The 71,584-nt window shown below is 50.0% G+C and overlaps 2 long non-coding RNA genes across 2 annotated transcripts; both read right to left on the bottom strand.

Moving 5' to 3' along the window:
- Positions 1-29,910: 29,910 nt before the first annotated feature.
- Positions 29,911-60,167, bottom strand: LOC142601298 (uncharacterized). The gene is made up of 3 exons (XR_012834900.1): positions 60,002-60,167; positions 40,985-41,173; positions 29,911-30,068 (listed from the first exon to the last, which is right to left on the bottom strand). It is a non-coding gene; the product is annotated as an uncharacterized LOC142601298 (long non-coding RNA).
- Positions 43,370-46,039, bottom strand: LOC142601299 (uncharacterized). Its single transcript, XR_012834901.1, has 3 exons — positions 45,923-46,039; positions 45,764-45,834; positions 43,370-43,698 (listed from the first exon to the last, which is right to left on the bottom strand). It is a non-coding gene; the product is annotated as an uncharacterized LOC142601299 (long non-coding RNA).
- Positions 60,168-71,584: the final 11,417 nt, after the last annotated feature.

Here is a 71,584-nt window from a genome sequence, read left to right as displayed (position 1 = left end):
TATTAATTGTGTCTGATTGAATTTCAGCTGCCTTTGTAAAAGGTCGTTGATATAAGTTTAGACAATAGGCCAAGAAGAGGCTGAATCCCCGTGGGGAACACGCACGGCATTCTCCTGTGTCGCTGATTTAATAAGGAAGAGTTCAATACACCCCTGTTTAGAAAGGCCCAAATATTTTGAAGGTTTCTGCTTGAATGGAAATTGGAATTCACCTTGGCTGCGCTCTCACCCTCTGCGTGCTCACCTCCCTACACTGCCCCAGCCAAGGACTTGTACTGCGGGGCACATCTGCAAGAATAGCTGCTAGCTTTTTGTTGGAAGTCCTGTTTCCAGTAGGTACCTCTTTCCAAGTATGAGGCTTATCTTCCAAGGCCAGCAACAAGAGGTGATACATAAGGCTTAACATCCAAGACTATAAATGAGGTGATCAACATGTCCCAAGAAAATGAAGGTAACTCTTATTTTGATGCATTGGGGATTTCCAATCCAGTCAGTTCATCAGAAGGCAAGACATAAATGTATCATTGAGATGATAAATACACCATCATAAACTCATGGACTGCTTAAAAACATGAACAGGTCTGAAATGCCCCAGATTGGAAGTGTTACTCACTTGGTAGCAGGCATGACTCTTCAAGTCTACATGGTAACCAGAAACACAGCCAAGATCTCACCAAGTTGGCCCTAGCTGCCAACTCTGAGGCCCCTTCGCTTAGTCAAGTCCCCTGTGCAATACCCACTTCCTGCCTTATCCCTTGCCAAAGTCCCACTCATCTGCAGCTCACCCCCTGACAGCAGATGGAAAACATCCACAGCAAAAAGCAATGGGAAAAACCAGCTCCGGTTGGCTCCTTACCCCTCAGCACGCTCCGAAATCGGTGAGCTGTGCTGGCTCCCTATCCCAGAGAGCACTGCCATCTCTCCCTTTCTATTTTAACTGCCTCACATAAGGAGTGGAAAATTCTGCAAGAGAATTAAGCTGCCGGGAAAGCTGGTAGGCACTGAGCTGTGAATAACCTCCCACTTGCCTGAGTCGCAAGAAACACATTACTGAGGGAAGCAGGGCAGACCAGTGCCATGATGGGACACAGGCAAGGATGCCTTGCAACAATCTCTCTGTGCCTCAGATGCCATAAAAAACAAAACCCTGTGCATTATACTCATTATATACCTTTATAAGAGCCCCAAGCAGCAACACGTGCCAGAGTCTGCGCTACATTACACCTCTGCAGCAGCTCCAGACACAAGGTACAACCAGGCACCACTCACTCCCTAGTAGAGCATCTCATGGAGCGGCACGCCAAAATTTCATAAGCGCTGTGTGTCCTCAGCACATGAACATGAACAAATGCTGCATGCCTAACGTACCCAAGTAGGGACGCTGTGCACAATCATCACAGCTTCCTATCTCCAGCATGATAACAGACAGATGGTTTCTATTACACAAACTGCACCAGGTAGGGCCAAGCAACCCGCAGCGCGGCATCACCGGCATTCTAGAACAGGTCTGCTCCTCTGCTGCCAAAACACACTGCCTGCAGCACGTCCCAGTGAGGTGGCACGCAGACAGGGAGCTACAACCACAGGGAAAACATCTCCCTGTGGCAACACAGGGTGTCTTTCAGGGCTGGCTACGAGCATGTTTCAGGGGGATGTCATGAAGCCCTGCTGCAGAAGGCCAGCAGCTGGGTGGCTGTGGAGAAGATCTCAGGCAAGATCCAGCACCACCCAGGGTGCCTGTTGCTTATATCAAACAGCTAATAAAGCTGGTTATCATCCAAGCAATTCCTGCATTAGGTGTCAGGGGCCATGTGGAGGACTCCCCAAAACAATATACATGCCAACTTTGCTGCCCAAGGAGAGGAATGCAAAGTAGGAACTCAGCATTTGGGTTTTGTTGGTCCTTTAACAGACATCTAGCAACAAACGTGGAGCAAAGCTATATTCAAAAGGCACTTAAGCACATGTGGATTAAAGTTAAGCATTTGTTTGCATGCTGTCCTAGATCACATCCATTGCAATCTCAGGGCCTGTGTCTAGGGAGACTTTGTTGCTGGAAGGCATCTTCTGATACAAAATGCCACCTACTGAGAACAGGCTTTCAGTGGGGTCTCCGTACCTAATGGGAGGACATACCAAACCTACATGAAGAGACAGGGAATTACCCCTGTAGACGTAGAGGCTCCAAGGATTTTTGTTCATGCTCACCAGCAAAAACACAAGCTCGTACAGCTACACTGTGCTCCCAGATTTTTGTGGAAGAGCCTAGAAGACACATAAAGGAGGAGGAGACAGACTCACACATCTGCCCAGTGAGGACACATCCTTCCATTCCTTAGGGTGAGAATATACCACGGTGTATTTATTTGCAGCCAAGGGCATGAGAAGCAGGTAGACTTCAATGAAAACTCATCCAAGGAAATCATTAACATACATTACAAGGACTGGGGTCATCAAATGAAAGCAGCAAGCAAAACAAGCAGTAGGAGGAGTCTGTTTACAAACAGGTAGTTACACTGTGGAAGTCCTTGCTGCAGGATGCTGTGGGTACTAGAAGTTCACAGGATTTCCAAAAACAGCACGACAAATGTATGGAAAAAGAAAAAAAAAAAAAAAAAAAAACCACTCAATAGAGATACTAGGTCTGCCTCAGAAGGTCCCGAAAGTACAAACTGTGGGAGGCTGGGGAACATTAGGGAGATGTATTGCTATACATTTGCCTTCAAATTATGCTTTTTGTTGTACATGTGCTATCAGCCATCTTTGGAGACAGGCTGCTGGGCTCCATGAACCTTTGGTCTGACACAGCACAGCTGTTCCTCCCCTATGCACACACACTTTTTGCTTGGTGGGGGCAGAAAGGAGCAGCAGACTCCCAGCGATCAGTGCTAGAGGGAACACCCAAGCCTTGGATCAGGCTCCGTCCCATAGCTGATTGTGCGTGATCAGGGATAGATATTTTGCTCAAAATGAGATTGCGCAGAGGCTTGAATCTGGGCATCTCTCAAGCCATTTCCCTAGGCACAAATACTAGTGTGCGCCCCGCATATTCCAGCTCTGAAAAATGTAAGTTTCAGTCTGAAAATCACATTTCACACACAAAAAATGGAAATTTGACACAACACTCTTTCTGCCAGAATAGCTGAAATACTGTGGCTTTGTCCCAATGCAGACTGAGAGCTAATTAGGAAACTTTGAAAGTTGTTCCCAAACAGAACTGCTTTCCTCTGGTTATCTACCATGGCAGCCTCACTCCAGAAATATACAAATATGTCAAAAAAAAAAGACAAAGACGTGTATCAGCAATTCATAAATGTATCTATATCTGGAAAAGAATGGCATGGTCTATTTTACACAAAAGTTGGAGCACGGCTATGGTTCGAAGTTGAAGCTCTGAAGAGTGCTCGAGCTCTCTTTTTCCAATGCGATGATCGGAAATGCCAAAGGCCAAGGGGGCAGGCAGTGCTGGGGGGGCGCTGGTGGAGCGTCTGGGCTGCCCTCCCCATGTCGGCAGCAGCAGGAGACATCACTGATTAAAAAGCACACCAGAAAGACAGTAAAGCACCATTCTAACACAGTAATGGCAATCCTAGGCATCCAAAAGCACAAATCAGGCTCAAAAAACTTCATGAGCTTTGTTTAAAAATAAGAAATTATGATCCAACAGGGTAAGCCGAAGCTTTCATGTCTGCCACTGAGTCTTTACGCCTTCAGAGTTCACAGTCCTAAGCATTTCTTGGTGATTCTTTGGGCTGGAAATATTTTTAAAGAAAAACAAGAAATGTGTGAAAAACAAACTACGTTGGGTTTTTTTTTTTAGATGTAGTTTTTGCCATGGCCATTTCGAAATCCTTGCTGTGATGTGCAGAGCAGCTCCTGCCTAAGTAAGAATTTGGCCTAAATATTTACCCTGAAAGAGACTTTCAAAAATAGCAAGGTCAAAGAAGAATAGGGCCAAGGATCCATACCCATGACTATCAACACTAATTTTTTTTTAAATAATAGAAGAGAAGAAGAGAAACTTGCTACTTGTATCTTAAAAAAAAATAAATATCAGCAGTAGCATGAAACAGTGGGGCAAAATTTTCTGGATTATTGGTGAATAAATCCACTCAAGTCAAGTGGCTTATGTGCAGGATAGCCTGCAGAGTGTTAGGAAAAATAAGGAACGAAGATGTTAGCTGGTTTTGCAACACAGAAAAAGAAAAGAAAAAAATACTTAAAAGTAGCTGCTGCTCTGTGTGGACAGTTCCTGATGATATTCGAGGTCATTACTGAATGATTAAGGTACCAACTCATTAGGGGTTATTTACATTGTTTACGAGCATGTGACTAATTACACAATGAAGATACCAAAACATATCACCTAATAACAGCATGTGGTTGTGGCATAGATGAATTGGGTGCATGGGAAGTTCCTGCCTAAGTGCTGCCAGCAAGCCCCAGCCCGCCCTGATCAGGGGGCACTCGGAGAGCTCCTTCCCATCTCCCATGAGCAGCAAGTCCAGAAGAGGCAAAAAAAATTTCCAGGGACACTCGCTTTAGAGGGGCCACAGTCCAGAGGGACAGCAAGGAAGGCTGCACGCGTATCCTCGCAGGGTAACACGGGTGGGAGGCCCCGTACAGAGCCTCAATACCAGTGCCACCAACATAGAGGGCGTAATCGGGAGGAGTGGTATTTGGGAGTGGTTCTCACTCTGTCCAGAGGCAAATTCCAACCCAAGAGAATTTGCTCCTGGTGAAAGGTGTTTGACAGGCAGCCTTGAAGACCAAAGGCTTCAATGTCTTAAGAAATGGCAACATTGGTGCAAATGGAGCAATCCCCTTTGTCCAGAGTAGAGCCTCCACCCTGGGCTTGCAGGGGGACTTTGAGGAAGAAACCTATCTCCGAACACCCAGTGAGTGTCCTCTGCAGCAGCGGATTTTCCTCATGTAGAAATTTGTCCTCCTGGACCAAGACTCTAGCAATGTTGAATTTGACATGATGCATCACTACAGGGGCTTTGCATGTCCAAGGATGCTGTAAATACCTCCTAGAAATAACCTATTGCTAGTGAGGCTTCTCATGGGGAAACTGGCTTCCCCTTACACAGCTTTTATATTCAGGCTACCCAGCTTTACTTAGCAGGTAAAATCAAGTTACATTAAGAAATTAACTTCTTATAATATCATGTCTCCCATTTCAGGCAGGCTTCTCCTAATCACTTCACCATTTAAAAACAAAAAGGTTGACATCGACCTGACTTAACTGAAACTGATGTCTCAGGGTAAAGGGTGGTCTCAAGGACGGTAAGGAGAAACGGTGCTGCTGAAGGCCTAGCTCCACATTGATACCAAGTTATGGCACAGAAGCTCTGCAAATGTTGTAAGATATTCCCCTTGTAGAAAAACCCCATACAGGAGGAACATCCACCAACAGCTCACAGCGGTGTGAGCTCTTCCAGCCCAGCCAGGCTGAGCCTCCTGTGCATGGGAGGACGCCCAGGGCACCCAGCCCTGGGGTCCAGCCAGGGGTCCCACGTGCATTGGGCTTGCAGATGTGCTGTAACAGGGACACTGAAGCACGGCCGGGTAAGGGGAGTGCGAGACTGGATGTTTACCCACCAACGGCCAAGAAAGCCAGGGACCCCAGGGAGCTATTTGTTAACCTCAATGGCAGCAACATCTTGGATGAGGTTCCTCCAAAAGAAAGTGCTTTATGGTTGACAAAATCAGCTGTACTTATGGTGCCACTTACGAATATACGCCGTCTCCTAGATGCTGACCCATCTGATGCTATCGCGGCATCTGTGTGTATCAGAAAGCTGCCTGGCGTCCCCTGCAGTGCTCTGCAGATTGGCAGCACCTGGCTGCGGCACCCTCGCTCCCTGTGCCTCCAGCACTGGGGTCCAAAGCTGTGACCCCTGACAGACCAATATGCCCCACAGCAGAGGGTGGCAAAGACAATGTCAAACCACAGCCATGGCTCTCTGAAGGTCCCTGCAAGCAGCACAGTCTGCTGCCAGATTAATGCCTGTTCTCAGTGGTGCTTTCTCCATTCCTCCTCCTCACCCAAATGTTTTTGCTGCTGTTTGAAGGCACTGCGATGTGGAGGGCAGTAGTAGATTGCGCCTAGAATGGAAACTGGAAGTATGACAGCACTTCTGAATTTTGGGTATGGCATACCCAGAAGGGCCCAGGACGTTCAGGATGGAAGTCACGCACAGAGCCTCCTCAGCATGACACAGGTGGAGGCAAAAAAAAAGTCCTTGCCTTGTCTGGGAATGTTTTGTTCCATGCCAGTGCCCAGAAAGTGAATGAACGCCTCCCTCATGGGGCAGACGGGCAAGAAGGATGTGGATGAAGTCCAACACCAGTCTCTGCAGGCAAGTCAGTGGCAGTACCACTGTGAACTACGGCTCCTTGTGCCTGCAAGCTCCTCATGCTGCTCTTATTCCAACCACCCCAACAGTAACCATGAGCTCCAACTTCCCATCTGCTGCCGGCTCCATCCCAAGCTCATGCCTCCAAGGCTGCCAGGGATTTGTACCCTGAAGCCCAGGGAGCAACCATAGCCTCTGCTCTTTGGACTAGCTCTTTTAGCATAAACGCAGACTTAAGCTCCAGCAGGAACTATGCTGTCTCTGAAGGAACCATGGGGAAATCCCAGGCCAACTCTGAACCTGCAAGAGAGAGGCAAAGGACCCAGATCTCTGAGTTACCCTCTCTTCTTCTCTCCCCTCTTGCCCTAAACAGGATGGTCAAGATAGAACATGCTGATTTATTAAAGGAGCTCTTGTGCTGAAAAGAGGCCCTGGGTGCAGGACTGCTGAGCTCAGCTGAAATTGGGCATCTCCCACAAACAGCGGGACAGGGTAATTTGTGTCAGCTGAGTGACCCTGCTGCAAGGCATCCAGCTGTTCCCCTTCCCGCCTGGGACTCAGACAGTGCAAGCCTGCCTGTTTCCCTCCCCCAAACCGACCGTCACATTTGTCACAGACTACATTGGCCTAAATAGTTAGGTGTCACGTAGCCAGCAGCGCGTACGGGAAGATCTTACATAACTCAGATAAATGGGACAAGGTCAATGCCAAGCCCGAGCTCCTCTTGCAGAAGACCCTGCGCCGATCCCTAGCCCTCCTGCAGCACGGGGTGGGGCTGCCAGCGATGGGGCTGCCCAGGAGCCCCGGCTGCTCTGTCCGCAGGCAGATCAAAGGGCACTGCTGATACATACAGGCAGAAATTCCTGGTAGGATTTGCAGGGCTGGAATTTGCCAGCGTCAGTCAGTAACCAGCGGTGCCAGATCAGGTGAGACAGTTTAGTGAAACCGCAGGTGTGGCCCTTTGTCTGTGCCCAGCGCCTGGCGTGGTGGAAAAGTTTTACCTGAGTTACCTGACATCCCCTGCACCTGCTGATTCAGGCTCCTCTCTCTATTTTTAAACAAGGTGTTCAGTGTCACCCAGTCAGGAAAATTACTCTGCGCCTCCAGAAATAGATGCTAAACCTTATGTCTGCTTTGCCCCATCCCAGGGGAGACCCTTATAGGTGATACCATTTAGCAGCAATAGGCACTGCTCCTTCATGCAAGGGGATTTCTGCAGTATCTGCTCTGAGACTGTGCAAAACCTGTGTTTGTGGGAAGCGCTGTGGAATAAAGAGAAAGGGGGCTGAGTTGTAGGAGAGCACAGCATGGGGAGATGAGGGAGCAGGGCTGCATGTTTTGCATTTTCATGGAAAAAAGAAGGGAGGATAAAAAACACAGGCTGGGGAAAGGGGCCGGAGAGGGTGGATGCTGCGGGCAGGACTAGCAGGGGTCAACAGTCAGCCAGTGCTGGGCCACTGTTTGGGAGCACTGGCCTCGGGAGCAGGGACAGATACTGGCTGGGGAGGACAGATCTGCAGGGGCGCCTGCCCTGTGCATTGGGAAGAGAAGAGCGTGGGCAAGGGGCAAAGGCACCCAAATTAAGATGGGTTTTGCAATAGCGTGGGTTTCCCTCAAAGCCCCTGCTTTCGCTGAGGGAAGAAATTTTTCAAGGCTTGTCTAAAAAAGAAAGGCAGTTGCTAGTCTTGGTGGTTTGAGAGGAAGGCTTAGAGTTGTGTCCCGAGAGGAATTTTAAGGGTAAGCAGTTGAAAGTGGGGGAGGAGAGGAAGGGTTGTTAAATAGGATGCTTTTCTTTACTGTTATTTTTTCTTACTCTATCAATTTGTTGCACACTTCAGGCTGGCAGTGTGGGATTTTAGGTGCCAGTACGCAGGGTGGCTGCTCTCCAGTTACCCCTGCCTTGCTGGAAAGTGCACGGGGCTGCAGCACCGCTCCGGCTCCCCGGCCCGTGCTGCTCAGGGAGGGTCCTGGGCAAGACCAGTGCCGCCATCTCGCTTCCCTCTCCTACATTGCCATGTCCCTCTCACTCAGGGAGCACTGGCTCCTTTATGCAGAACCCATTTCATACCCCCATGCATTGGCCTGTCGTGCCCCACAGAGAGCCCAGAAAGCACCAAAGAAGGTTACAGTGCGGCGCTGGCTTCATGACCCAGTGTCGCCAGCCCCGACCTGTCCGGTGTCACAGGGCCAGGTACAGGTGTCCATCACCTGGAGGAAGCAGCCAGCCAGCAGTGTTTGTATCATGTGCTGGAGAAGGAAAACCAAAGAGTCAGCCGGAGGCCAAAAACAACAGCCAGGAGAGGAGGAATTCATTAAGAGGAAAGGCAAGGGAAGCAAAGCATGTTTGTGTAAGGGCAGAGACAGCGGCAAGCCATCCTGCAACCCACAGCCACAGAGGGTCAGGGCTGGAGCCATACCCACCTGGCCACCCTTGCACTGGCCATCTCCTCAGCCAGACTGTCCTGGCAAGAGGCATTCGGGGACCCTCCTGCCCCCTCCCAGCAGGGCCAGGGGCTCCAGCAGAGGGTCTTTGCCAAGCTGGATGCTTTCACACACACCCCAGCAGCATCATATATGTTGCTGCCTTCGGAGCACTTGGACAACAGTGGCCCCTGGGGTGGGCGGGTGGTTTTTCGGAGCCCGCAGGGGGGCACACCCTTGCTCCTCGTGGCTCCCCGGCTTAGCATCCCCTCTGGCACGCAGGCCAGCAAGTTCCCAGCAAAAGAGTTGGAACCGACTTCAAAAGGATTTACAGTGAGCAACCTTTCTGTCTCTTGATCCTCTCAGCTGTACACTGGATTAGGGGCTGGCTGAAGCCCGGAGCCACCAGTCTGGGGCTCGCTCCCCTTGCTCTCTGGGGATGCACCAGAGACCTGCTTATCCCCAAGTCCCAATTCTCTGTTTCCCATGCTGGCCCGGCAGTCTGCAAGAGAGAAGTTCTGTCTGGTGTTAGTAGTGTTTCCTGGACACCGACTAGCGGGGGCACAGGGGCCCTCCCAAGGACACAGGATGCATTTGCCCACTACAACACCATCTGGCAAAGGTGATGTGTCTCCTGAGGTCCCAGGGAGGAGGGAATGGTGCTGGAGTAACACCACAAGGACTTGGAGGAAGGATAATTTCCCACTGAGGAGGGGAGAGTAGGTGAGGGGAGAAGAAATGCTGGAGGGGCTGCAAATCTTAACAAAAAGACTAAGCTTTCAAAATGGAAAAGGAAAATGAAAGCTAGGGGGTGGGGTTGTTTTTTATTTTTCCAACAGACAAAAGAGCTGGTCCACATTTTTGAATCATGAAAACAGGGAAAGTTTTTGAAAGGGAGAAAAATTATTCTGGCTCGGTTCAGGGTAGCAGAACAGTGGTTTGAGCTCAGCATTACTAACTTCCATTTACTCTGCAGGACAGGTCAGTGTGATGTAAAGTTTGTCTTTGAAAAGGATGTCCAGACTTTTTCCAGTAGGTGGGGATGGGAACAGAAGTGGAGTCACTTCATTAAGGAGATGAGGATGGGGAACTGCTCAAGCAAAGATCATACTGCAAAAGTGGAGATGTTTAGTGATCACCAGAAAAAAAACATAGCCAGCATGGTGGACAGGGTTACTGCAGGGCAGGACACGAGGGCTCTCCTCCAAAGTGGAGGAGAAGGGCTGAGCAGTGGCATTGGAGCAGCAGAGCAAGGGTCGGGACACGAGGGTCTGGAAGCAGCATTGCTGCACTCGAAGCCCACTTTTGCTGCCAACTCCCTGCATGGCTTTGTGTCAATCTCCTCTGTGCCTCAGCTTACTGCTGTAAAACATGGGGAAAAAAGTGGAGCGACTTCCAAGGGGTGGTTGGAAGTGTCAGCCACTACTGTCACGTCTTTTGAGAGCCACTGAGAAAGGGAGAGGACTCCAACCTGCCAGTACAAGTGATGGATCTATCAGGGTCTACTGGGATGAGCTCATTCGCTGAGCCTTCGGCCTCCACCGCACTCTCCCCACAGCTGGGCCAGCCAGTGCTGGGAGGATCACTGCACCGGGACGTGCAATCACTGGACAGAGCCACCACTGCTGCCAGCGCCGCTTCAGATTGTTTGTTTTCCTTAATCCCCAGAGACAGCATCTCTGACATGGCAGCAGCGTGATTAAGATGATCCAGCGTTGCTGTCACAAGCATGTAATTACGGGTTTCCTGTGTCACTCCTGCTGGGAGGTCAGTGACTTGCCCTCCCTCACTCCAGCAGCAGGAGAGGACAGCCACCAGCTCCCATCTGCTTCTTAACCCCCTGCCTAGCTCTGGCCTCCAGCCCCAGCCTCCAGCCTCCACAGCCCTGGCGAGGGGTGGGCAGGCTGCGGCGCACAGCCAGGCTGGGGAGGGACAACAGGCTGAGAGAGGTCAGGGAGACCCAGAGCAAAGAGAAGTGGGACAGGGAAGACTGGAGAGATGGGGTCTTGAAAGGCAAACCGTAGAGGATCCCCTTTTGCTGGCACTTGGTGCCCTTAGGTTTGCCCACGAGGCTCTGCAGTGAAGTGGCCCATGTGGAGGCAGCTCACTGGCTGCCAAGAGGAGGCCTGGATTTCAAGAGAGGGTATCTGGTGGGTTTTGAGAGGCTGTCCTTCAGACCCCACAGGGGAGCTGCCTGTTCAAGGGTGACCCTGGTCCCAGGGAGAGAGGAAGCGCTCTCCTCATGAGCACAGGGGCCTGCCGGGGGCCAGTATGAAGGCTATACTGCCCATGGATACAGAAAAGTGGAAACTGTAGCCTGTTCCCCCTCCCACGACCCCTTTAAGGCATAACACAATACATCTGGGGCCATCCTGAGGGACCTGGGCAAGCTTTCCCATCCCTTACATCCACATATCTCTGCCTACAAGTACAAGAACGGGAGCTTTGCCACAGTCTGCCCCAGGTTCTCCCAAAAGGCACTGCAAAATCATCTGGGAGGACCCCAAGGAATCATCTCGCTCCTCAATATCCATCTTTCCCTTGCAACTAGCAGGCTGGTCAGGGATGCAGAGAGGAGCTGCTCTCACCAGATCGGTTTCTGAAGCTGTTGCACACGGGATTAGCTGCAAATCGCAGCAGAGAAGGACCTGCTGCTGCCCTGTCAGAATGAGACGAGGTTTTGTGCTGCATTTGCTCCTGGAGAAGGCAGGGTTTCCTCAAGCTCTGTTTGTTTAGTGACCCCTACGTAAGGGAATCCATCACATAGTCTCCTTTATTAATGCTGGCAATCATCTGAAACCAGCTGTTGCCCAGCTGTCAGAGCTGGTATTGCACGGGAATCCCTGCACAGAGAGCCACATCTCCTCATTCTTACAGACCTAGGCTCCAAAAGAGACTCAAGGAAGAGCCTGGGAGGATATGGCAGCAGCCTGCTTAGTGGGGTTACTGGTGCAAGCAGATGCAGTGGACCTTAGCTCCCACTCACACAGCAAACTACAGCTCAGCTGTACCCCAGGCTGGCCATGTCCCCGCAGAGCCCAGTGCAGGAGCAAAGCACTTCTGTCTCTGAGGAGCTGCCACATGATCGCTGGTCCTCAGCCCCAGCAAAGCTCAGCTCTCTCCAAAGCACCACATGCCATTGTGTTTAGATGGGGGCCAAAGCCCAGATTCAGATGTTCAGGCCAAAACAGATTGGCACCTCATACATAAAGCAAGCTGTGAAACTGAGTCTCAGTTCTTTCCTTACTGATCCCAACTATTTGCATCTAGCAAGGTGTACCTTCCAGAAGGTCATCCAGTCTTAATCCAAAAACATCAAGAAGCAGAGAAGCCACCATCACCCACAACAGAGTGCTCCAGTGAAGAGTTGCCTTCACCACTGAAAAACTTCTGCCTTCATCCTAGTTTAGATCTGGCTGGCATGAGCTAAGAAACAGGCAAACCATACATAAGTTGTGTTTACACCTAATACAGTTACCAAGAGCTACAGTCTTGAAGCAACTGCTATACAAACCTGCATGGGAGCAGACAGCAGCAAGGACTTTTGCAGGTTTCCTCTAGTCTACCTTGCATTAAAAAATAAATGAGCCCCATCCATAAAGTGCACTGTAAGCAAGGGCATGATCTAGAACCTCACAGACAGAGAGGAAGGGTTTCCTAATTCATGCCAGCAGCCGTCGCAGCCACACGCCATTGCTCAAACAATCAAGGTTTTCTCTGAAACAGAAAACAAAGGCGCACGGAGGTCCTTCAAGTGAAGGCTCCCAGGAGCAGCCTCACATCACAAAAGGCTCCAGCCAATGCACAGGCTTAGGGGTCACTGTGTGGTTTAGCTATAAAGAGCCTTCTCCAAGGGGTAGTGCAAAGCTAGCAGTGGGAGTGCAGAGACAAGCTGGAGGAGGCACGAGGCAGCTGTGTGGATCCTGCCAACCACCCTTGCCACTTCCTCCACAGGGAGCGGGGGGGGGAATGCTGCAGCATGCTGGCCTGTGGTGAGGCTTACTGCCGAAATCCTCAGTGCGTGCCTCGTAGCCGGTCTGCGCACTGATACAGCCCTCTGCACAGACAAGGCCTCCAGATAATGAGTAGCCGTCTTGCTCCTGACCACTTGCACAGCCAGTCCCTGAAACTCCCCTGGTTTCTTTCTTGCACCCCCAATTCACATGACACAACATCTCTGTGTTTCTGAATGTGCTCAGGGTGATTCATAGGCACACGCACAATAGCCTGTTTTAGCGTGAGGCCGGGGAGGAGCTCTACCTGCCAGGACAGAGATACTGCTGCTTCCTGAAACATTTCCCAGGAGGAAAACCCTTCACCTTGCCAAGGGCAGTGTCATGCTGGCAGTGCCGCTGCAGGGTTAGCAGTGACTGACACGCGCGAGGTCCCCTCCCAGGATGCAGGAGATGATAATAATTTCCTTTGACGTCCCACAGCCCCAGGGGTGGGAACGTGTCCTATAGCAGATGAGATCTGGGGTGCAAAGCCCAGAAGTGTTGCTTCTGGAGAGGAATGGGATGCTGGTCTATATTGAAACCAGTGGAGGGGGACACCAAATTTGCACACAATGCAGGTAACTTTGAAAGCAAAGCAGAAGACATCCTTTAAACACCAAGCAGGGAAGAGGCAGGCAGCTGTTCATCACCTACAGGACTACTGGACTGGGTAGGACCACCAAGGCCATCCATCCCAGTCCCTACAACTACAGGCTGATTCAGAGGGGTCACAAGGACATTCAGCCCTACCCCCTCCATTGCCCACATCATGAAATATGTCATTGTTCTCCTCTGCAGTTCACAGGAACATTTCCTGGTGCCCTGGGAAAGCAGACCATGCCACACACTACAGAAGGTTAGAAAATTGTTCCTGTCAATCTGATTTGGATGGAAATACTGTCCTGACCACAAATCTGTCATTTCCTTAAGGCTAGAACATGTGCATTAGACATGTCAGGTAGGCCTTGGAGGAGCTTCTGTGTGCCACTAGAATCACCACAACACCCCATCACATCTTGTCTCTAGCCATAGCCAGTGTCTGGTGCATCAGGGCAAAAAAAGAAACCTTTTGAATTTATTTTCCTCATTCTTTCTAAGCGAATCAAAAGGGAGAAAAGATTGCTGATGGGTTTATTTGGGCAAACTGAGATAGGGATTCGTTTAGCAGAATTGTGTGTATTAACTGGGATAAGTGTGCTCCACCAAACTGAAATGAGATCACTTTTCATGTCCTTTTTGGCAATACCACCAACTGGAACATCCAAAACTCAATATTGTGAGCTTTATTCCTCCAGTCCAGAACCCCATTAGCCTGTCATCCAATCCCCTCCATAAATTCAGCAATCCTGCCAATGAATTATTCAGCTGTCCTAGGTCTTATGCATCAGCTGCTACCCCCATGTAAGATCAAGATCATGAGGAATGGGAAGAGGGACAAAAAGTAAGACCATTTGCTTTCTCCGTAGCTAGACAACACCCTATGGCACATCCCAGAAAGAGGGCCAGAGCTCCCCAAAGTGCTCATGCTCTTCTAGCTAAGGTGCAGAATGGCCATGGGGAAGGGCAAGAGATTCATACACTTGATATGAATCTTGTATTAAGACTGTCTGTTGAACTTGTATCATTTAAAGCTCATGGTCACTGAGACTTCTAGAGAACACCATTTTTCACTCCTTTTTTTCTGTTTATCTGACCCACAACTGTAACTGGTGCAGGAAGTACTGACAGGACATGACTCAGAAATACATACCAGCATATCCCTCTATATTTGTGCAGTTAAATTCCCAAGAATTTGCTGCTGTGGATGGCTGCATTGCACTGAATATAACAAGTACTTGCACAAAATGCCCTCTGAGATCATGTAAATAACCCTTCCTTGGACACCCATGATGGGAAACAGCCATACTTACTCAGGCATTGGCCTGTGATGGAGGACCCAACACCACAAGTCCTACCACTTTCTGCTAACAAAAGAAAGGCACATTTTTGTGATGTTCCTTCTCCACAAAGGAGTGGACAGCCCAAAGAAAACACCATCCTCCCAGTAAAAAACAATCTTTTCCAGAGGAAGCAGAGTATACCATAGAGGACTGGTGTTAGTCACCTCTCTTAACAAGCTGATGGAGGGTGGTATGTTTTGGAGTGTGGGGTGAGAACATTATCATACACTAACTGACCCTGCACCAGGGAGTCAAGCCCAGCCTCGCCTGTGATGGCTCTACTGATCTTTATCTGCTAGAAATGTGATGAATCTATTCAGAGCTGGATCTGGTGGGGAGCCTGCAAAAGGTGAAAGGAGAGGCAGATGAATGATTGGTTGGCCCTGCCAGAGAAGGGCCATCCCACAGCTCAGACAAAAGGGGACTGAGCCTGTGAACTCTGCAGGAGAGCAGGGGAGAACTGTAAGTCAGCCAAGGAAAGGCAAAGCTTCTTTATGCTCCTTTGGGACACTTCTTGGACTTCATTACCAGCACGCCATGGCCAACTGCTGAGAGAGACAGATCTCAAATGACAACAAAAGATAGAGGTTCTGGGAGTTCTGAAACAAAGATCCCCACAAAGAACTAAAGCAGGACAAATATTACCATAAAGATGTAGCAGTGGCACTGAAGAAGCTGACCCTGCCACCAAGCTGTGTAGAGCAGCACCATCAAGTCATTAGACCATTTCTACATACGAGTATCATCCTTTCTTGAGGTCTGATTGCCAAGGTCAGACCCCCAGAGAAAAGCAGAACTTCTGAAAACCAATACACAAGTGTGGTCGAGCGAGCATGAAGCAAACATTTGACTGCAACACATAACACCTCCATCAGGAATTCCAGAGAACTCCAATGTCTTTCACCACAAGAACCAGTTAAACTTTACACTCTTGTAACAAAGTCATTCCCATTTTACTGACCAGGAAACTGAAGCACCAGGAGATTCCAGCCAAGGTTTCTTAATGTAGATGCCTCAAATCAGATGTCTAAAAAGCTTCCAGGCATGTTAGAAAGGGTCTCCATCTTCCCTAGATGCTTCATGTCCCCACTATTGCTAACTGAATAATTGCCAGCTGACCTACGTCAGCCTTCATGATCACAAAGCTATCCATAAAGGTGATAGATTTATTATTATTATTATTACTGATAAGAGGGCCCAATTCAATCACTCCATTCTTCTAATTAATTCCAAGGCTCCCAATGCCATTTCCACCTGATAAGACAGAGGAGAAGGCTGTCATTAAGATTTCCCTGCTTAAGATTTCCCCAAGTTTTCATAGTTACCTCTTGCACAGATTTTTTTTTTCCCAATCTGAAGGCAGCAGAGTCATGCATGACTATGTGGGGCCATTCGATCCTATCGCTTTCATACAAACACCCCCCCAGAAATCAGGTGTTAGCAAGTCCAAGCAAGAAAAATCTGTGTCCCAAGACTGTGGATGACTGTAGTAGAGATCTGTATTAACATGTCCTTCCCAGGCCAAAATAGAATTCACAGTTTTTTACTGTAAGCTAACTTTATCCAAACTTCTGGTTTGGATCACTGAATCGGATGTTTGAACAAATCTTCGCACTGCTCCTCTTATGCCAGGACAGCAAGGAGCTTATGTGACAGGGTTTATACTCTTTTGTTAGATGAAAGCACGCCACTTTTTGGACATCAAAAAAGAGACCCTTCATCACTTACAATGCAAGTAGGAATTCCTGTCCATGAAAACACTAATCTTAACACTTTCCCAGTCTGTGTTAAATTAGTAGCATTCATACGCAGCACTTCAGGCCATTTACAAGGGGCATTTCCTGCAATCAAAAACATATGTCCTGTAAATGGCCCAGTTCTGTCTTAAGTTTGCTTTCCTAGAGCAGCTGGCCATTCCTGAGAATACAAAGAAGAATATTTAAGCAAGCGTAGTGTTCGCTGATACCCAGAGCTGGCTGGGAAATAGAAATCCCTTCCAGCAAGAAAGAAAACAATAGTAACTGAGTTTCTTTTTAAGGAAAATACTAGCCTGAAAAATCAAAAATGCTGTTTTCATTAGAGTTCCACAAAAATCATGCTTCACAAGAACTGAAGTGAAAACTTCTGGCTTCCTGACTGCCCATCTGGTAGGGACTTATTTGATTTCTGGTGCAGGTGAGCTGTCAAAAACTTAGCAGGGCAACTTTCCATCTCCCAGCCTTCTTGCACCTCTGACTGCTCGGCTATGCCTCTGATTTCTGGACCTGAGGGGAAGGCTGGGTGGCTGAGAGCTGCACAGAAAGACAACTTCGGCTAGCTCGCTTACAACGCTCTTGGCAATTTTATTTTCTCCTCGCAGAAAAAGAGCCAAGGATACTTCAGTTTGATTTTCCCAATGGAAATCTGCAATTTTCTTACAGAAACTGCTGAGTTAGTGAAAAGGGCATTTTCCATTGGAGAATTATTCTGATGGAAAATTTCCCAACTAGCTTTATTAATACCCTTGACATTGTTTTGTCATTCCTCCTATTTGTGTATCAGTGTCTGGCCACTGAACCAAATTTCCAGCCAGGACTTTCATAGTTATTATTCCCAGAGGGCCATCATGTAATTCGTGGAGTACACTAAACCTGAGATTTATTATAGTAACTGCTCTGGTGCCACACGTTAGGCAACCTGGACATGTATTTCAGTGCTCTCTTTCCAGCCAAGAAGGCTTGCAGAGGCTGTGTGCTAAGCCCATCTCCTCATCCTTTCATCAGATGCCTCAGCCAGGCCTGACTCGCTCTCAGTTTCACATTTCATCAGGGTACCTGGGCCTTGTACCAGTCACTATGTAATCCTACCGCGGTACCAGGGCAGGGAGTACCCTGGAAAACCTGCCCTTTCCCTAACCAGGCTGTTACTGCTAACACTGAAGCCAGCATTTGACATTTGCAACCAGAGTAAATTGCTTCCTCTTGAGATAAGCTGCAGTTCAACCGCGGACCTGCCAAGATGGCGCGTGGATCTTTTCTCTGAGTGTAAGCACAGTGCTGTAGACCGATGCCAGCAAGCCCCAAGCGCAGGTCTTTTCAGTATCTTACCCTGATGGCTGCCTTTCAGCATCAGTGTTTCAGGCCCATGGGGAAGGGCTGCAAACTAATTTTACCAGCAGAGTTTCACTTTCTGATAATCCAAAGTTCTTTGCTTCATCTGGAGCCTTGGTATATCATGTGGATCAACATTACTTCTGTCCTTTGTGCACTGGTCTATTTAGGGAGTGTAACAGTGTCGATGTATTGGGCAAGACCCCTTGGTAATAACTGCCTATCCCCAGAAAGGAAGATAATTGTGACATATCTTGTAGTTGAGGTGCCTTGAGAATAGCCTCAACCATTACTGGTGATTTATGAAAATCATTTGCAAGTCTCGCAGCACACGGCCAAGTCTCTGGAAAATTCACTTTTCCCTCATTTGCTCTCCAGCCATTCTTGACAGCCTCACCAGTACCTCTGCAGACATCCCTTGTTGTCACCTCCATTAACCCATATGTTGTCTGCATAGCTCTGAATGTTAAAAGTGCTTTGCAATAGCCAGTCCGTGGCCCTCCACCAGAACATGGGTGTGGAAGCTATCCTAGTGCTGGCCTGTTATACTGGAGTAAAACCTTGTGTGTATTATTCACAGGCTACTTTTTGCCATTAGCCAGCATGCCCATCTGGCTGATAGGTTTTGCTCAGTCAAACCTAGGCAAAGGATTTGTTTATGGCGAGTGGGGAACCACCACAGAATGAAAACCTGCCTCTTTCCTCCTCGCTGGCACCACATCCTCCCTCGGTAAGCCCTGAGAGCATCCCAAGTCCTGCCCATGTTGTCATTTTGCCCCTATGCAGCCTGTCCCGCAGATGGGTCCTCAGGAGCACAGAGGAATTGAAAACATGTTCCTCCTTCAAGCAAAGCTTTCTCTTATGTTTTCATTTCTCATATTCTCCTGAAAGACTTTACACCCCAAAGGTGTGACTGTCCCCGAAAGGGGGAAAATAAAACTTTTGTTTCAGTCCATTTGATGCTGTTGCAACTCCCTGTCTTTTGGACTAGCTGTATCCTTTGACACAGCAGTTCCTAGAGCACGTTTTAAGGGCAAATCAGCCTCAGTTAATAACCGTTTTTGTATTGCTTCATTTTACATACCACACACTAACCACTCCCTTGACGCAGCATTTAAACTCTCTCCAAACTGGCGATACACTAGTAATTTCCTTGAACACTCCCCTACCCCCAACACATATTTAGAAATTGTTTCATTTTCCCTTTTTTTTAATTGCATTTTTCAGGAGCTCAAATGCATTGCTATCACAAGTGCCTTTATGGAGAGAGGATTTGGGAAAACTTCCACCATCTCGGCAAGCATTTCACCCACTGGTTTAACAGAAGCCACTAGTCTGTGGTTTCCTCTTTAGCTTTTTAGCAGTCATTGTATTCCTGGATTATAATCCCACTCTGGTCACCATTTCTTGTTTTTCTTTCCTTCTGAGACATAACACAAAGAGCTACACGGTCACGGATGAGTGCTTACTGAGTATACACAGCAGCTTCTCCCACTACAACTTGGCCATGAGTGTGGAGCAAATGTTATTTTCTCCTTCGGCACTTCAGCCTGTCTTCTTAACCATTTATTTGCTCCCTGGAGGCTGTTTATCTTAGGGATGTAAAGAGCTGGTTTGATCACAGATCCTCCCAGAATATCTGTGAACTGATCTCAGGCACCAGGTGATCTCTGTGTCAGGTGCTCTTCTCATGCCAGTGAATCCTTGCTGGGTGGAGTTCAGACACCCAGGTTGTTGTATGTACGTGGTCGGTGGTGTCGAGGCCTCACCGCAGCACACAAATAGCTCACACCGCTGCCGGCACACGTCTCTGCTCACAGCTCTGGGCCTTCAACCTCCTTTCTTCTCTCTTCTCCATAAGGGATGATGTGATGTCTTGGCTTTCCGGTTCAGGGTCCTGTGCGGCGCAGGCTGGCTCGCACCTCCACTGCCCTGCTCCAGGAGCTTCTGCCCTAGCCCTGACCCACCGCAGCTCAGGGTCAGCCCCCACCTTTTTCCAGCACAGCATCAGTGTGATGACTGCCCGGTGAAACTGGATACTGTCTCCCAGTTTCAGCCACTGCATTTATTTCCTTGCTCTTCCCTCACTACCACTCCTCTAAGCATCCCTAGTGTCAAAAACACTGGAGCCCCGCTGCAGCCCCTCCTTGCTGCCACCATCTTCTGGTGCATCTCACATCAGGCTGCACCATCTCCCCGGACCACCACCATGCTCACTGGCCCAGCCACTGCCTCTGGCAGGGCACCAGCCACAGAGCCCACAAGCTTCACCTGAGGCAGTTTGGCTGCAGTGGCGCAGTGTGACCCCTGCCCAGAGCCTGCAAGGATGGGTACCTCTCTCCCCTCATTCCCACTTTGCTGACAGGGAAACTGGAGCGAGAAGACCGGCACCACGCAGCAGTTGGTGGGACTCAGCCTTCCTGTGGGCCACTACAAATGCAGCAGCCAGCTGCCAGGGTGGGTATGAGCGAGTGCCCTATAATCCCTGTGCCATGGGGGATCTCTTCTGGCACCACCAGAGAGCGGCAGAGGTGCCTCATGATGCTTGCTTACTCTGCGGGCACTGTCTCTGCTCATGGTTAAGCAAGAAAATGTCTTACGTGCATCACTTCTGGAGGGCACGATAGGGAGCAGAGAACGGGGGTCCCTGTATCTTAGGGGAGAGAGAGAGATGGAGGGATAGCCCATCCATATACAGGTACAATCCAGGCACCCGAGTGGGGAAAGGCATTTTTCACATCTTCTTTCTGGCACTGCAGTGTATTCTGGCAAAGCTGTGGAAATTCACCTGCGGTGTTACATCATTGGGGCCTGGCACAGAAAGCTGAAAAGGAAGAGGCTTCACCAGGCACCCAAGCGCTGGCTGCAGGCGCAACAGCGTGGTTGGAAAGGTACTGAGATGGCAGTGAGTCACAGGTACGGAGTCACATCAGAAAAGGGATACTAGCTTGTCCCCTCCCAGTGAGGTTTCAGAAGGAGTCGCTGCCTGGCTCCGGCTAGTGGCATTTTCCATGCAAACTTGGCAGCGCTAGTGGAGCCCAGGATTAGCTTCCCCTGAGGGGGGAAGGGAAAGCCAGGTGATACTTGGGGTCATGCCAGCCTGATCCTCACACAAAAAGAAGACCTGGTTCTTTCCAGGCTCTGCTTCTTTCTCTTGCCTGCATGGAAACCACGTCCCCCAGTGGGAACAGGCCAGGAGGGCAGAAGGATAGACAGAAAAGCCCAAGGAAGTTACTGCTGTTGGCAGATATGCTGCCTAGGCTGGCCCGATGCTACGGCAGTGAGGGCCTTGCAGGATCCCCCCGGTGCAGAGAGAAAAGCAGGCACTGTGACCGGTTATTTTCTGGGACTCGTCCTTCCTCCCTGACATGCTCCCGCTCCCCTGCCTTGCTTGGGCACTGTGCATATGCCAAACCTCACAACAGCTGCAAACTCTCACTGCTTGTAATGAAAACAACAGGCTAGCAACCCCCCCTCTGTTTTCTTTTAGCTTAAATATGATAAATGTCAAAGAAAAGATGAGGAATTACTTTGGCCTGAAGTTCAGGATGGACAACAGTGAAAGTCCATGGGCAGTTTTAAGGCACTTATCCTACATTTTACGGTCTTGCAGGGCATCAGTGTCCTGCCCCAGGAAAGGAGTTTCCAAAGGCACCAGGCTAAGCATCAGCTCTGCAGGGTCCAAGGCAGCCTGTCTAACACAACGTGGAGCTCAAAGTCCTGATTTCACATGAAAAGAGGAAGCTATTCAGGAGCATGTAGGGGACAGGGGCTGCAAATGAGGACTGAGCATCGGGGGGCTGCAGGACAGGGGTAGAGCTAGGGCTCAGGGCTGGACCAGCCGGGGCTGAGGGGCAGGAGTGCGGAAAGAGGTTTTGGGCTGGATGAGCTGCAGGTAGGAATGAAGGGCACAAGTTGAGCTGCACAGAGGATGTTTCTTGCCTCTGCCCCTGGTCTATTCACCTTTAACGAGCCACAGTTGTTTGTTTGTTTGCAGCAATTTCAAACCCAAGAGTAAAGCGGGAGTTGCCCAGAGCGGTGCTACTGTCCACACACCGGCTGACCTCATGTATGTATGCACAGGGGAGGTATATGCACTATACAGTAATGACCCAGGACCTGCAGCTTTAAACTCCAGCTATAGGTGTTGCGTCAGGTTATGTAAAGTTCAGTTGCATCACACGCTGTTGCACAATGCAACCTGTGCCTGATGGCAGCTTGCCAAACCCCACTTCATTCATCGATCAGGTCTCGTTGGCCGCAGAAAGCTGGTCAGGAGAGAGGTGTCTGCTCCTCGGGGTACCCCAGTGTGGGAACGGCCTCTCCCAGCTCGCCACACCCTCCCGAAAAGTGCAGGGGGAGCTGCCACCCAGGTCTCTGTTGTATTTGGCACAACAGCAGCACGAGAGCCCAGTGAGTGAACAAGGCGCGAGGCACCCAAGTGGCCTCCTCTTGACCGAGCTGAGACCATGTCTCCTCGGAGAGACCCTCTGCCAGCATCACTCTGTGGGAAGCTCTGCCAGGCAAAATGAGCCATTTCAGAGCCCAGCACCCACCTCACCAATGGTGTCCCTGTGCGGCACCTCTTGCAGGTGGTCCTGGCCAGCCCAACACAGCACTGAACCCAGCTGATGTAGCCCCCACACTGCATGTGTCCTCCCAGGATCTGCAGAAAGCATCTGCAGATCGGCCAGGGATAGGGTGCCGCACCAGCATTGCCCTGCTCGAGCAATTCAAGCCATGGGGTAATGGAAAAGATGGCGAGTGGCCCTCCAAGGGCCAAAGGTGATGGGAATGGTCTGTCCAAAGCAGTTAGAAATCAGAGACCACCAGGAGCACACCTGAAGCCCAAAGAGGGGTTTGTGTCCATCTCCAGAGAGCCCCTGGCCCCCACCTCTGCCAGGCTTCTGTGCAACACCCCTCCCTGGACGTGCTAGGCCACCCGTGGTGGCAGGCTCCGTGCGTTCAGTGGATTCACCACTATTGTGTGAAATGCTGCCTTCTTGCCAAACGGCTCCCGTCCTCTGCTAAAAGCGCAATCCCGCGATGACCCACTCCAGGGCGCGGCATTGCAAGCAGTGGCCCATCCACCAGGCTGAACTGGGTGAAAGCCCTACGGCATGGGAGGGTCTCCTCTGGGAGGGGTGTGGGGGGGACCTACCTGTGCAGCGAGGTGCTCTGTCCCCCTCCAGTGGCAGAGACCTTCAGGAACCAGCTATCACACCTCACTCGCCCAGCTCACCCCGCCAGAGCCATCTCATGCTTTCCACAGCAGAGCATGGGCATTTGGGGCCACGAGGCAGTGCCACATATCGTAGACATGGTGGGCTCCAAAGCCACCAAGGCATCGTGCCAAGAAAGTCCTCGCCGAGAAAGGTGCCCTGGCAAGAGGTCCGGTAGCCTGCGGGAGACCTCAGCCAACCAGAGCCTGATCCTGTGCAGATCTTGCCTTCAGCACAGGCATACAGAGCTTCACGGCTCCTATATTCACTTAAGAAAAACAGAGGTTTTGATTTCTGTTTCTTCCCTGCCCAAGATACCATTGCTAGAAATGGAGGAAGGAAATCCCCACTGCCTCTGTATACAGAACTACAAATTTGGTCTTGCATTTGCCATGCCTGTAATTTCTTCATGGAGTGGTAGTTGAGCAGGGATATGGACTGGATGACTGCAAGTCTGCCTGCCTCTACAGTACACGTCCCTCCATGGGGGAACGTCCCAGCTCTTGTGGAAGACCCAAGAGAGCCCAGGACAACAGGGACCCACCCAGATTATGGCATGGAGATGCTCAGGCGATTTTCCTAGAGCAGTTGCTGGTATGGGGATGATGCAGCACAGGCAGACATGAACCTGAGTCCCCTGCAGACTCAGTCACCTTCAGGCAGCAGGAACATCCTCCAGCCTGGGCATGAACTTGGCATGGGGAGGATGAAGGTGAGAGGTCTGGGAAGATAAGGGAGCCTGACAGGCTGGCACGTCTAGTGTTTTCCCTCTGTGCATTGACAGGAAGAAAACATGTCCACACCCTCATGACTGATTTTACCACCAAGATATTGTACATTAGCTGCAGCAGGAGCACACGCCAGGTAGGAGAGTCACAACCAAACCACGACCCAACTCTCCAGCAGCTAATTGCTCCCTCCAAGAAGGCACCCAGCAGCCGCAAGCTGCTCAAGCTCTTGAGTTGGAGGAGGGTTTAATACCAGTCAGTCAATGGTGAACTGTTTAAGATGTGAGGGCAGGCTGGGAATTTGGATGAGGGCATGGGGAATTTGTTGGACCTACTGTGACCTCTACTGGCTTGGTCTGAAACTGGTGTGCTAGTTGGCCTGGTCTTGCCAGAGCATGGTGGGAGCTGGTCCCCCTGCTGCAGGGCTCCCAGGAGCTCCCACACTGCAGTCCCTCGGTATCCCTGCCTCCAGTGCAATCTTTGCTCTCACTCCTGATGCAAACATAATGCAACTCCCTCAGCTCCTCTGGAAAGAAAATCGGCCTCTAATCCTCATGACGACATCCTTCTGCAGTCCCCAGGCATGCCAAGTTTAAGCTGTAATCTCCTCAGAAAGCTACATGGGGTCAAGGAGAGCCACACTGAGGCAGGAGATTTCCATGGAGCAGTGGTGTCCTGCTCCAAGTGGGACTGGTGATTCATGGGCTCCCATCCCACTCCAAGCCTGCCTCCATCCTGCTGCCAGTGTGGCCACTATTATGTCCATGCTATGGAAGGGACCCTCTCAGGGGGGATGAAAATGATGCCCTGAAGACCTGTGACCATGACAGGTTATGACAAGTGCTGGCTTGGGTCTCCTATGGATGAGCCTTGGAAAGGACACCCCAATGAAGACAGAAGGATAGCTCACCCCCTTCAGAGCTGCTATCTCAGGGTCTGAGTCTGGATCCATTTTCTCCAAGGACAAAGCTGATTAAAAGTTTCCTGCTTCTCCCAAGCCCAGCTGCTTGTTGTTGAACCTGTGCTGCAATGTTCTGCCCTCTCAGGGGCATATCGATGACAATTTTTCCTTGGTACCAAAGCTGCTTATGAAGGTCCTGCCCCAGCCTGGTGTTCCTGACTATACACAGCAGCTTGTCCTTCCTCCTGCCCCTCACCCCCAATGGTGTCACTACATCACTGTACATGACCACAGAGAGAACTCATTCACTGAAATGGTTTGGGCTTCAAAAAAAAAAAAAAAATCCTTCTAAAATAAATGCAAGTTTTGTGCCCCTTTGTAACCCACTCCATGGTCCAGCTTGTAGATGACAGCAATAGCAAAACCAAAGGCACAGTAAACCTCAGTGCAGGGGTGGGAGCAAATGATTTGGGACAGAAACCTCTGCCAAGCTTTGCTGCCAGGAGGGCTGAAGCACTGAACCACACCCTTGGGGTTTTGGGACCCCAGAAGAAGCTGTTGCATCACTTCTATTTAGCTCAGGGTTTTGATCTTTTCTATGCCGGCGGAGAGCAGGAAGCTTTCTTTTTTAAAGGAAATCTGAGCTTTCAGTTTAATCCTGTGTTTTTAGGAATGCCCGGATCTTAATCCAAGCCTGGAGTTTGGACTGCTTTAAATAGATGTTGTGTGACATTTCAGAGCTAGTTGCATTTAATCAGTGACCTAGAATCTGTTCCCACTGCTTTGTATGAAGTTTTAGGTTATAGTTTGATGAAAAACACTAAAACACACTCACCCACATACCCCTCTCTAGCCTCTACATATAAAAAGAAATACAGAGGAGGAGAGAGACAGGCAAAATCATTAGCAAACCAGCTGGGTGCTGAACCTCACTTTGAAAATCAAAACCAGAGACTCATTGGTGGTGACACATTAAAGCGTCACAAGCTTCTCCCATAAAAGACATCACAGACCTAGTTTTGATCGAGTGTTTGTGCTTTTTCCTATGCAAGCTACTGCCTCTACAGTAACGCAAATGTTTCTTGCAGCAGCAGAACTTTTCCAGTAGTTTCATGTTTTAAGCACAGTTCCTCCTGCAGCACTGAATGAGACTGAATGCTTATACAGCTTCAATGGGGTTTGCACTCATCTGACCTCTCTTGTAATCCAAATATTCTTCATCACAGCAAGCACACCTTCCCCTGGGCTGTTTGTTCCTGCTAAACACAGGACAGATTCTCACCAATGCTGCAATACGTACTATACAAACATCGTATCGTGATTTAAAAATAAAATCTGGTGAAATGAAAAACTGAGACATTTCAAGCCTCCTAGAAGACATTCCTGGGTTACGGGGATGTCTTTGGAAAAGCCGAGACACACAACAAATGATGCAACACATCTTTATCAGCCAACCTTTGTCCCAACTCATCAGACTGCTTCTCTCTCATATGATGTATCGTATGGACTTGTGGACTTGACCTTATTGTGATGCTTTAGTAAGAGCCTAGCCTTTCTTTAGCAAAGGGGATTGTCCGCGTAGATGAGGGGAAGTGGTTGGTACACCTCCAGATAGCTGACAGTGCCACAGCAGAAAGTATTGACAGCAATGAATAAACGGTGGTGAAAACCACAAGGCAGGAGGCTGTTATTACCCTTACTATGGCATTTTTGTTGCAAAACCACCTAGAAGAGTCAAACTCCCATCTTTAGGCCTCCTATGCAATGCTGACATAGATATGTCAAAAGCTGAGGTCTGCCCCAAGCAGCTCACGAACAGAGACAGGCAGACAAATGAAGAGCGCAGACAGGGGCAAGAAAATGATAGAGGGAGTTCCCAAATACACGCTATGCCCAATCCCAGGGGCAACTGAACTCTCAAGTTCAGACAGTGTTGGTCTGAAAGAAAACTTGTACCATCAAGAGAGTTATGACAATCGTGACTGTGAGAAAAACTATCCTAAGATATCAGTCTTGACCTCACTGAAGCAAAGCCCTCTGAGTCCGTGAGGCAGGGTGGAGTGAAGCAAGATAACTTAAGGAAAAAGAGACTCAAACACTCCCAAAACAAGAGACTCAATAACAAGCAAAGAGTGACTGAACAGGAAGGCAGTTGCGGGCTCTGCCGTGGGCTGTAGGCTGAATCGCAAAGCTGGAAAGTTCCTTTCGGTGTTCATATAAATATTTCTGTAAGTTATTTTTAAGTGTGTGTTTTGAAACTGAAATATATTTAGACTAGTTAAATGAAAATGTGGTTTACAGAAGGCTGCTTCTTCAGAAATTTCCCACGCTGGAGAATCTGCTCGGCCATGCTCGTTCTGTGCCAGGGCTGCCCGGTTCTGCGGGCAGCTTCACAGGCTGGTGCCGTGCGGGCAGCAGCGGCAGTGGGGGCAGAAGCAGGGGCACCTCTCTCATCGGGGAGGACAAGACAGCCATGCACCATCCCTGGTTTTGGCACAGGAAGGCTGGCAGCCCGTGTGACATTTCCACGCTGCTTTCTGATCCTGGCATGCAAGAGCGGGGTAAGATATGGTGCAGTGCATGAGAGAGGGGAAGGGCTGAGGAGGAAATCCTGGATCTGGAGAAAGCAAGCTTTCTCCTTCCTGTGAGCTGCAGCCGAGTGACTTTCCCAGGGTGCAGTAGGGGTCACGACAATAGTCTCTTCCCAATGCAACAAAATTCTGGGGTACTCGTCACATGTGGTCTGATCCCAGAGCACTTGCCACAGAATCAGGATGTTGTTCTGGCCAGGCTCCAGCCTGGCCTGAGCAGTCATCACCCTTTTGCAGAAGCTGGGGATCAAAAAAGTTCACGAGATGGACAGCATAGTCCCTCTGCTTGGTCAGTGCAGACTGCTGCCTAGGACCGCAGCATGCCATGTTCTGCCTCTCTGTTTCCCTGAAGGAGTTTCAAGGGGTTGCAAACTTGTTTTTCCTTGCACATCCCGAGCCATTCTGCAGTCCTGCTGGGTGTACACATGGGCAGTTTTCTGTCCCATCCCAGACAGAACTGCTTTGCAATGGATAGTAAAGTCCTCCTACTTGTTTTTAAGGCTGAAGGAGAAACACAATTCAATGGTTCACATAAAGTAATGCTGGGAGTGACATCACATAGAAAAATGCTTTTTCTTCCATTTTGTTTGCTTGCATTATCTGTCCATCTCGAGAGCAAAATTCTCACAAGCTTTCCCGTGGATTTCACCCGGCTGGGTTGATTTAGGAAAAACCTTTTGAAGCTTCTCCACTCCAGCCTGCACAGTTGGATTGCTTTTGGGGGGAGTTCTGGGAAGTGCACATCCAACAAAACCTCTTTCCAGGACTCTGATTTTCTTTTCCAGCTTTTATAGATAGTCCAGCTGGAACAGCAGCATCATATATGCTATAGTTTAGAAACTTGACCCAGTTCCTTTAATCCGGGCTAGCCACGGGAGCTCTCAGAGGGCTCAGAAACAGTGCACAGCCTCGCCAGGTCACTTGCAACACAAGCTTTAAAGAAATAGTTTCATCCAAGAGTAAAAACATCCTTTGACGGATATTAAATTAATCAAAAATAGGGAGCAGGGGGGGACTTCGAGCTTAAGTAACAGCAAACTTTAAATGAGTCCAGTTTCTTCTGCAGATGAATGAAAGTCAAACTCTCTGTGATGTAGCCTGTATTACCCACCAGAGCTCCTTGCAGGGGAATTCCAGAAAACAGAGGGAGATGTATCTGGTAAATACAAATACAGGATTAATAGCAACTGACCCAATGGCAGGACCCCAATCAAGCTGCTGAAAGGAAATATAAAGCTTACAGTAAGGCCCAGATTCCCTGTTTGCTGCGCTGCATATTCCCAACACTTGAGGGGCAACGTTCCCCAGTTGGTAGGCTATAACCTGCAGAAAGGCTGCCGAGGGGGACAGCAAGACCACCAAAGTGTTATTAAATCCCAAACAAAAGCAATGTTGCTGCTTTCTGCCCTTCCCCCAGTGCTATCCTTCCAAGTCCAGAAGTCACCTTTCTGAACAGCATTTGTCTGCCCAAAGTCATCAACCAAGCATTTTGATGTTCCTTTTATTTTTCCCTAACACACACAGGGCTTCTTCTTTTTTTTTTTTTTTTTTTTTCTCCAAGGGAGGGGTTACTCCTCGTAATAAAGGAAGGCTGAGAAACCCACTTCTAGGCATCCTTTTCTCAGTATAAATAGAGGTTTTTATAAACCATATTCACGGTCTATTTGGCGTCTGGTCTCTTCCTATGATGATAGGTGCCGTTTAAAAAGTCATAGGAGGAGCAGACCTGCGCTCCTTCTAGTTGAAGCCAAGGACAACATTTCTTATCCTAAATCACCCTCATCTTTTCCCTCTCTCATTATAGAAGTGCTTTTCCCAGGCTCCCAGCCATTCTCAATAGCAGCGCCCCAGCCCCCTCTGTTTCTTTTTTACCAGAGCTGGAGACTATATTCCCTTCCCATGAGAAAATGCCATTATAATATTTGCTGCTCTTTCTTTTTTTCCCTTCCATCCCACTCCCATTTTTGTTTTCTTTTGACCCCAGTGGTGTGCTGGGAAGAGTTTTCCACCCAGCCATGCCCACTGATACCGAGCCTCCTGGCCAAGCCGATACAGCTCATTTAAAACACAGTCCCATGAACCAACGGTTTGACCGGTCCCTTGCCGTGCACCTTCCCTCAGCTTGGGTTGCTTCTCTGGACCTCAGGGTCCAGCTGTTCCCACCACCCTCCTCACACCTCCTTTGGAGCAGCGATAACAGTGTCCCGGGGAGGAAACCTCTGGGCCTCATTAGCAATGTTGAAAATGCATTTTGGATGCAGTTTTCATCTTGCAGAGTATCCTGACAGCAGCAACGTACTTGTCTCATGGCTTTGATCAGGCCAGTCAAGGAGAATATCGAGCATACAAAAAGGACATTTCCTAAGATCAGCTATGAAAATTTAAGAGGTGGCCACTGCCTGCCCTGTGCCAAAATTCCTCTTCCTGCTCTGTGCAGGGAAACATTTGCAGGATCACTGGAGTTTTGTTTTGCTTGTTTTTAGGCAACAAGAATTTCGCTTTTGTTTCCCAGGATTCACATGCAGCTGAAGGGGTTTTCTGAAACAAAACCCATCCCCTATTACAACTTGCAAAAAGATTGGCCCAAAGGGCATTCTGACCACACAAAAGCAGAAACATTATAATAATATTAATAATTTTAATAACGAGAACATTCAGGGCTAGACAGGTAAACAGAAAGAAATAAAGGTGAGTTTTGGAGAAGAGTATAGACCCTGCTGCAGAGCTAATCCTGCCTTTGCATCCCCGGTGTCAGGAGGAATCCACCTCTGGATACAGGTCACCGCACAGCCTCACTGTAGGGGTTTGTACACCTCTACCTGAAAAACGTCATCGTGTGGTTGCGATGTAGGGGAACCCCAACACCCCTGTGCACAGCCAGACCCCGCAGAGGCGGCAAGCCTGTGGGGCCGGCCAGGCACCCAGCACGCAATTTTCCCCACCTCCCTCTTTTTCAAAGGTTCCTTTCTTATCATCCCCCCCCCGCCCCACCTCCCCATTTCCACATGTTACTGGCATTCAAGGCAAATATTTCTCCCAGCCCCTTTGGTCTGGTCCTCCCCCCCTGCTTTTAGGAGGCCCCTTTATCAGGCAAGATCATGGCGAGCCGGGCAAACATTACCTCAGGGGCGCTGTGAATCGGGGCTGGGGGCGTGAATAGGCCCCACACATTCTCTCCAGCCTCTTCCCTTTCCTATAGCAACCAAGTTGGGAGCAGGCAGGTCACACAGCCCCTCCGTTGTGTGGAGAGCCCTGCTGGGGCCGGGGGGGCAGCCATTTGGCTGCCCCATCTGGGAGCGGGTCGCAGAGGGCCAGGGGTGGGAGCAGGGGGCTGGGGGGCAGCACTCAGCCCTGCGCAAATATGGCAGGGGGTGCCCCAGCTCCCCGCTCGGGGCCCGGCCAATGGCTGCGTCCTGCCAGCGCCTGGCTCTTTCTTCCCAATTAACCAAAGTAATCTTTTCTGGCACAAAAGGGGAGCCACCCAGCTCCATCCTTGTCTTTTCTGAAAGTATCAGAGAGAGGGGAAAGGAAAGCAGCATAACAAAAACCCACTCTGTGTCAGCCAGAGACCCCAAAGGAGAGCACCAGGCAAAGCAGGAGGAAGGAGCAGGAGGAGCCTGGCAAATCTTTCCACCAAAAGAAGCTCCTCCAGGAGCCTTGGAAAGGGGCCCTCTGCCAGCAGAGCCAGGTCCCCACACACCATGTGCAGGGCACGAGCCACTGCTTGGGAGGGTGTTTCCAAGGCGGCATCTCAAACCAAGACGTTGTGCCTGCCTCTCCACATGGAGCCCCAGCTCTCTGTGACGGACTCCTCTGGGGAAGCTCCTTGTGAGGCCCTCAGCCTTCACGGACATAGCAGCACCAAGGTGGGGGACGACTTTCCACGCCATCGGGATTCGACATTGCAGCACCCGGGGGCTGGCATCAGCTGTGCCTCTCACCAAATCTCAGAGTATAATGTGGACCTTGTTTCAGGAGTCCCCTTGTCCTTCATCAGGCATGAATGCCAGCTCCCTCACAATACCCAGAAGGCTTTCTGCAGCCCTGTGCACAGACTCTCCCACTCCCTTCCCTGTCACAGGTCTCTGTATAGTTTCCTCCCAGGGGAATTTGGGGTGCACAAAGTGTGATAAAGATGCCGAAGGGCCATCTGACCTCTCACTCTTGACCTCCCACAGGTTACCTCCCACTTGGCGTGCTTCCCTCTGTGAGCATGGAAGTAGCATTTAAACATGGTTGCACAAAAGCACAAGCTCTCACCTGGCCCCATGGAACTAACTCCACGTCTGGGTGCCCTCAAGGACAGCAGCCAGGGTGCCCTGGCACCAGCAGCGTGGGCAAGGACAGTACCCATCAAGAGCCTGGGAATGGGAGGCGATCTGTGTTTTCACTGGGGAAAGGGGAGAGGATGCTTGTTTGACCCTGTGAAGCTTTCCCTTGCAAAATATTTAGGATCCAATGTGATAGGGCTAGTCACAGGCAAAACTCTATGAGCAACAGCAGCTTCTCTGTGGCTCCACACACAAGGAGCAAGCGCAGCTGTGCTGGGTCAAAGCGAGGATCCATCTAGCCAAGTGCTCTGTCTCCAATGCTGCCTGATAGCAGATGCCTGAGGGAGAAGAGAAGAGCAGGCCACCAGTGATATTGCCTCCACATGCTCTCCCAGGCTGATTGTGGCTCAGGACTTCCTGGGCCAGAGGCTGTCTTCATATCTAACAGTCCTTGAGGGACTTTTTCTCCATAAGTCTGACTAGTCATCTTCAGGAGTCACAGATTTTTAGCAGCCACCACATCCTGATGCTTACCCAAGGGTTGTGTGAAGGACTAACCCCCTTTGCATTTGTAGTCTACAGGATACTGCCTGCCCCCGGCATCTTAAATAAACAAAAAATAACATTAATTGGGTAATTTTCCTTCTTGGAAGCATGATGGTGTCTGGGATGCCAGAGCAGATCCTTTGCCTCCAGGCTTCCGGTAAGACACTGGACACACCTTCCCAGTAATGGGCTGCACAGGCAGGTGAGCTCAGTCCAGTGTCCTTTCCATCATGCCCAGGTCTGGTGGGGCTTGCTGCCTTTCCATGCCAGAGCCATGGCTCCCAGGGTTGATATTGCACTGAGCTGTAAGGGATAGCTCCTGCCTCTGGCCAAGGAGCCCTTCCAGGAACTCCTGCAGCATACAACTCGCATCACAACTTCGGCCACATTTTTGTCAATTTTACTCTGCTCTCTTATTCTGTCTTCTGCAGCCCTCCCCCAGGAGCCATTTCAGTCACAGACATGGCAGACTTCTCGCAGAGGACAGCCATGGACGGGTGCAGTCCCTTCCATAGGCTTAGCCCATCAGATTGCTCCCATGTCTAAAAACAGAGACATTGAACAGGACTTTGTTTTCCAGGATAGAAAGTAGGATAGATCGTAGAGGTGTAGACATGAAAGGGACCCTGCTCAGGCATCACCAGCACTAACTGGGAGATACTAGTCTAAGCTCCTCTGAAAACATCACGGGAAGGATCTCCCGTTGTGCCCTTAGGTTGCTTGTTCCAGCATTAACTAGCCTGACAGTTAGAAAGTTTTTCCTAATATCATACCTCAAATATTCATGGACACTTATGCGTGGTAAGCCTCATACCAGCTGGAGCTTTTTCAGGACCTGTGGGTTTACTCCTAAGTATAGAGGGAAATTGTCAATTTGAATTCTCATCTGTTTCCAAAAGGAGTGTGTTGTGGTTATTTTACTAACATTTTTTTTATGTCACAGTAGCAGCTATGAGGCACTATGAATTGTACAGATAGTGAGGGAAGCATGGTCTTCCCAAAATCCTGTGTGATTCATGGAGAATTAGGACACTGACAAAAGGCGGGTAGCAGGGAGCAGCACGCCAGGAAAATGATAGTGACAGTGACTAATATCTTGAAAGCCAGGAGCTGTTTTGGCTGCCCTATGCACGCCTGAGACCCTCCGTCACTCTTGCGGTTTCACAGTAATATATTCCACTTCCTAAAAAAGCTTTCACTCTCCCCCAAAGGCTTGTGCAAGGCCACCCAAACAATGGAAGAAACTCACTGACCAGACAAAAACTGATTGCACCCAAAGTGCTGACACACGCACCGCACGACCCAGCTGGGAGCCGAGCTGTTTTCCTCCACTTTTGGGCTCTTGGGAACTTCACAGCTCAGCAACAGGATGGAAATAACTATGTGAAAGAAGCACATTTTTAAGTGGATAGCACCCCTTCAACAAGTTGCTACGTCCTCTGCCGAGAGATAACTGGGTCTGTTCCAGGATCTTTTGGGATGAGAATAAAACATCTGCCATCTTCTCTGGTTCAAGGGTAGGGAAATCTCTCTCATGGTCTGTGACAAGAAGTCAGCCTCCATCCCAACACCCATGGCCACTCCCACCACACGGTGAGGCTTGCAGTCTCCAGGCAATGGAGAAAACCCACCCTCTGATCATGCACCAAAGAGACTGCTGGCCATGTCACAAGGAAGAGGCTGGGGTACAGCAAAGAGCAGGCTGTTGGTTACAGGAATGGTATGCAGAGCCCATGACCTGCTCCTCAAGGGCCTCTGAGGGCTTCAGGAAAGAGGGGACGTAAGAAGGAGCAGGTCCTGTGCCAGACAATGTGGTCTGGCAGACCCCGGGCTGGCGACCATCATCCCAGCTCCATGGGATGACATGATGGGGTATGGCAGTCCCACATGCACAGTAAGCTACCAGATGTTACACCAAGAGACACAAGTTGGCACAGTCATACTCTCTAGCATCACCTCAAGCCACTCCAGAGCTGAGCACTGCCCCAACCCCAGGTCATTGCCCCATGCATCCAAGCTGGGATCACATGGCACCCCAGAGAAGGGTTCATGCTGGTTCCTAACCCCTGGCAAGGTTAGCAATCAGTGCCGAGAGGGGCTGACCACCACCAGGGCATCGATAGCCTCTGCATGTAGAGCCACCCACATTCCTTCTCCCTGATTCCAGGGAAGAAAACCAGGCACTGCCTGGCAACTGGCTGTGTTATTTGGGGTTAGGATCCTGGCCAATTTGGTGGGTTTGGTGTGTTGTCTACACTGTAGGCAGGGCTGGCTGCATTTGCAGCACAGCAGGGAGAACATGCCACTAACAGGTCCCCAGCCTTGGCCTGGGAGGACTCTTGCCACTCTCCATCAAAAAAACCTGCCTTTGAGGAAGGAGCCTGGTGAAGGCAGCCCCTAGCACTGGCCAAGAGGATCTGGTGGCCAGCTCTTTGCTTCTGCAAAGCTCAAAGTCTCAGCAAGGGAAATTATCAGGAGTCATGAATTGTCAGACGATGCTCCATCCTAACACAGAGGTGGTACCAGTTACAACTTTTTCCCTGAGTCCCTCAAAAGCTTTGTACATCCCTGCATCATTCTCAGCCTTTGCCTCTTCACCAGATATTTGCATGGAGGAGAAAAAACAGATATGCGATTAAAGCACTGGGCTCAGGACTCCCTCCTCTGCATGCAGCAGGCAAGTCCCTCCTTGCCTCAGTTTCCCCCTTGCCTCAGTTCACCCCTGGAAGCCAGAGCTGATGGGTCACTGTCCCCTTCTCCTGGGCCAGTGGGAAAAGAAAGCTGCTGAGAGCTGTGTAGGCATCAGCCCCCATGCTTCCTGATGGGGAGCAGGTTAACACGTAGCTCATGCGTCATATTTGTAGTACGATTAAAACCGAAGACAGGCAGGAGAATAGCAGGGATGCGTTGGCTAAGGGCCACTTATCCTGCCACCCCCATGCATGCAAAGCCTCTGTTTGAGGCATCTCTTCCTCTCCAGGGACACATCCTCTGCTCCTGGACTGTGGGCAGAGCCCTCTCATTGCAGCTAGCTCCTGCCCCCCAGCCCTGCAATTGCCTGTGAATTCAAAGGAGCTAGTCTTGCTGTTTCTTTTGAAACCCAGAAGTTCCCAGAAAAGGCGCTTCTACAAAAAAAAAAAAAAAAAAAAAAAAATCTATGCTAACAGGAGCCTTCGGCAAAGCACCCACCTTTGTCTTCCTGCCTCATTGCCACCCACCCAAATCAGCAAGAGCAGTGGGTGGCATTTACAGAATATCTCCCTGTTGAGAAGCAAAAGCACTAGGAAGGTGGCCCAGCTACCAGAGTGGGAAATGCAGTGGTCTGTGAGCACTTGGCCTCAAATCGAAGTGGTTTATTTCTGGTAACTCAGCCACAGCAGCTTCCAGTAATGCTCATAAAGCTCCTTTCCGCTCAGGAGCTGGTGGCTTCCAAGGGCCATCGCAGCTAGTGTTCCAGTTTGGCTTCCTTTAAAGCACGCTGGTGGTAGGCTGAAGCCAATGAGGGAGCTGAGGCTGCCCAAGATCCCACGTGGGGGACACCAGAGATTTCCTAACAGAACCCGCGAGGCACTTTTACACTATAAGTAGTGACGAGCCAACCTCAGATGGTCTGGCCAGCATCCATGTGTTTGGAGAATAAGGGGACAGGATGGCTTATGAAGACTGCCTCTTCCTGTCATTCCTAAGATCTGCCTTATCCAGGCAGGAATTCCCAAAGACCTGCTCTGAACAGGTTGTTCACATTACCCACCAAGCCCAAGATGCAGCTGGGAACAGCTGCAGCTTTGCCTTACGTCTGCTCTAGACCTAATGATGTCTTGCATCTACACCGTCCCATGGGGAAGCTGGGATGTCGCCTGAAAGACATCTCATGGGGGAGTTGCAAGAACAAAACCACAGCACATCAAAGCCCAGCCTTGCCCAGAGCTGTTGTAAAACCAGATCCAGTGACTCCATGCTGTAAAAAATGCCACCAGAGCTGCATCAAGGTGAAGTGAAGCTGAACAGAGCACGGCCCAGCCAGCTACCACAAACCCCTCTCTTGTCATGCCAGACCCAATCACTGATTGCCAGCCTGCTTCTCACCAAACAGAAACAGGAGGTCTCATCTATCTTTATGTCCTGCTTCCCTGCCACGCTGGAAAACAGTAGCAGGGTCAGAATCAGCGCACCAGCTCCAGTGAGGCAGCTCTGTGCAAAGCATCACCTCTGCTCTCCCGGCACACCTTGCTCTTTGTGGGGTTCCTCCTGACTGCATGCGTCCAGTTCCTCACCATTGCCACAGCCGGACACTCAGCCATGAGAACCTGACCCTGACCAAAGTCCCTGCAGATCCTGGCTCCAGTGGCTAAACAGCACCACCTGGGGCACTTTATAAAGCAATTGGCTAACACTGCTTGTTGGTCATTAAAAATATTACATGTGTTCTGCACTTTATTGTTCATCTGGGTTCGAGGGTTGCACAACCACCCCTTTTATCTGCCTGGAGTTTGGCCCCTTTGCATTTCAGCCTGTGCCCCCTTCGCCCAAGACTGAAAGCTGCGACACACCGAAGTCTCTCTGGGTTTCTCTATAGCATTCATTCCACTACCACATTGCCCCTATTTCCTCTTTGAGCTACCAGCAAGGCCACAGTGCTCCCTTGTTTGAGGCCACACACTTCTCAAATTGCTCCATTTTGCCTCCTGTTCTGTCATTTTGGGGCTTGTAGCTGGTTGTGAGGCTCTGAACAGGAACAGAGCACCAAGTCAGGAAAGGATGGAGCAGCGAGGAAAGACAAAATCTATGCCCACACAGAGCGCACCCAACAGGTACATGTAACTGAGTGGCATCCTGCTGCGTTAACAGACATGGACATGCAGACATGCCAGCAACACACACACGTACCCAAGCATTGATGCTGTTTAACACCATCACACTGGTTCCAGAATCCAGGTTGAAGGATCTGCCCCTGAACCTCCAGCCACCACTTCCCATTTATCCTCCCTCCCAGGGACTCCTCAAAGCACTTGCTGCCACCCATCTTCCAAACCAAAAGTCAGGGCTGGAGCATCAAGCAGATTATCCCAGTAGATCCCATCTCCTGCTTGGGTAGCCAAGCGCTGCCGGTTCACTGGGGCCAGCCAGGGGCTGTCACTAGCCAGGGGAGAAGGGATCACATTCCCAGCTGACATAGAAATGATGGGGATCAGCTGAGAGTCCACCCCCACCCCTTCCGCTGATTCAGGCTGTGCTCTGGCCTTTCCTTGGGGTAGTCATTTTAATGACTGAGTGTGCCTCTGAATTTCCTGCCAAGTTTCAGTCACAGGGATGGAGAGAGAGAGAAATACATGCAAGGAAGGGGAAAGGGGACCGAGGCAAAGGGAGGGAGAGATATGTTATCTTCAGCACGTCAGCTGGGGAGAGAAGGGCCTGAGCAAATGAAGGCAAGCAAAGCAACGTGTACTAGCAATGCATGGCTTCTCCCTCAGGCCAGTCAAGGACCAAAGGTGGGCAGGGAGGTAAGGTGCTGCAGCGAGAGAGAAACACAGCCAAGAGCAAAGGACCCCAATGGGGAAGGCAGAGGAAGAGAGGGAAAAGGTGAATAAGGGTGTAAGCATCTCCATACTCCTGACAGAGTCATAGTAACCAGAAGTATCTGGAGCCTTTGGGCTCTAGACAAGAGAATTAGTGAGGATTAAGAGCCACTGGAGATCAGGTAGCCAGGGCAACTGGGATGATTATTTCCCAATACTGCACATTTGCAAGGAGCTTGCTGATCACCAAAGCTCATAAACATAAGAGCACCTCGAGGTACCACTGGCCCTTTCTCTGGGAAGCCCAGCCACTACAACGCATGGCCCTACTACATGACGTTTTCCAATCGAGGCATGTTCCCTTCCTGCCTGTGCCTCTGCCTCACCACTCTGCAAAGGAAAACACCTTTGCAGGGATGTAGCCATGCTCTGTGTGCCCCAACAGGGTGTCAAGGCCAGGGGCACACCTGTCCTTTTGGTTCCCTGGACATTGCTCACCCTGGACCAGGATCTCCCCTCTGTCTGCCAGGTGCTCTGGGTGAGCCACGCTGCCTGAGGCTCCTCAGTGAGGAACCCAAAGCCTCTTCTGCTCATGCCTCGCCACCTCTCTGATCCACTCACGCCACTGCGCCCACTCTGGCTCAGTTTGGACTCTGGGCAAATGAGCCTTGAACTTGTCCTGTCCTCCTGCAGTGACCAAATTCCCCCAGGATATTCTGGAAGTGCCTCCCCAGGTCAGCTATGTTTGTCACTGTGGTGTTTTGCCAAGCTAGGACCCGAGTCCAACCAAGCCTGGGCTCTTACAACCCACCTGCCTCCCTGTGGGACCCCACATCACTGGCCTCCAGCAGCCTCAGCACACCGAGGAGGGCAGGAAAAGCTTTTTCTTGGTTTTGGAGAGGGGAAAAAATGGAGAAGGTGGTAAAAAGAGAAGAGCCGATGGCATCCGCAGTGTCACCTCTCTATGCAGACTTGGGTTCCTTCTGCCCTCAGTTCTGCAAATAGCAACAAGTACTATGCATTGATATTAATGCTAATGTTTTAATTATTGTTACTAATAACATAATTGATATTAATAAACAGTCCTATCTGAGGACTGGAGAAAAACCTCACAGCAGATCCAGAAGAAAATGAAGTCAAAGAGAGGAGGAGAAACTTTCCCCCTCCCCACATTCCATACAAGGAGAGTTATGCTTCCGCCTGTTCCCCTGGTTTTTTTTAACCCACAGCGCAAGACTCCTCTCACAAAACTGCCGAAGCCGCTGAGTCCTGACTCACTGGGCCAAGGCTCCTCACATCCAGCTCTTCCGATGAACATATTCCCCCTTCTAAGTGCTGCAAGCTCTGCTTCACAGGTGGATACCCCATGCCTGCACTCCCTGCACCACACTCAGCCCCCACGCCACCGCTCCCCACCACCCCGCAGCCTCTCTGGCATCTCCCAAAGAGTGCCGTGGCATGGTGACAGAGCCAGTGTCCTGGACTTCCTCTCGCCCCACTGGGAGCCGCCATGCCGAGTCCTGCCTCGTGGCAGTGCCGAGCTGGCCTGGAAAGCACTGCAAGTGGCCAAGGAGAGGAAATGAATTCCCAGGCCCCTCTGCCACGAAGCCTGAGAAGCTAATCAGGGAACTTTATTAAAAAATAATAACAGCGATAAAAAGGGAGAAAAGTAAGCTGCCTTGGAAGCCGTTCAACAGCCAGCGCAGGGAACCCGGGAGGCCCTTTCAAATGCAAACACGAGCGAGCCTCCTCCGGGCCAAGCGGTGCTCAGGGCGGCAGGTTGCAGTTATCAGCCGTGCTGCGGTCCAGCACCAGATCACTTCTGATCAAAACCAGCTCCCGCTGGCTCTGCTGGGAATGAAACACATCCCCTCGCCACCTTTTGCCAGGATCAGTTCCCGCCTGGACGGCAATGAATGAAAGCGTTTCACAGAAGCTGGCGGTGCCTCTTCCCAGCAGTTTTCCTCTCTGCAGCTGGGGATTCCCCAGCGGCATGCCTGAGGCTTACCCAGGTCCTGCTCTGCCAGCAGCTCTCCAGCACCTAGTGATGTGGCAGGACCAGGATCATCTCAAAAGCCTTTTTTTATTTTTTTTTTTAATAGTGTTTACTAACAAAGCATTGCTCAGAGGCTCAGGGTGCACACCTGGGGTTCCCCCTGATATCACAGAAATCAGGTGGGGCAGGGTCTGATATCTCCAGAGGTACCTGCACCTTGTAATGGTATTTCCTAACGTCTCCATCCCCAGTAACCTCTTCACCACCACTGCTAGGAAGGGTGAGGAGATTGGAAAATCGCACCAATTTCCCTCTAGCCTGTTCTCCAGCCAGGGAGCCAGAGTGTGACTGAGACCCATGAACAGCCCCATCAACTTCTACCCAAAATAGGGAGAAATCAGCCCCTTCCTGGGGATAAGCTCCCATAGACTCAAAAATGCTCCCTGAAGTCCAGCCTCTTCATTTGCGCAGTGCCTCTACTCCCCACAGCTGTCATCCTTCACCACTGGATATCACGGCTCTCCTGCACTAGTTACTAGCCTCCACCTATCTCTCACTTGAGCTGCTCTCTGGCACTTTTCTATCATCTTTTTTGGCATCTTTCTGCTCAGGTGAGCTTGCTCAACTTGAGGGGAAGGGCTCCCCTGATTTATCCTTCCCACTGTGGGTCACAGTGGAAGGAGTGCTCCAGCACATCCCTCATGTCTCTTCACACCGTAGTCCTTCATCCTTCCGATGCTCACAATTTGCATCTCTCACAGGAGATGTGTTGTTACAGTAAAGGGTGATGCTCCATTTTCCATCACACCTGGAGTTTATCACTCCATCAGTGAGATCCTCCAGGCAGAAAAAGGCAATTCAGCATGCCCCAATGCAGGGACAATACCTTCAGCATTAGTCCCCAGGATGGTTCTGTCCTCATGTGGATTCACCCTGCCTGTTCCCCCACTAGCAGCTAATGGACAAAGTGGGCATTCCATGCAGGTGAAGCCCCTGATGAAGCAGAAGATCATCTCTAGGCAGGATGATGTGCTCCTCCAAGGAGGATTTTCTCACTCCAGGAATGAAGGAGACCCAGGCAAGAGGCAGGAGCTGAGGGGGGAGCTCAGGGACAGAAGAGGCAAAGCCACTGCAAGGAGCAGACCTACTGGAGAAAGGGAGACCACCACCACAATCTGTGGGTAACTGGGGCCTCCAGAGCTCAGTCTGCCCCATGTCAGAGTCATGGCTGTGGTTGGGCCATCACTGTTGTACTGAGTTTGGCTGGGATATCCCAGATGAGGTGATACTGTGGCCACTGGAGATGGAACCTACTTTCCTGTGCCCAGTTACTGCATGTTGCCCTTCATGTTGACCCTGCCCATCTGGCCCCTTTCCTCTGCACGCAGCTGTCCCACAGTGCTCACCAGCAGCAGGGCCAGATCAGCTCCCAGAAGCCAAAGGCACCATCCAGCAAGGTCCTCCTGTGCCTGGCCAGGATTGGGTTCATCAGCCTGAGTCACTTCTGAGACAAACAACCATCAGCCTGCAAACACAGTCGGTGCTGGGGCAAAGCGCACCAGCTTGTCACTTTGGGTGCCTCAACAGGAACTTGTCTGCAAGCAGAAGAAAGAGGCAGGGAAACCATCAGATTAAAGAAACCTCAAAGCCTGTCTCTCCATCTCCCCATCCCCACCACCTCTGGACTGGATCGATAGGAAACCAAACATCCTGTACACACAAAGCGTATCGCGCAGCAGGGACGGGAGCTTATCGCCCGCTTCCTCTGCGAGCCTGCCTGTACCTTCCCGGGCTCGGCCCCGCTCCCAGCTCCACGTAATGAGAGGTGCAAACAAACTGCCAGCTCATGCCGACCTCTTCACTCCCCAGGTGGCCTCCCAAGAGCAGCTCTCCTCCCCTTCCCCTCCCTCCTCGAGGCACAGTGAAAGCAGGAGAAAGTGCTCTCCTCCATCCTGCGGAGGAAAGAAAGCTGCAGCCTGCACCGCTGCAAACCCATGTGCCTTCCCAGGGATTTTTTCCCCTCCAGGCAGCACCCACTGGGCTCAGCCCCCAGCACCATGCTGGCATGGCAAGGAATTGCTCCAGCCTCTGGGCTCGTCCTTCTCCCCAGCCCCAGGAGTGTCCTGGAGCAGCCCATGGAGTTACACCAGAAGGAGAGGGTGCAGGCATTTACACCAAGAGGGTTAACAACCACTGAAGGGCAGATAAACAGCTCAGCTAGGAGAAATTGGCACCGAGGACCATTCTGCACATCTTGGCCACTATCTATGAGGTTTTCCCTTGCAGTCTCTGCTCTCCTCTGGGCCAACTCTCACATTTTTAAAGTCACAATCGCAGCACGAGTCCATTGCTACTTCTGTTATTTCCACCGTGCAGTCCATTACACAGCTGGATGTCTTGGAGTTAAAAAGCAGCTCTTGTGGCTAAATTGACTATATTGCTGTGTGCTTTATCAGGGTTGGAAGTTTTCATCTTGAGGGAGAAGTGAAGTGACAGAGGACACTGCACTGCCTCTGTTAGGTTAAATGTGAATTTGTCTGGGCCTTTCCTGGAGAACTGGTCACCTGGGAGCTGTGAAGTGCCTCTGGGGAGGCCTGGACAAGGCGGAGAAAGGCTGAGAGAGGAGCAGAGAGCTCACCCACAGACCCGGAGTACATCTCAAGCACTGAGATTGAGTAAACCCCACGAGCAAGTTCTCCCTTTGCCCAAGGACACCCTCTCAAGGGAAAACACATGCATAGCTAGGTCCTGGAGGAGACGCTGCACCAACAGCCACAAGCTAATCCTTTGCCTTCATCTGCGGACAGAGGAGATATTTACACCTTTCACTGGAAGCCCACCAGGTTTCCCCCTCTCTCTGCAGCCCACTCTGCCTGGCAGAAGGGGCCAAGGTAGGGATACCAAAGTGGCTGTTGCAGTCCCCTCAGGCTCTTTGTGTCCCTCCGCCTTGCTCTGGGTGATCATTATCAGCCACAGGTGACCCCTGGATTAGCTCTCACCACCCGCCAGGCTCCTGCCATCCCCCATCCATTACGAGCCTCCCCCCTCCTCAGGGGCAGCCTGGTTTTCCGGACCCCCCTGCAAGTTTGTCAGGGATGCCAGGACACACAAGCGGTGGTGGGAGCCCCAACCGATAGCCCATGACGTGCTAATCCTGGGATTAGCCAGAGTTCAGAGGTTAATTACAAAGGTGTGGAGAGGAAGAGGGGCAGAACAGGGACCATGAGAAGACCCAAAATGACTCCTCTGCCTAAGCAGCAAGCCTGAAGGAGGCAATACTCTGGGAGGACATGATCTCCCCTACCTGGGGTCGGAGGGGCTGGTCCCCCCTGATTCCTGACCCATCTCTGAGCTACCGAGCATCCCCCAGGTCCCAGTTTATAAAACTAGCACAGCCCCACCCACGTTTTCCTCACGGGGGTGAGGAAACTAAACCCGCTGGAGACTGTGCACAGCTCTAATACAACCCAGGCTGTGCAGGAACACAAAATGGGGACCTGCGGGACAGATATTTCAGGGGGAGGCAGCAGGATTTACAAATCTTCCCACCCAGACTGATTTCTCAGACATCTCTGTGGCAGAGGAAGGCATCACGCAGGGAGACCTGAATGGGCTCCCAAGCGGGAAGAAGCGTAAACGCTTCAACCTCAATTCATTATCAGAAAACATTGCTAATTTGCTCCAGCACAACCCTACTAAGTGTGGTTTTCTGGCTTCCAGGCTGTAAAGTAGCTATCTCCGCAGGACACCACTCTTGGATTAAGTAGCTTTACCCACCCATGGAGACCTGCCTGGGTGCCTAGCGTGGCAGAGGCAGTCCTGTGCCACTCGCCAAGCCCTGTCGATCGCAAGGGGAAGAGAGGGATGGCAGTGGGTCCCTCCCCAGCCAGGGTCTCCAGGCAGCAACCCCCAAGGAGTCAGCGCTCTCAGCCCACCAACAGGTTCCTGGCGTGCCCCTCGCCTGCCCCATCACTGCCGCATCCCCAGGGTTTCCTCAGGGATGTCATTAGTCAGAACTGCGGCATATGACCGCACATCTGGAAGGAGTTAGATGACGACAGCCTCTGCCAGCTGTCTTCGTTTAGGTTTGTTCATACTTGGAAGCGCTCTGCAGCGTGATCTGTAAAATAAAAAGTTGCGCTGATTGACACGAGCCGAGGGTTTCCTCCGAGGCACTCCCTGCCCCCATCACCTCCGCCTGGGACGCCAACATTAGTACTTATTACATCCCGAAGGCTGGCTGCATACAACAGAGGAGGCTGTGTAAGAATAAGAACAGCATAGCAGTTAACTATCGCCTTTCTTCCTGCCAGAGCATGGCCAGCTCCAGCAAGGGACAGGGAGCCCATGGGAATGTCACCCCTGGCTGACACTGGGACAGCCCCAGTGACACCACCAAGCCTTGCCACCCAAGGGGCACCCAGTGGAGCTTTGGCATGACCCTGCTGGGAAGCCAGGTCCTATCCCTCAGAGACTTCACTGCATGCTGAGTGCTGCAGCACTGGGGGATCCTGTGGGCTCCGGGGCAGCCAGTTTCTTCCCCATCCCCATTTCTGTACAAGGGGCTCCTCCAGCCCCCTTCCCAGGCCCCAGCGACCCCCTGAGTTCATGTGTTTTGTTCTGCTGGCAGAGGGAGAGGGAGGAGACCCCCCCGCTACAGCGGCTGGAGGCGCTGGCCTTCCTCCAGCCCTTCCCTCAAACCTCCACATGCCAGACTGGGGTGGCTGGGCAGGTCGTGCTGCCTCTGCTGTAAGGAAGGAGATGGGGAGGGGAACACCGGTGTTGTAGGGCACACTGGGCACAGGATAACACAGCAACGAGCTGGCAGGGGTGTATCAGTGGGGATATGCACCTTGCCGTGACCACAGCTCAGGCATCCCTCACCGGTGAGTTCAGCCCATATATCCCAGATACCTACAATACCACCAAGCTCAGGAAGGGCTAAAGAGTTCACTGGAGAAGGAGACGAGAAGCTTGGGGGCCCCCCTTTTACACACCACACACCAGCTTCCCATCTGAAGCTTTTTCTGCAGCCTTGCCTCTGGGTGCAGCAGAGATTAACAAGGTCTGGGGTCAACCGAAGGAGACTATCAGGAGAGCAGTGTCTAAGCTTCACCAAATCTTCGTGGATTTGTCAACAGACTTTGGATCAGCTGTTCCCAATCTGATAATCCAAGTCCCACACATGCAGCCAGGGGCTGCTGGGAAAATAGCTGATCTGTTTTCGGATCCCCCATGGTTGGATCCTTCCCACAAAAGATGAAGCAGGACAGGAGCAGCCAACCACTGACTTAGAGTCTTTCCCAAGAAAAAGGATGGTGCTACACAGGGAGGTGGAAAGGGTGGTGGGGAGGTGTGGTGCTGGGAGAGTATGTATCCCTGCTATAGTGCTGTGTGTTCACACGGCCATGCACAGCCTTCCTCAGCTTCCTCAGGGCATGTGTGACCTGCCCAAAAGCAGCATGAGGGGCTCGCAACAGAGCCTGGGCAATTGTCTCATCTGTGTGACACATGAACTCCCAACGAGGCTGCCAATGCTGGGCTCCAGCCAAGGGATCGCGTTCCTAAGGACGTGTCTTCAATTAATGTCTTTTCTTCCCCATTTTGTTTAAAATTGGGGTTGAGCTGCTTCTAAACAGATGTGTTGGGGTAGCCAAAATATTTGCCTTTCCACTGGCTGCTTGTTTGGCATCCGTGCCTGGCTGATGCTAAAATATTCTTTCCTCCCACCCGCAGCGAGTGAGAAGCAGCTCAGGGGGTGCAGTGGGCACCCTCCATTCAAATACCCAGAGAGTCAAATTCAGCCAGGTCCCTGCTGCCGCTATGTCTCATCTGCAACCCCAGCATCTCCTATGCCGGCTACAAGCTGTGGAAGCATGGGAAATGCAAAAGGAGTTTCTCCCCTGGGAAATGCAGGGTAAAGGGGTTCAGCACTGGCTGAAGTGGGCAAGAGGCGAGGGAAGGAGCATCCACAGTGGGGACAGGGCAGCAAGCAAAGCCCTCCCACAGCACCACGAGGCTGCATGCAGCAAACACCACCCACTCTGCTCATCCTGCAGCCCCGGCACCCAGCCCACGCCAACAGCACCCGCAGAAGCAAACCCTCCATCAAAGGGGTTGCAGTGGCCCCCACCGGGGTGTCACAGCCCCACACAGCACCAGTCACCCAGGGGTTTTTCACACACCCACTCAGCAAGGCAGCAGTGTCAGCGCTTGTCCACCCCATGGAGGGAGATGGTTTCGGAGACACCCTGAACTGCAGGAAGAAGTAAAGATGCACTTGGACGAAAGACACCACACCAGGGGGGTGCAGGATGGCCACCACCCTCTGTCCCTGTGCTCACCAGAGAGACAAACCCCAAAAAACACAGCAAAGCCCCTCAGGTACTTCTACTCGGTCAGGGACATTCTCAGCTCTGGCTTGTCCAGAAATGTGTCCTTGGAGACAATTTCCAGCTGCCTGCAAGAAGGCTTCTCCACACGCAAACCCTTGTGCTGGGTGCTGGGAAATCCCCCTGCTTGCAGCCAGGACCCGACCCCTGTGATTCAGAGGCCGGAGGGACAGTTTACGTGCAGGCACTGATGAAGGCATGCAGGCGCAGCACTAGCTCTGCTGCGTGCCTCGGGAAGGAGTTGAGCTGCGCAGCGTGCAGACACCCCGTGACTCAGAACAGCCTCGCCAGCCCGGCGTCAGGCTCGGGCTGCAGCTGGGGAGCCCGCCAGCATCACGGACGTGGGGGAAACCTCTGCCTGTCTCGTCCTTTCCTTAAGACGCATAAGGAATATCATCGCGCTGTCCCCTCCTTCTTCCTCTCCATGCAGACACAGACCCATTCGTGCCGGCAGAAAACCGCACTCAGTTTTGGGGTGGGGAACGGGGCTCTCTCCACAGATTTCAGCCTCCTGGCACGCTTTTGCCACCTGCAGGGTTAAACACAGCCCCCTGCCCTCACAAGTGCTCTCACCAAAGCTCCCAGAGCCTGACATGCCAGCTTGACTCTGCAACAAGCTAATAACCAGTGGAGAGAGCATTAAACCAACTGCTCCGGCTCAGCAGCCAGATTTACCCCTACTCAGTCACGCACCTGGACACCCATCCACGATGCAGACAACCATTTAGGCCAAGGCTTTCAGGCTACAAACAGCCCTAGCACATCCTCTGGCCATGAGCCTGAGAGGCCACGGTGGGAGGAAGACATATCAGCATTGCAAGCTCCTGTCCCTTTTGCTAATAACCCAGTGGGGAGAAATGCTGCTATCAGTTCACCCCAACCCCAGGCTGAGCCATCCCTGCCTCCTTCCACCTTGTTTATCCCTCTCCTGTTTCCCAGGCTCCTCCTTCCTCACTCATCACTGCCTGGGTCCAGATGCTCAGGACAGACCTGGATACCAAAGGACAAAACATACGGGTCAGGTTAATCCCTGGATCCTAACAGCAGCTACTTGGGTCTCACTCAGGGGCTTATTCTTGCTGGTGGCTTATACAGCCACCAAACCCTCAGAGCTGTGACTGCAGCCTCACAAGATGAAGTATCATGATCCTGAGGAGGAGAGACATTTTTACACTGGCTGCTTGACGAACTCTTTGAGATTAGAGTAACATTCACCACTGAGCCAGCAGCCCACAGCTCAGCACCTCAGCAATGTGGCAAGCCATAGAAAGCCCTTTTACCCAAACCAGGAGGGTCAGGACCTGACCTGGGAACATGTCTCTTGCTATGCTCTCACATAGTTTTTTTGAGTTTGGGTGCCAACTTTTTAGACCCAGGTGCTTCTAAGCTTCCCTTGATCTCTGTAGGCTTCACTATCTCTGCTACACTGTTTTGTCTTCCACCATTTCCCTGAAACAGGACTCAGTCTCTGCTGGCTTTGTCCTCCAGCAGCAGACCTGAGCAGACCAGATACTCCAGTGCTCCACCTCAGAGACAAGTGAGTTAGTTTCAATAGCAGTTTAGAAGTCAAACTCTCCTGTGGGTATGGCTTGCAGTGTCCCCCAGCTGGAGGTCTGCTCTAGACCTGATATTCAGGCTCTCAGCTGCCCTAGAGTTTCTTGCAGCTCACAAAGACTCAGCATATGGGAACCTGTATTTGGCAGCAGATGAATCCAAACAATAAGAGATGGGAGACAGTGGCAAGGAAGAAGCAGCAGGTGGTGGGACATGCTGGTTGAAGACAAACAGTTGGCATCAGTGGTCAAGATGGTCAGAAGTGCAGAGCCAGAGTGTTAGGATGGTCCATCTCAAAGGGACACAGTGCAGCACCAAACTCCTCCTCGCTGCTCCGGCTGCACAGCAGCCCAGTGCCACCAAGGGTTTGAAAGTCAATTAGGCTGGTAGGCAAACATAAAGCAAGGCCTGGCAGCTGTATCACAGGTGTCTATGGTAGCTCTAGCTGCATAAACACCATGTCAGATCAGACCATCGTTCTGGCTGAGACTCCTGTTTGTGCAAACAGTAGGGAGCACATTCACATGGCAGAGAGGACGTGTCTGTAACCTGGGATCACTCATGGACAGAAGCCCTTAGGTGACAGTAAACGTGCACGGCTCCAGCCCCATGGAGAGGGGTCAATGCAGGGTTCATCCCTGTGTCAGGATGTCCACATAGGTCCCTGCCCTTTCCCTTCAATGAGGTCTTGCCTCCTCTCTGCCTGTGAAAGGCCAAGGGGAGAGGACAGTGGTGCGGCAGCCTCAGTCACAGAACTATAGCCCAGCAACACCCTGCAGCCTCCTAACTACTCCATCTAATTGCCACAGGCTATAAAATGGGTTTCCACCAGTGCCCGGGGGATCGTGGCTGGGATCCATCCCTTCACCAGGCAGAGGCTCTGCCTCTCTCATCCTCCCGGTCCAACATGTCAAAAGACCAGACATCTCCCCCTTGCTGTCCAGCCCTTAAGCCCTTAAGTGTGCAAGTGCAAAGGGGTGAGATGCATAGGCATAAAGGACACCCCTGCTGATCCCACCGCTGGGCCAGCACTGGCTCCTTCAACAGCTGGGCCTTTGAAGAAAGGGCCACAGAGCCCAGGAATATCCAGTTTCTTGCCTGCGCTTCAGATCACTGTGGGCTCTGGAGAGAGCCCACCAGCAAAGACATGGGCATGTTGTGAGTGTGTCCCACAGCAGCACTTCTGTGACGCAGCTGCACACAGCTGGCAGCACTGGCAGCATCCAGAGCGTCCCAAGGGGAGAGGAATCACCAGCCCATGTGTGCTGCATGGGCTATTCCTCCAGCTCTGACCAAGAACTCCGTGCCCCCCTCCCAGCCTTTGAGGTGGGAGCTGGCCGGTCCCCTGTGGAGGATTCCCCTCAGCAGGGCTTTGTGTCCAGATGCCACCACATAGGAGTATCCAGTGAGGAGAGAAGATGGTGGTGAGGCCTTGTCTGTTCCCTGGTCACCACCAGCTTGCTCACTGCCTTGTCATGGTGCTCCAGACAGGTCGACCTCCAGTGAGTCCTCCCCCCTGAACACCCACCAGAATGAATTCCTTCCCTCTTAGCAGAAATGTCTCACAATGCAGTAAGACTTCCCTTGTTCCCTCAATACCTGAGATTTAGGGCTTTGATTGCCCAACACTCGTCTGCTGGGCTTGAAGGGAGGGGGAGGGAGGTCCAGCCAATGTCCTTAGAACTGATGAGTATCATCCCAAAACAGCCTCTAGCATGTTATGAAGGTCTGCCCCAAGTCATTCCTACAGTAAACAATCTTCAATTCAGCAAGGTCAGATGCTGAATGTCCCAATTGGCTGCTCACGTACACTACTCATGTATTACTAGAGAGCGCTTATATCTTCATCACAGCATCAAAGTGGGATTGTATTTTTCCAGTCTGTTGTGAGTCAGTGGTGAGCAAGTGCGGATGTGTGGACTGTGTCCGGTGATGGTGTGCCATGCGTACGCACGTCTGGGGGAGTAATTAGATGCATGGCCACACTCTAACCTCAGCCTTCCTCTGTGGTCCCACACTCAACCTGGAAGTCAGAGACCCAGGACAGAGTCCAGCCTCACTGACCCCAGGTAGGGGAGAGCTCTGGTTTGAGGACATTGCTGGGGTGAGAGATACTCTGAAGTTCACTTCAACCCTCACTACTGTGTCTTAGAGGCAGGGTGAATGGCAGTGAAACGATGAGAGAGGGAAGGATGCTGGCAAGGCTCTTGGTTCCCAAGGCCCAGCACCACACCCTGCAGTGCCCCCCCCAAGGTGCACCGTTCCCAGTCCGGACTCCCCTCGCCACTCCCCCCAGACCCTCAGCTCAGCAGCATGTCGGGCAGGGCGTCTCCCAGCCGGTGCAACCAGCGGGAAGCAGGGGCATGCTCAGCTATGGGAAATGAGGACCCATTCCTCAGGAGTCCCATGCCAGACTGGCAGAGATGACATCCACAAAAATTTATTCTTTATTTGTAAAAGATCCTTTCTCTTTCCTGTACCTTTCCATACCACCCCCCATCTCTCTCTCCCCACCTCTGATAACCCTCCTACCTGTACTCCCAAGGAGGAGGCTATGATAACAGCAGAGCTGGATAATATCACTTCTCTGATACTCAGAAAGCCTTTGGTATGTTTGCTAAGAGCTGTCTCAGGGTAGCTGCAGCCCAGGCTCAGGTAGAGACACGTGGGAGGTTTTCCACCGCCCAGAGCTCCAATGGGAAGGACGAGGATTCTGCAGGCTGGGTGAGATGTGAGCATCGCCACCCCAGGCCTCTACAGATAAACTCCAGGGGTGAGACAGGGTGCAGCTGCCGCTCGGCAGGGGAGTCCTCCCAGATAAAGAACAGGTGTAGCCTAAGAAATGCAAAGTTTTCCCATATTTCCCTACTAGTGTGTTTTCTATCCCACCTCACTTAACATCAGACCTCAGGGAACACACCAGGAGCAGGACCACTGCATGCAGCAGCGGAGTGAACCCACACACCCTCTAGCAGGGTCACCATCACCCACTGGTTCACACCAGTGAACGTTCCTCCCAGGGGGCCAAAACGCCACCGATTTTCTGCAGGGAGGGCTCCTGCAGGGCCATGGGATGGATGCTGCCTCCTCCCCAGTTCTGCCAACGGGAAGGTCAGACAAACCCAAATCTGTAAACAGCCCACATCCATTGGAAAAATCCTTTCATCATCATAATGAATCCTTCCTAACAACATATACTGAGGATATCCATGCTCCCATGCTCCTTATCAAAGCTAAGGCCTCTTGGCAAAGCCAGGACGGGCTGGCAAAACCTGCTTGGCTATTATGGTCTGGCACAGCCAGGGACCATTGGTTTGGGGGTTTCACACTATTGTCTTTCAGTGGCTCTTTAACACACAAAACATAAAAGCAGAGAGCTGCTCAACCTCTGCTCTCTGCAGAAGCAGCAGGAGTGTTTGCAGGCTGCTTTTACAGAAGACGAGCCTACTCCAGCCCAGCCCAGCCCTCAGCCCTCAGCCCTCCCCTTCACTCATAGCCAGGGAAAGGGCTCGCTGGCCCCAGCTGTCTCTCCACCCCAGCTACCTCGCCAGATGTTGGCCATTAACAGGGACCAGCATGAAGCAGAGCTGGCCTTTGGGAGGGAGCAGCTTCCATGTGCTGTTAGTGGTACGTGTGCATGAGCAAGAGTGTGTGTGTGCAAGCCAGCATGTATGTTTGCAAGTGTGTCTCCAAGGGCTGCAGTAACATAGCCGCTCCTTTGGCCGGCTGCCAGAGGTGAAACGTCTTTCTCGCACATGCACACTCTTGGCTTTTTGCTCACCCTTGCCCCCTCGCTGTTTTGCAAAGCCCCGGACCCAGCTGACTCCACAGCTGAACTATCCAGAGGCTTGAAGCTGGAGGTCTCCCTCCTCCTCAGCCACGTTCACGTCCAGAGCATGCTGCTTTCCCAGCATGTGGAGGTGCCAGCTTCTGATGCTGCTTCCGCTGTCCCCATTCGGCTCACTTGCTTTTTTCAGCCCAGCTCAGCCTCACGCACAGGAAAAGTCCAGCTTTCTGATTCATCTGCCGTGGGTCCTGATGGAAATGAATCCTCGGCTTTCATTTTCTGAGGATGGAGTGGGATCTGTTTACTCAGGGAGGCAGTGAAGTAATTTTTTTCTCGTTTACGCCAAAAGCGGAAAACCATTTCAAAGGGAAAGGAGTGGGTTCGGATCTGGCCTCAGACAAAAGTCGAATGAACACAGACCAGAATCAAAGGCAAACAAAGCTTCTGGGTGGCTCATCCATAATACTGATAAGTCCTGATCCACGTTCTCCGCCACCACAATCAGAAAAAGACTGTCCATTATGGATAGAGCTACAGCCTATGAATCCTGGATCCTCATTCCCTCTCCTGGCCACCCAACCTCACCCCCTCCCACTGCTGGGACATGATTTCAGCAGCCCTGTCTCCTGAGGGCCTGCTTCATCCATTAGGTCAATTCTTCTCCTAGAGCTGGAAGGGGACACCTGGAGCCCTCCTCCAGACGTTTTGCATCAGTGTTTGGAAGAGCTCTTGTTCCACCCACTGAACCCAGCAGGGGCTGTGGAGGTGCCTAGGGATAAAGCAAAAAGCAGGGCTGGCTTCATCCATACACATCACCCCTTCAAAACATGGACACAGGATCCTCAGCTCATGCCCAGCTCAATGCCAGGTGGATTTGAGGTCAGGTACATCTCAGAAGGATGGAGGAAAAGCCTTTGACACAAACTAAATCTACAATAACATTGTCTCTAATGTAAGGTGTTTTCTCCTCAAAGCTTTGTCTGATCTTAAGGTCTTCACCATTTGGCATTTACACGTTGCAGCACAGCTCCCCAGGAGATGCAGCCAGAGTGCATCAGACACTGCTTAGGAAGATGAGCAGAGGCTTGCTGCAGGAGCCACGCAACAACTGCTCCCACTGTTCAGTTATGAGGAACAGCACCTGGGAAGTGGCTGGTAGAGCCTAGTGGCTGATAGATTCAGCATTTCTACAACTTTCTTGGCCACAGTGGGTCAGTGGTCCTAGGGGTGGCCCCAGCTCCCACATGGGCCTCTGCATGCAGCAAAAAAAACATCAGAGAGCACAGACCATGGACAATGTATTTACAAAAACCTGTGTTGCTAAGCAGACATGCAGCTGGGATTCACACCAGTTGAAGTCTCCTTCATTCCCCCTTGGCTGTGTTCCCAGATATAATGAGTTGTACTCAAGGAGCTGAAGGGTCCTGCTGCCAGATCTGCATCCAACAGAATAGGCGTGGGGGCAATCCATGGTTGTGTAACCCCCCAGGGCTGGAAATGTCATCATTGACTTCACTGGGTGCATTTCACTGCTCTCCAGAACCCTGTAGAGCAACTCACTGACATCATTCCTATGGCCGGGCTTGGTGGAGGCAATGGGGATGAGGCCCACAACAGCCAGCAGGCCAGGGATGGTCTGCATGGTTTCCATATGTTAGTTCTTTTCTCGGGATTCTATCTTTGCTGCTCAAAAGCTTCAAGTGCTCTCTTTAGCTCATCGATGCAACAACTGTGACTGCTGCTATGTGTGCAATTTCAACAGATCCGTGGCAAGACACCCTGGCTAATGGGGCAACCAACTGGAAATCCTTTAGCTGCTTCTGCTATAGGCAAAGGGAAATCAAATGAGTCATCCACGCAGAGCCCTTCCTTTTTTTGTTGAGTTGGCTATGTGTGGTGGGTTGACCCTGGCTGAGGGCCAGGTGCCCACCAGAGCCGCTCTATCACTCCCCTCTTTCATTAGACAGGGGAGAAAAGGTACAATGAAAGAAAACTTACGGGTCGAGATAAGGACAGGGAGAGATCATTCTCTAATTATCATCATGAGCAAAACAGACCGAACTTAGAGAGGGAATTCATCTTATTTATTACTAAGCAAAACAGAGCAGAGGAATGAGAAATAAAACCAAAATCTTAAAACACCTCCCCCCACCCCTCCCATCTTCCCGGGCTCAACTTCACTCCCGGCTTCAACCTCTGCCCCCCCTCAGCGGCACAGGGGGACGGGGAGTGGGGGTTACGGTCAGTTCATCACGTGGTGTTTCTGCCGCTTCTTCATCCTCAGGGGGAGGACTCATCGTTCCCCCGCTCCAGCGTGGGGTCCCTCTCACGGGAGACAGTCCTTCACGGCCTTCTCCAACGTGAGTCTCCTCCACGGGGTGCAGACCTTCAGGAGCAAACTGCTCCAGCATGGGTCCCCCACAGGGTCACAAGTCCTGTCAGGAAACCTGCTCTGGCGTGGGCTCCTCTCTCCACGGATCCACAGGTCCTGCCAGGAGCTTGCTCCGGCATGGGCTTCCCACGGGGTCACAGCCTCCTTCAGGTGTCTCCACCTGCTCCGGCGTGGGGTCCTCCACGGGCTGCAGGTGGAATCTCTACACCCCCTCATCCTCCCTCCATGGGCTGCAGGGGGACAGCCTGCTTCACCATGGTCTTCACCACGGGCTGCAGGAAAATCTTGCTCCGGCGCCTGGAGCACCTCCTGCCCCTCCTTCTTCACTGACCTTGGTGTCTGCAGATGTTCTTACATCTTCTCACTCCTCTCTCTGGCTGCAAAAGCGCTCTCTAACTGTTTTTCTCTTTCTTAAATATGTTATCACAGAGGCGCTGATTGGCTTGGCCTTGGCCAGCGGCGGGTCCGTCTTGGAGCCGGCTGGCATTGGCTCTATCAGACACAGGGGAAGCTTCTAGCAGCTTCTCACAGAAGCCGCCCCTGTAGCCCCCCCGCTACCAAAACCTTGCCACGCAAAACCAACACACTATGAAATGTAAGATTTTCACCGCTTCTGGAACACTTTCAAGTCACAGCAAGATTTTGGACTGTAGACACATCTGTGCTTCCCCAAAGGTACCTGGACAGTGGGAAAGTGGGACATATGGGCACATGCCAAGGGATGGGCAGAGGGGAAGGGGAGAGGAGGAGGGACAGCTGGAGAAGCACAATAGCAGAGCACTGCTCCAAAAATGATCACCAGAGAAAGAATAATGGTTGCCATTATTAATTAATATCATTACGTCCCAACAGTTGAGGTTCACAGCACCCATAAAGCAGACTGGCGGTCATAAGAACCTTCCTACCAGTAACATTTCTTTCCAAAAGAAAATTAGATGAGCACAGATTTGGCTTTATCTGGAGGAATATGCACATACCAAACAATGGTGTCCATGAATAGCCAATGAGAGTGGCTCTGTGTGTCAGCACTTCAAAGACAGAGAAAAATAAAGGCTATAAGTAACATAACAAAAAGGATAAGCATAACTTGTCTCAATGAGCAAGAGAACTAGCTCCTCAAGTGGACTAACAAATTAATGTATGTGCACACTATCACAGAGCAAGATGTGTTTGAAATGAGGAGAAAATTCACTGCAGTTTGGAAACTGAGACAGTGAAGACTTCCATGCACAGTCTTGGTCAGGATACTATTAACAGGGCTTTACTTTCTCATGAAAAATACTGCTGGACTCCTCACTGATGAAGAGGAAGATTGCAGCTTTTATCTCAGCCGGAAGGCAGCACTTCCTACAGCCTACTTTCTCCTGGCACTAGGATGTGCCATTGGGTTCAGCAAGGGAAAGCGCCAAATCTTGAATCATCAGGACTTCTTGTTCACTCCGCAATGACTCAGAAGATACGTAACATCTATCGCCTTCTTGTTTCCCTTTTTACCATGCTGTTCATATTAGATATGGGTGGTCAGGCAGAAAATATTACACCACCTTATTTCTGTTACGTGGTGTGTCAAACTAAAGCTCCTTTCTGTTTTTTTTTTTCACTTGCATGTACTAGTAGGCAAAATGCTTGCTGGTAACTTTGCAGTGCATTTTTTTCTCTATGACAGTCAGCTGGTACAAGATGATTTCTAGTGCAGATTCTTGTCTGGGAAGAAGACTGACATGTCTGGAACAGATCTTATCTGATATTTCTCAGTAAGTTGTTTTGTTTTGGTTTTTTAATTGGAAAAATATCATTTTACTGGAAATTAACCTCTCTGTGGAAACTTATCAGGGCTGACAGATCACACAGGTCAAAGTTAGGTACTCAAGAAGGATGTGGGAGACCCAGATTCATGGTCTGCATCAAATGGACCAGAGAGACTGATTCATTACACAGCTGTGGTTCCTCTGACAGGATGAGGCCTGCACTCAAATCCCGCATCTAATGAGTACTGAATCCCTTACACAACATGAAACAGCTCCTTGGGAAGAGAGAGAGCACCTCCACACAGAAACTTGCAGGATGGGGAAAAATGTCCAGGACACTAGAAACTGAGATCTTGGTCCCTGCTTCAAGCCAAGCAAATATTTAAGCAGCTTCTCACTTACAGCATCTTCAAAATACTTTGTGCCACATTGCCCACAGTGCTTGGGGTGGTCACTGTACTCACTGTTACTGCAGCAATCCTCACCTGGCAGATCTGACCTGAAGCACACCGCTCATGTGTCCTTTCACTCAGAGGGATCAGTGAGGACAGCTGACCCAGTCGTTAAAGAGGTGAAGCAAAGCACCGAACCCCTGCAGAGATCAGCTAGGTGCCCACTACAAGAGTAGTAAATGGTGAACACAGGAGATGTTAGAAGCTGTCTGGACAGCCAGTTGAGGAGCCACCTCATTGCTGAGAAAACAGTGGGACCTAAATCTCCTACGAAGTTCCCGCTGGCACCCCGAAAAGCAGGTGGGATTTCAGGTGCTTCAGGCTTCCTGCTGGAGGCCCTTCTCCTCACAGGCCCTGGACAGTGCCCATAGGCACCCAGTGGCCCCAAGCAAGTATTTTACCTCATCCTCCCCCCAGACCTCATTGCCTAAGCAGGTCCCTAAGCTAGTAAGAAGCTGGCATCTCCAGGAAGACTGAAAAACAAGACAGACTGGAGCAAATAAAAGCCACACTGCACACCCACTCCTCTCCAGCAGAAAGCACACGGTACTGGTCCACAAGCCACATCCTGGTCGTTCAGCCCTCAGCATCTCAGCACTCCTTATTGGGAGCGCGGCCCTCACCACAAACCACACTCTGCCACCACCAACGGGCAATAACCCTGACCCCCAGCCAGCCACAACCGCCCGACAGGCCAAGAACTAAACAATGATCCCCTGGCTTTTACCAAACCATCAGAAGGATGCACTGACAGCAAAGCTTAGACCATGCATCCTTTTTTCTCTACCAACCTACACCTGACGGTGTAAGAGGCCACCTCTGAAGCTGGACACCAGGTGTAGGTTCGTTTTGCACGGGAGTACCTCCCTCTGCTCACTGCACGGCCCCAGAGCCTCTGCCTGCCTGCAGCGGCCCTGCCATCAGGCACACGTTTGCCATTCTGTGGGAAACTTGGCTATCAGGAGAGTTTTGCAAAGCTGCTTTCTGGAGGAAGGAATTCCCCATTGCTAGCTGGTTGCCATAGGCTAAGTAGGGCTGTACCTTCCTGGCACTCCTCCTGCTCTTCCTCCCCACTCCTGAGTGCTAGTCCTTGCCCAGCTGGGGAGCAATCCCTCGCTGCCCTGTTTTGGGGGCAGCATCTCCCAGGCTGCAGGACCAGCCCCCCTGACTGCAGAAAGGCTTGTGCAAGGCAGCTACCCCTGGCTCTGCCCTCCCCAGCCAGCCCCATCCCACTCCAAAAGCCCTGTTGGCAGAGTGCCTCCTGGCTCCTGAGAAAGTGTCCCCTTGGGGGCTGTTCCTAATTGGTGGTTTCCTCCTCTTTCTCTTATGTCGCTGCGTTTTGCTTCCTAGCTCATATTTTATAAGGCTGGTTTTTAATAGGCCGTGCAGGCTGCCAGATCTGAGTCTACCTTCAAATTTCCACCATTGGGAGAAAATGTCCTGTCTGCAAACCAGAGGACCATGGCTTTGTGTCTGGATGCAGGCAGGGCCAGTGGGCCCATCCAGAGGCCAGTAAGAGCTCTAAACTTTGAGGCTTCAAGCCTTCAACAATTTGGGTAGTGCCCAAGTATCACAGTGATGGGTACTTCAGCCCAAAAGAAGACAACCTGGAGGTGGTTTCCAATGTGCACTCCTGCGATCTGCTAACCCATGGCGTAGTGTATGTGATGGGCAGGAAAGACCTTCATAGACTGTAAACAGTCTGAATATTACCCTCCTATCATTGCTATATCCTCCTTCTTCAGGGGATCACCAGCTGGGACAGGGAATAGATAAACCTGAAAACACCGCTGCCTGAAACACAGACAGATTTTATTGCTGTGTGCCCCAACTGCTGAGAAAGGAGTGACTAGACACAGGACATGACAAACACACAGGAGGAGCCTTCTGCTTCCTTCAGTGGGCCAGGCATAGAAGGCAGAGGCAGGCAGACGCAGCATGCTCCTTTCCCACTGCCTTGGTCGTTCATGTCTCCATCCTGCTCCTGAGAACCTGCCTGTCTCCCCTGAAAGCCAGAAAACTGCTCTCTCCAAGGCTCCTTTGGCCCTTTCTTCCCATGCAGGGACTTGCATGATGGTCTGGGCAGCAGAGTCGATATACTAAAGCTGAACACCCATCGCACACCAGAGGCAATTAGGCCTGGCAGCATCTTTCTCCTTGCCCTGAGAGCAAGTCCTGGCTCTGGCAGGGCTGTCACAGCAGCCAGGCTTGCGTCCACCCCCAGGTGAGCCTCCACTTGTCTGAGCAGCCGAACTCCAAGCCCAGGGAGCAGGCAGGGATGGAGGCACGTGGCTATGGTTGATCAAAGCCACAAGCTATTCTCCAAGAGGAAGCCCAGGCTGAACTCTGCGGTGGCAACTGCAGTCCCAGTCCCTGGAGGCAGACTGCAGTGAGGAGAAAGCCAAAAAATCCCCACACAAGCACAGATAAAATCTTCCTCCCTCCTTCTGGTGCACCGGCTCCCTTGCCAGCTGCTCGGCTCCTCACTTCCAAACCCCCAGCAGCTCCTGGGCCTGAGCAAATCCACAAGTTATCAAACCTCACCTGCCTCTTTGCTCAGATCCAAACTGGGGAGCTGTCGCCCCTTCCCACTCCCACCTCTCACCCTCATCACAGTCCCACTGCTGCTTGGAAAGGTTTCTCCTCTCCAAGGAGCCCACACACGGTGTGACTACCGAACCCCACACGTGGCTGGCAAATCATGAGGGGCTGTTTGTGCTCCCACTCCAATTTGCAGAACAGGCCAACATACCATGAATTACGAGTGTCAGATATCACAGGCACATCTCCAGCTGGATTTTCCATTCAGAGGGAAGGTATTGGTTCAACAAACAGCAACAAGTGCCTCCCAAGTGTACGAAAGAGGGGTGACTGTCAGAGAAGGGTCAGGGCTTGATCCCCAGCGTCCATCCCTCCTCCTCACTCATTTGTGAGCTGAGGACGGGTTGCTCTGAAGTGCACCGCCTGTCACTGCCTGCCACTGAATATTCAGGCAGTCTATCTTGCATCTCAGAGCCTTTGATCCTATTTGCATACTAATGTCCCCGGAGATAAGGGGCAAAGGAGGGAGAAAGGGGCAGGATTGTTTCTAGAGAGAATGATGTGCCTTCTGCTTTCCCATGGAGAATCAGGAACGCTGCATCCCTTCCAAGTCACTGGCCTCACTGTGTTCTGGGGCTGAGCCCCACCACCAAGCCTGGGCACCAGGTCACCAAGAAGGAGCTCTCAACTCAACCCTGTGAATGGCATGTTTAAGTGTTAATTATTACTAATCGCCGTATGCACTACAGCAGAGCATAGAGGTTCTAGTCACAATCATGGTTTGCAGGCACAAACATGTATGCACAGAAGCTCATCCTGGCTACAGAGCTTATAGTCTAAAGAGGAGGAGATGCTGATGCAAAAGGTCACAGCAGGAAACAGACTAGAGGCTGTCTCAGTCCAAGCTGAGTGCCTCAGCTGTCAGGTAACACATGTAGGGAGGGAAAAACACTGGGAGGAAGCAGGGTCTGTAAAAGAAAGCAGGTAAAGTACATGAGAGACTAGAGCAAAGAGATTCACTGGCACAAATCCCCAGCACCATGCATTCCTGCAACCGGAAGGCATCCTGATGAAAGCATACAAAATATTCACAGAGAAAAAGACAGCTGGGTGTTGCTGTTGTCCTTGGACACACAAGGGTGAACAGATATTCAATCAGATGAAGCAGCAACCAGTCCAAACTTCATCAAAGTAAATAATTTCCTTCACATCATCTGTAATTGGACTAAGCTGTCCCTAACACAAGAAACTGGGGAAGCCAAAAATTTAGCAAACCTTACATAAAGATTGGACAATGATGTGGATGAAAAGAGAAAAAAAAAAAAAAAAAAGAGCATAACAATGCTTTTGAAAAAGATGCTAAAATTCATACTCCTGGTCCCAATCCCATCTCTAATGGTAGGAACCAGAAAGTGATATTAAGTGTGGAACAGATTATGTTACATCTGCCTACTGCAAAGTTCTTGCACCTTCCCCTAAAGCATCTGGCAAAGGCATCAGAGAAAGCATCAGAGCATCAGAGACAGGATTCGGGAATAAATTGATTTTGGGGCTCACCCAGTTCGGCCATTTCAAGGCTCCACCGTTTCCAGGGTCAAGATTGCAGTCTCCATATTTGCATATACAAAGTCCTTGCAGACACCAGTGAAGTGAAGCCATTTGAAGTAGCATTGCCAGTGCTTGTGATGGGTTGTGGATCTCATTACACCGTTCCTGTTTTTCCTTAAAGCTCCAGATCCTGATGACAGATGACTAGGTGAGAAGCACATTTTCTATATAAGACAAGTTTCTAGTCCTCTTGATTGTGGGGAAAACTGAAAATTGTGACCCCAATGCAACATGTTTTCTACATGAAAGAAGTTTCTAGTACACTTCGCTGTGGGGAAAACTATAAAATGTGATTTGAAGGCAACCCTTAGGCTCAGAAACCAAGAGGCAAACAGAGAAAATGCAGCATTTATTCTTTTACAAAAGATCATGATTTTAAAGTTATAATGAATTTTTGTGGTTCATCTTGAAATGTCTGAAACCTTGGGGCTTAGAATACTGAATTTAAGGCAATATGAACTGCTTTAAGCTCCTTCATATCTCAGGTCTTGCTAGCTTCTCTCAGTGGCAGGGCTTCTGCTCGGCAGCTCTTCAGAATCCCTCCTCTGCAGGATCTATCTCCCCCCACGCCACTGACTTGCTAAATTTCATCAGACATGCCTTTTGAGTCACTGTTTTTCTTAAAGCTCTAGCTCTCAAGACTCACTCAATTATGTGAAAACATACATCTTATAAGGGAAAGTTCTTGCTCTTCATAGCTGCCAGGAAAAGCTAGCAATGGAGCCTGACTGTAACCTGAAAGCCCAATATTGCAGGCCTGAGAAAAACACCAGTATCTTCTTACACTACTGAGACATTTAAGATTTGAGAGATTTGGGTCTTGGATCGTGTATCTGAACTCCTTCTTCTGGCAACATTGCCCTCCCCACCCCACGATTTTGAATGGGTCTCTCTTGCCTCCAGCCTGCTGCTATGTCCTCCTAAATGTACACCACTGCTTCCTAAAAAGGCTAAAAAGGGCTCCACAGTAGTATGGATTCTTGTTGAAAAAGGAGATTGATGTTCAGTTCCTTCCCTCAAACACCAGAGCTTTGGCAGAGTTTGGTCCAGCTCAGCCACTAGTGGCACATCCTTAGAGCGGTCCTGGGCTTTGACCCAGCAAATGTCACCACTGTGCCTGCGTCCCACCCTCCAGCTGAGCTCTGTGTCCCCCTCCCTTGTCCCAAGGCACAGCATTCTCTGGTGCCAGGGAGAGAAAGCAGCTCTCCTCTTCCGCCTCTGCTCCATTCCTGGCTCCCCAGGCAGGTGAGCAGAGGTAACTAGGAGCCAGTAAAGGTTACAACCAGTTTCGCAGTGCTGTTGTAATTTCGCTAGTGTTTCTACAGCACAGCACCCTGTTGAGGCTGGGCTTTCAGAGCCCCAAAGGCTTTCCGACTGAAGTTGGAGGGAGTTGGACCTGAGGGTTAGGGCATTCACAATTTGCATGGGAAGCAAGTTAGTGCTCAAACCCAGGCTTTGACCCAGGTTTTGCATATAATGTGAACATACCCACATACTACTGTCTTGTCCTCGGGCACATGTCTTATGGCAGCGTCTTGAAGGTTTCCAGTGTGTCCCTCATCCCAGTATGCAGGTGTGTGAGATTTGCATCTGTGGCTGCTGCACACAGGCAGAGCTTTCCAGGGAAGGTGTGTTTTCCAGCTCTTTCCTGTGCCAGTATTGCCGCCACCTGGAGATGAGAGGAATGAAGGGCTCCCAGCCAGTTCCCTACCTTCATCCCTCTGCCTTTTCTCAGCCACAAAGCACCCTCCCTCCTCTACTTCAGCTGGAAGGAGAGCTGGCAGCCTCCCAGCTCCTGCGGTTACGATGTCCCATGCGCACAGCCTGTTGCGAGCACTGCACTGGGAAGGACAAGGCCCTTACGCTCTTGGTAAAAACACAGCTCCTGGGCACCAGGGGAGGAAGGCTTTGGCAAAAGAAAGCAACCCCCACTCAGCGCACTCTCAGTGCTGCACCTTCTGGGAGGAGGCAATTTGCCCTGGGCTTTCCTGTCCTTGTTAGTTTAGAATTTAAGTTGCAGATCTGCACGAATGAATGCGGGCTTGTGTGTTCAGCAGAGCTGTGCGTGTAAAGGAGAAGGGGTTTTCTGCATGTATTTTATGGCGCTGTCTGGGTACGGAGATGGGAGGGAGCTTATACACTGCATGTGCACGTGCGCATTTTCATGTTGTCTGCACGTGTGTACATCCGTATGTGCATTTCCATATTGTGTCTAATAGGCTCTTTGTTTCTCCAGAGAAGAAGGAAAAGGAAATCCGCATGTAATGAATCCATTTATTTTATGGAGCTCCCCTGGAGAGGGGCAGGGGAGCACAATTTATGCAAAAAACCAGGCAGCTGCTGTTGGGAGGGGGACATCAATCTGGTTTTGATTTTCATTCGTAAGTGGAGGTGGCCACACAAGCCAAGGCCTCATAAACTCCCCGTAGAGGAGAGTGGCCCATTGGTGTGAGGCTGTCAGAGCCTATCTGGCCATTAGTATCAAGCCACTCTCCTCCGCATCTGACTAATTCCCGCCCTGTTGTTTTGCCTTCCTAGGACGTGTTTCCCTGTGCTGAGGCCTCCCATTAGAAGACAGAGGCAGAGCTGTACTGGGGCACAGACCGAAATCTTTGTATTGAAGGGTAAAAGGCCCTTTACAGAGCATTTGCAGTTCATGTCACAATCCAGTGTATACTGTATGCTTTAAAAAAAAACAAAAAAACAAAAAAAAAACAAAAACAAAAAAAACCCCCACAACATGACTTGTATGCTACAGTCCGGTTCCTCTCTGCCATTTATAAAAACACAGGGAGTGAGATGGGATGGAAAGACTCCTGGGTTGGAAGAAGTGGCCTGGAAACTAGATACCACTCATCAGTCTCTTTTCCATTCCTGCCATTTTGCATAACTCACTAAGTATTGTCAGGACCGTGAGTGCAAAGGGACAGTGGAGAGTTTCCTGGTGGGAAAGATGTCTTACCAAGGGCAGAGCTCCCAACAGAATTCTGCTTTATTATCTGATTCTTCATCAGATTAAAGGTCCATGGAGCTTATCCATCAGTAGCATAAGAGAAAACTGCCCTTAGCATATTCTAACTCACACCGTGACTGTCCCGTATGACAAGGAAAGTTACATTTGGCTTCCTGACAATCTGCCCCCAGCTGTCTGTGCCAGACACAGCTCATATGCAAAGAATCAAGCTCAACATCTAGCTCAGCATCTGTATTCTTCACCATCACCTCATGCATGCCCAGTAGAGGTAGGCAGGTAAGTGGACAGACAGATACATCAATTCAGGAAAACAAGAATGAAAACTAGTCTTTTCTGAGAACTGTCCTCACATGCTATCTGCAATTAATTACTGGACAAAGTTAATAAATTTTGTATTTTAGTTACTCTCTGTAACTCAGGTCCCTACAGAGGACACAGATTCTCTAGTTCTCAACATAGAATGATATTTTTAGATCCTTCAGATGCATGTTGTCCTTACAGAGAACAGACAGCACTTGCCTGTTGACACTGAACTTTAAAAGAATTTTCCTTGGCAGAATTAAGGCCCAGTAGTGGGTCAGTGAGAAGAATTTGGAAGAAGAGGTGTGGTTCACTTACCACTCCCTAAAATGCCCAAACCACCTTGTGGGAGAAGGATTCATTTTGAGAGCTGCAAAAAAAGGAAGGTGGCTCATTCACATGTAACACCTTCGTTGATTTTCCAGGTAGTCTTTCGATGGCTTTCTAAGAACTTCCTTCGCCACCAGCTTATAAAACAAGCACGTTTATGCTATGCTGCGAGCAATACAGCCCCTGGCATCACACTGTTCTTGCATTACCAGATATTCTGAACCTCTTGTTCCTTAGTATCTGGAGGGGAAAAAAAAAACAAACAAACAACTGCTTTTAAAGTATAAAGGCCAAGTATGCACTGATGTGAAATGCTGATTTTAGAGAAGTGGCCACAAGGAATGTTTGTTTCTGAAACCAGTGGGATCAGAGCCTCTTCCTGAAGCCAAAAGTGGTAGGTCAACTGGGCCATCAGTTTTCAGGACAAGAGAAAGAGCTGCTTTTACAGGCCACACTGGAAAAATCTCCTATAACAGAGTCTGATCTGTGAAGGAATGGATCAGGTCACAGAGCTTCCACCAGCAGAAGCTTTCAAGGATAGAGTTGGATCCATTTCACAATCTTGTTTTGAAAGAGACCTAATTGTGCACTAAGTCTCAGAACTACTGGTCCTGTAGCAGAGACTTAACAAAGTTCAGTTGAAAGGCCTTGAATTTACAGTAAAGTGCCATTATCCACACTTGCCCCTTGAGAATCCCCAATTCAATGATTTTACTCCATTTGAGAGACAAGACTGGGAACCAACAACCAAAACACTCTGCAAGCCAGGTGAGCAGCTAAAAGTAAACAGATCACCGTAATACTCTCCTGTTTTACATTTTCCTTTCTTGTATATAAACATGGGTATCTTTAGTAGCATTGCAAAGGATATTTAGAATTAGGCAAATGTTGAACTGATCTACCTCTCCATCTAGTGCATGTTTTCACTTCCACTCATCAAGTCCACATGTTTCAAGTCATCTTATGAACTGAACATCTTATGAAATCTTGGTTGAATGATACTGTATCTATCACAGGTTTTCAATGGTCCCTTCAGCTACAGCTTGTGCAACTCTTAATTTTAATGTGTTCATCTTCACACAGACCTACAGGGAAGAGAGGCAGTTATGGTTAAGTCCCTGAGGAACTCAAAGACTAGGGCTTGTCCCACATTGCAAAGCTCATCCAGCCAAAGAGGGCTGCTGATGTAACTGTGCCAGCAAAAACCCTCATGCAGATGCAGTTTAAGCTGATGCAACCGTATACTGTCCTCATTTTTGTCACTGGGTAAACAAGGGAATGGCCCTAGGCTGGGAAGAGAAGAGGCAGAGAATCATGCCCAGTCCAGCAGAAAGATGTCTAGACACGCAGACCATATTCCCACTAGGTGGCTCTGCCAATGTAGCTATGCTCTTGATCATTTGGTAATCAAGCTATTATTTCTCAAGCACAACCACACAGACCACATGTAGGTACTCTGTACTTCATAAATGGCCAGCATGCAAAAACTTATTCTTGCTATTCTCTTGAAGCTTGATTTTTGCTTCTAAAAATATGTCATTTCATTGGTCACAAGAAAAACGTGTTGGAAAAATCACTTCATGACTTGCCAAGGTCTTGCACAAAGCCTGTGGTAAAGCAGAGAAGTGAACCCAGGTGGCCTGCATCCTCAGCTAGTCACCTAAGGACACAGATCAGATGCTGCATTAGAAGCAGAACAGCCTGGAAAGATCCCAAGAAAATTTATGCCATCATCAGGATGTAACAACCCAGAAAACAGGAAGCAAAATATTCCTGGGAGAAAGGGTGAGCTGCCTTGACAGATAAACACAAGGGCATGCTCGCATATGCTACTGCATGGCAAGAGACATGGCATGCCAAATACTCCACAACATAGCACTACATACATTCCGATGTCATGCTATGATATGACACCTCCTCTCCAAATAGATGGCTCTGAGGACCATGAGAGGAAATAGCTTCCTGCAGTATCTCTGAAGATCAAGAGAAGCCTCTGTGCAACTGGAGTGAGGACTACACAGTGGAATTAGCAGCTATGAGGAGTGAAGGTTCCAACCTGGCCTCAGGGCACCCACAAAGGGCATAGTAAATTCCGCTACTCCCTACGCAAAAGATATAGGTCCATTGCTGATTGTTTGGAAAGGGTTTTAGTATACAATGAGGAAAGTTAAGAAAAACTTAAAAAGCATAGTCTAGTTCAGCTGGTTGAGAACAAAGTCCCTTCTAGCACCAAATAGCTCAGTATGGCCCTGGCTCCTTCATCTAGGAGGTGACTTCCATCCAAGAGATCCTCACCAGGAATTACACCTTTTCAGCCAGCTCTCTGCAGTTCCTACTGACTTGGCCTAATGAAAGTGACTCCTAATCAAGACTGGTTTAGTAAAGTTCCTACCAGATCAAAACTGACCTCAGCTGGTTCCTGTCATTTCCAAAAAGTTCCTGCTGATTTGGCTGACTGCCCAAGCTCCAGGAAAATTGCATGTAAGCCCTGCATGTGCAGAGGGTAAATTCTGCCTTTCTGGAACACAAAGGAGACAGGACCAAAGCCAACAGGAACAAACAGAGTCAATGTGTCTGGATGGAACTGTTTGCAGCAACCCCTGCTCTAGGGCTACTGACCCTGAGCAGGACAGCCTGGGCAGACCAGCATCCCAGGCCTCAGTGACACAAGCTTCCCCAGCCCCTCGGCCACTTTCTTTCTAGCTTTTTTTGACTGCTTGAACTGCCTGGACACCAACACAACTTCATGCTGCAGCCACTTGCAGAGAGAACTATCCTTACAAAGAGTTATTTCATCTTGCAAGGGGTCAATAATTTAGTCCTGGAGAGGACACTCAAAAGCACCCTATACTTTGGAGAGCCCAGAAGGACTTTCAGGACTTTCCTCACCCCTTTCAAGCCCTTGGCAGAACCAGGATTCAAAATGATTGCTTTGATTAGAGGCTTACGGCTACTTAAGCATCTGACTTCCATGCATGGCCCACCTGGCAAGGCAGGCACACCTCCCCCAAACCCATGCCGGGCCCGTAACATTTGCAGACTGTGTGGGCTGCTCTGCTTCAGGGCCGAGGAGCCTGCCGCGCTCCCCTCCAGCTGCGTCGTCGGCAGCGTCATGCTGACAGGTTCAAGCCGTGCAGAGAGAGTTGTTTTTATAACCCGCTCTCTTTTAACAAAACTTTCCCAAGCTTATTCCTCTACATTATAGTCAAGATCACCTGCTGCTCAGGAGGGTTGAGATTCTTAAAGAAAAATTGCAAAAAAGCCAGGAAAGATTGACATATAGTGGCATCTGAGGAAGAATAAAGCACCTTAGCACTAACCAGTTATTCCGAGTACTGACCTCTGCCAACATCCCTCGTTTTTGACCGGCAACTCCTCTCGTTTCTCTGTTGTTCCCCGGTGTCACCGCAACAAACCCTGCGGATGCTCCTCATACTGACCTGCATCCCTGCTACTATTCCAGCCCTGGGACCACAACATATTGCCCAGTAGTTATCTTTAAGCCTTGATTGATAGCCCCAATGCCACAGCAACATGCTGGTCTTACTCACAAGTTAATGACATCTCAGCTCTGTGATCCCATAACCCATCTCTGCTGGCACGCCTTGGTCGTCACTTATGACGCCCCAGCTGTTCTTGTCCCAGCTCCTTCCATGCTCCTCAGTCCTGACTCGCCACCTCCTTTAGCCCATACAGACAGAAACCAGCAGATGTGGAATATGTGAGTCGCCCTGCTGTATCAGTCCCAAGGTCTCTATAGTTCAGTATTTCACCTCTAGAAAAAACTACCAGTCAAGTCAGGGGAGGATGTAAAATCCACTTAGTAACCCGCCCACCATCCAAATTTGAACTGATACTAGTTTAAAAGTCTGAAACACAATGTTTATTCTGGCTTCCAGTTATGTTACTAATAACTACAGTGACTCTCCACATACTTGCCATTCACACACCACCCAATCAAGATATTCTCAGTAATATTGATAAGCACATTGAGTAGTGTTGCTCAAGTCTTTTCCTAAACTAAAAGAATTAAATTAGAGCACTTCAAGATGTCTGAGCAAATGAGTTTTCTCCCAATCATGCATTATCTTCTGGCATTCTACAGGGAACTTAATTTGCCATTGAGCTGTCTTTTCAGTAAGCTTAGCTGGGTCTCTCTGAGCTTCCTTGCAGTTCCTCTCTAGTCTTGACCAACCTAAATTTGGCTAGTGCTCACATACTAAAATTTAAAGCTCCTGCAGTGCAAATGAAAAAAACATGCTATAACAGGATTCTAAACAATGTCATTTGTTTTTTGTTTTAAAATTTTTGTATTGAATTTCATGCTCTTGAATCCACAGCCCTGAAGACCAAAGCCCCCTTCTTACCCAAAAGGAGCTGCACAGGCAAGACAAGAACGAGTTTCTTCAGTGTGGGGGAGGATCAACTTCTACATTCCCTAGCAAGTTTAGACTCTGAGGAATATTTAGTTCACAACTGCTTTGATTAAACTATCAATGAGTGCAATGAAAGTCCAATGCCTTTTTGACACAGGGATATTCTCACCCACTAGGAACTGGACGGCAAAAAACCAACTTGTTTCACAGATATGCTGCCAAAAAGCTGTCAAATGGAAACAGCTCATTGTGAAATGTTTTTGTCATGAGAATGAATATTCACTCAATAACAAAAGAAAACCTATCAACCTCTCTGACTTTAAAAACAAAAAGCCCTCTGGCCAAGAGTTTCAAAGTTGTTCACCACCCTCGGTTGGCTTGAGATCCAGGATCCAATAAAGTTCAAGAGCTGCTGCCCAGTAGGGCAGGGAATGAGATCCCAAACAGGTGTGGACCAGGTGTGAAAAAGTAGAAGGTTAACACACCCCATCCATCACTGGACACCACATCTGTAAAAACGGAAATCAATATTAACTCAAGTCAAAATCTTGTCTGGAGATGAGCAGAATTCTCCCCAGTGGCAACTAAAGAATATCATGTGGTGAGGACTGCAGCTGAGCTGATTTACTGCTAAACTGTGCTTGTATGGCTGCAAGAGGCTCTTGCTCCCTTGCCGCTGAACTGCTTCTTCTCAATACAAGAGACAAAGAGTCCTAGTGCTCTTCTGAATATCTCTCCGGTTCATTTTTCCAGTTGCAAAGCAAATGGTTTGAAGTTTCATTGTCTTGCCAGACTCATAAAAAGAAACTATCAAGCGCTAGCCAAATTGTGAAGAACAGCATGTTTTATGAAAACCCAATTAAACTCTGGCCATCAGTATCTCACTTTCATCTCTGCCGAGTACTGTCTCAGCTTTCTTGTTGCATGTCGAGCTCATATTCTTCTCTGATTCACTGAGTGAGATTACAGTTAACAGTTTGTCTTGTTGTTTTGGGGGGGAACTAAGGCAGAGTCCTTCTTGTTTATAGACTAGATCTGCAGGGTGCCAGAAACAAGTATCTTTGAGGTCAGGAGGGGAGTTTATTTCCATGTCTCAGATATCAAAATGGGAATTGCTTGTCATTATCACTCACACAAACAGACACTGAATGCCTTTCCCGAAAAGAACTGGCAGAAATTAAATTAAGAGAAGCACTGCACTGCAATACATTTTAGAAATCCTCATCAGTGGAATAGCTCTTTGAGCTGCACAACATGGCAGAGACTCATGCAGACCCTACAGTCCAACGTACCGGGAGAATTGGAAAGTGTCAGAAAAGTACTCCCGTACCCTTCTTTCCCCAAGGGAAATTCCCTTTTCCCTTATCTGTCTCTAAACAGATAAGGTATCCAGCCGGCTGTGACTCATATTAGGAAGCCATAAAAAATGCAAGAGCATATTGTGTTTTCACCTGACTGGCAAGGAGGCCAACACTGTTAATTTCCAGCAGCCTCCAAGTCTCTTCCAGGTCACTGATTAATGAAAGTAAAGAATTCAGTAAAAAATGCAATGCAACAAATTGCAAAGCAAAAACCACAAACAGTTAGGGATGAAGTAAAATTGATTTTAATAGACCAACAACCATCACTCCAGCCCATCTGATCTTTTTTCTAACATGCCAGTCCAGGAAGCAAGCTTGATGATGACTGAAACAAAACAAACAGAGATGTCCTAGTGTCTTGTACTATTATCACTCTTCCATTGTCTTCTATTCAGAAGACTGTCTAAAAAGACTGTCTCCTACTCAGTGTAATTTTGGTGCTAAGTGATACAAATGCAGTGAGAAGGGCAGTCCCTGCTTTTATTTGTCATGATATTTGAGGCTTTTCATGCTGAACAATATCAGAAAATGAAGAAGGAAAAAAAAAAAAAAAAACCAAAACCAAAAAACAACCAAAACCCTAGAGAGCAAATACTTTCTTTCCAGATTTGCAAAATGCAGAGATAAATCGAGGTTCAGGTAACTGTGCTCTGTTGATTAGACAAATCTGCTAGGGCACAGGGTGGTAGCAAACATAGGTGTGTACAAGAAGTGCCACGTCCTAAACTTCTAACCAGCTGGAAAACAGCAGCATCACAAAGAAATACCACTCTGAGAGCTACATCAACAGCACAGTTGCCTAACCGAGCGCCCTTCTCAGAAATACTCGGAGGAGTTAGATGACTGAAAGCCTCCAGAAGTGAAGGGCTTTGAGGCGAATCCAGCTGATATATTTGTTATATGGTGCCAGCATAATTTCCCCGAATGGCTAGAGAAAAGGGGAAGCATGAAAAGGGTCAGTTGGGAATATATGTGCATGTGGAGGAGGGGGGCAAAGAAAAGGCAAAACTAGCTGAGAACAGGCTCCATTTAAATTGCATACAGACCTCACACAAAGCACAGAGAATTGGTCAGTAGATTGAAGCCATCTGGCTGGAGGAGCCATAAGAAGAAAACCCTGCTGGAGATCTCTCCATCACGTCCCATCATAGTCCAACATCAGAGCACAGCACGGGCTTCCCCCACTCCAATCTCATGGAGCTAAATATGGGAAGAACAGCAAGAAGAGGACTGCAAAGTTCATCGTTATGACAGAGCCTCTACTCTTCTCGCAAACTGTAAACTCAGCTGGTACTCTCTCCTGCAAACTATTTCAGTCTTGACTCTATGCCTCGTTACAAAAAACCCACTTCCCTTGAAGTCTAGGTGTTTGATTCCTGGCTGGAACAGGCTGCAGAGCCTGCTCTGCACTCCGCCAGCCTCATGTAAATCTTGACCAGAGCAATTGGAGGCTGAGCTTGTGGATCCTCCTGCACCCAGAAACAGGGCTGTGAAGCCTACAGATGTCCACACTAAATACTCAGTGAAGCAGTTTCTACAGTGACGCATCAGTTTGTCAGAAGGACGGATTGGGCATTACTGGTTTTGCCTACACTGTCCCAAGGCCTCTGTGGTAAACCTTGGGCTTTGGTGGTAACAAGTGAGAAACTGAGTGGAGGCAATACCTGCTGCAGCCAACAGCACGGTACAGGGATGCAGATGGCTGGCTTCAGGCTTTCCTGACTCCCCAGTGAAAGACCACCCTCATGTGAACAAAGCAGAGGGTTCCAGGTCTCCCTCCTGCTCATCCTCGCCGTTTACAAGCACGTCTCTTGTTGAAGGCAAACTCAGCATTCATTACAATCCAGCCTGGAAATGTCTGAAGACACAACATTTTTATTATAAAAACATATAAACATGTTTTAAAATGTATAAAACATATTTTCTTTTTATGGCCCAGATAAACCCTCTAACTTCAGTTAATGCAAATTAACCCTACTTGTGTTTCAGCATGCTGGTATCTGAACATCCAACGATGTGGTGGTCTTTATGCCAACCATCCCTCACAAATTCAATGTTTTTCATTGTCTTTCTGAAGTCTTTCCTTCACCTGGGTTGGAAAAAAAAAAAGGCACTTAACATCTGGAAAAATTAAATCTTTGGAAGTTTGCCGGTCTGATTGCCACAGAGTTGCTACAGAGTTTTTGTTCCT

Source organism: Balearica regulorum, chromosome 3 (assembly GCF_011004875.1).
Source record: "Balearica regulorum gibbericeps isolate bBalReg1 chromosome 3, bBalReg1.pri, whole genome shotgun sequence".
Lineage (NCBI taxonomy): Eukaryota > Metazoa > Chordata > Aves > Gruiformes > Gruidae > Balearica > Balearica regulorum.
Note: the sequence above shows the minus strand (reverse complement) of the source record. Positions and strands in the feature narration are given on the sequence as shown.